The following is a 72,089-nucleotide window of genomic DNA, read 5'->3' on the forward strand; positions in this document are numbered from 1 at the left end:
GACCACTGTAGATGCAGCTACACTATCAGGGAGGTTTGCAGAGTCAGGGCGATGCGGCCTGCGCCCCGGTGACTCAGGATGGCTTCTGCTGGCTGCGGTTTCCTCCGACATGTCATCGTGCAGAATAAATCCCAGACTAGCTGCTACCTGCTTCACGATCATCCATTCACACAGACAACACAATGGATCGTTACACACGATGAATTGCGCATCACCCTATAGGTGCCAATGGCTGGTGCCAGCTACGTCAGTCGGTGCACATTGTGCAATCCTATTACATATAGTCCATCATCAGTCCTCCGCTAACTAACAATGAGCTAGCTGATATATGCCATAGCATGCTCGGCCAGTTGACGGAGGCACTTGGATCCCCAACTCCTTGTTCACACGAACGTAAGGGCTCCACGCCCGCGCCGTGGACCGCAAATTGCCGTCCGCGATGCACGGGCACCGACCGCGGGGCAGCCGCATGCGGATTGCAGACCCATTCACTTGAATGGGGTCCGCGATCCGTCCGTTCTGCAAAAAGATAGAACAAGTTCTATCATTTTGCAGAACAGAACACCACAGGAGCAATTCGTACTGCTTTCGTTCCGTTATGCACCGCATCTCCGGATGAGTCCGCATCCGTGATGCGGAATGCACACGGCTGGTGACCCATGCCTTGCGGATCTGTCGTATTCAGCCCACAATACGGCCACGGGTGCACTACGGCCGTGTGAACAAGCCCTTAGATTGTGCAACATGCTTGATGTTTTGTTTATTTTTGCCAAGTGGGGCCATACCAAAACCAGGGGCATAGCTATTGGTAGGCGCATGTGCCCTGTGTACTAAGTGCCAGGGGGGTACAAACAAGCTGCTTTGTCTTCGTCAGGGTATCTAGGTACAAAACTAGAGCAAGAAACCGAAATGTCGGGAGGATTTTTTTACTTAAACCCCCCATGCATAATGTTTCACTGGCTGCCTCCGTATTGGAACAGATGGGACTATTCACAAAGGACCTCTTTTGGTCTAAGGTCCCTTTCACAAGAGCGAGTATTCGAATACAGAATGCATAGTACAAGCGCTGGAGGGGTTAAAAAAAATGTAATTCACCTTAATCCACTTGCTCGCGCAGCCGGCATCTTTTCTGTCTCTTTCTTTGCTGATTGCAGTCAAAGGACCTGTGGTGACGTCACTCCGGTCATCACATGATCCATCACCATGGTAAAAGATCATGCGACGGACCATGTGATGACCGGAGTGATGTCACCACAGGTCCTTTGACTGCAATCAGCAAAGAAAGAGACAGAAGAGATGCCGGCTGCGCGATCAAGTGGATTAAGGTGAGTTAAATTATTATTATTATTTTTTTAACCCCTCCAGCCCTATTGTACTATGCATTCTGTATTCAGAATGCTATTATTTTCCCTTATAATCATGTTATAAGGAAAAATAATACAATCTACAGAACCCCGATCCCAAACCTGAACTTCTGTGAAGAAGTTCGGGTTTGGGTAACAAACATGCCGATTTTTCTCACATGCGCGCAAAACGCATTACAATGTTTTGCACGGAAAAATCACGCATGTTCCCGCAACGCACCCGCACCTTTTCCGGCAACGCCCGTGTGAAAGAGGCCCAAGGCAAAAAAAAAGGAGCCCTATGGACACCCATGTGCCATTAGCCTTTTCGGTGCATACACATATTTTGGGCATACAGGCAGGGGCGGACTAAGAACTTAAAGTGGCCCTGGAAAAAATACTAACAGTGGCCCTGTTTTATAGTTGGGTCCAAATTAATGGAAGGCAGGGCCAGCAATACCATATTGTGGCACATTATATCACCCTAACAGATCCAAACACCAGCAGAACAAAATACATCCCCAAAAACACCATTGGGCAGCCGTGAGGAGAGCTCAGATGGCCCCCTGGGCAATTCCCCTGTAAGGTCTATGGCCAATCCGCCCCGGCATACAGGGCACGATACATATATTTTTCCTTTGGTTTCCTCACGATGGCAGCTTCTCCTTCCTTGGACGCATATCATACATAGTACATTCTCAGCTTCTGAGACTTCTCTGCAGACACTGTATATGGGGGCGACATTGGATCAGGATGCCATGAATCTATTCAAAGTCCGAGCAGAATGTACCTGGGACATATAACACTTCTTAGGACAGGATTAGCTCACGGCCCTTGTCTTGAGTCATTCATCCTTCACTCTTCGTCTGGAGCGGGATGAATGGACTGCACTCCCAGGATAACCACGAGGTACAAGGAGAACAATATATTCTTCTGCAGGCTACAAAGACTTACCTGGTGGGGGGCGGCGGGGGTGTTAGGACCCACACCTGCAGAAATTTGCAAGAGGTTCACTTATGGAATTAGTTAGCAATCTCTTGTTAACCCTTGTGTGACCATAGATCGGTCTACCGGGGGTAGAAGCAAGCTCATACTTTTGGGGTACAAGGATGGGAGTTCCTTCCGATGGACAGATATGACTGGGGAATATGGCATATTTCACTATTATATTTAGCAGATTGTCAGTTCCATCAATAACAGGTGACAACAACCACTAATGGAAGCCTCACAGTGCCCGTAGGAGATGGCATACATACAGGTCCTTCTCAAAAAATTAGCATCTTGTGATAAAGTTCATTATTTTCTGTAATGTACTGATAAACATTAGACTTTCATATATTTTAGATTCATTACACACCAACTGAAGTAGTTCAAGCCTTTTATTGTTTTAATATTGATGATTTTGGCATACAGCTCATGAAAACCCCAAATTTCCTATCTCAAAAAATTAGCATATTTCATCCGACCAATAAAATAAAAGTGTTTTTAATACAAAAAAAGTCAACCTTCAAATAATTATGTTCAGTTATGCATTCAATACTTGGTCGGGAATCTTTTTGCAGAAATGACTGCTTCAATGCGGCGTGGCATGGAGGCAATCAGCCTGTGGCACTGCTGAGGTGTTATGGAGGCCAGGATGCTTCGATAGCGGCGTGGCATGGAGGCCATCAGCCTGTGGCACTGCTGAGGTGTTATGGAGGCCCAGGATGCTTCGATAGCGGCCTTAAGCTCATCCAGAGTGTTGGGTCTTGCGTCTCTCAACTTTCTCTTCCCAATATCCCACAGATTCTCTATGGGGTTCAGGTCAGGAGAGTTGGCAGGCCAATTGAGCACAGTAATACCATGGTCAGTAAACCATTTACCAGTGGTTTTGGCGCTGTGAGCAGGTGCCAGGTCGTGCTGAAAAATGAAATCTTCATCTCCATAAAGCTTTTCAACAGATGGAAGCATGAAGTGCTCCAAAATCTCCTGATAGCGGCTGCATTTCCCCTGCCCTTGATAAAACACAGTGGACCAACACCAGCAGCTGACATGGCACCCAGACCATCACTGACTGTGGGGACTTGACACTGGACTTCAGGCATTTTGGCATTTCCCTCTCCCCAGTCTTCCTCCAGACTCCGGCACCTTGATTTCCGAATGACATGCAACAGTCCAGTGCTGCTTCTCTGTAGCCCAGGTCAGGCGCTTCTGCCGCTGTTTCTGGGGAATGCGGCACCTGTAGCCCATTTCCTGCACACGCCTGTACACGGTGGCTCTGGATGTTTCTACTCCAGACTCAGTCCACTGCTTCCGCAGGTCCCCCAAGGTCTGGAATCGGTCCTTCTCCACAATCTTCCTCAGGGTCCGGTCACCTCTTCTCGTTGTGCAGCGTTTTCTGCCACACTTTTTCCTTCCCACAGACTTCCCACTGAGGGGCCTTGATACAGCGCTCTGGGAACAGCCTATTCGTTCAGAAATTTCTTTCTGTGTCTTACCCTCTTGCTTGAGGGTGTCAATGATGGCCTTCTGGACAGCAGTCAGGTTGGCAGTCTTACCCATGATTGCGGTTTTGAGTAATGAACCAGGCTGGGAGTTTTTAAAAGCCTCAGGAATCTTTTGCAGGTGTTTAGAGTTAATTAGTTGATTCAGATGATTAGGTTAATAGCTCGTTTAGAGAACCTTTTCATGATATGCAAATTTTTTGAGATAGGAATTTTGGGTTTTCATGAGCTGTAGGCCAAAATCATCAATATTAAAACAATAAAAGGCTTGAACTACTTCAGTTGTGTGTAATGAATCTAAAATATATGAAAGTCTAATGTTTATCAGTACATTACAGAAAATAATGAACTTTATCACAATATGCTAATTTTTTGAGAAGGACCTGTATATGTGCATGCTTTAGCTGCAACATTTCCTGCTCCCAATGCAAGTGTTCTCTATAGTTCTGCCCTTCTACCAATGAACCAGGAAGCTCGGGATGAGCAGGGTTACTACCTGACCAGAGAGCTGCATATATTGCAAATGCCTTAAAGCTTGAGAGCAACAAGTCCTGTGGCCTACCCTTTAGGCTCATACACACGGCAGTTGTTGGCTGGTGCCCGCAAACAGAAGGGCTGTAATATACGGGCACCGTCCGTGTGCACACTGTATGACAAATGCAGACCCATTCACTTGAATGGGTCATCAATCCTGATGATACTGTACGGTGCTGAACGGAGGCACGGATCGGAAGCACTACGGAGTGCTTTAGTGGGTTTTCTGTCCGTGGCATGCACTACTTTTTTGCAGTGCGGATTGCAGACACCATTAAAGTGACCGGGCTCGCATCCTCAGACAGTGGGCACGCGGTCGGTGCCTGCGCATTGCGTTCCGCAGCACAGGGCCGGCAGGCACGCGTTCTTGTGAACGAGCCCTTAGTCACATCAATTAATAGCGGAACAACCTCTTTGGCCTGTTGCAATCACTGTCATGGCTTTTGCCATCCCAAGTGACTACTGTGGGATGGTGACCAGGGTAAGACACACAGCGCAACCAGGACATGAATCCGCCTCGTCCAAGAATGTGAAGGATTAATGAAATGTTACGGTGCGGCCTGTGTACATATTGATCCGGGCTGGAAGCAAGTGTCTGGAATGATAAGCTCATACCAATACAAATCCTCCTGGCATACTGCCTCAGGCTCCAACTGTTTTATTTAAAGGGGAGTCCTCATGTTATACCAGTAGATAATATTGGCGACCGACCACTCATATCAGCCCCTGTTCCCAGGAGCTGACAATCCATCACGCTGCAGCCAAATCCTTTTTATGCCACCTGGATCACAGAAACTTCTCCAGAATCCACACTTTGTGAGCCCTGGAAACTCCGATTCATTCTTGTCCTTATTTCTCTGTCCTTTTCTGTTACCCATTTTTTCATAGATTTTAAACTCTTGTGAACAATCCTCGAGTGGTTAATCCGCTTATTATTCTGGATTATTTGATGTTCTTAAAGCATGTACCCATGTAAGTGCATAATGCTACAGAATATGCAGGAGCTGTACGGTATAATGATGCCTTGTGTCCGCTATCTACAGCGCCATCTAGTGCTTGCAAGTGAAGTGCAGACTGATGGGCAGGTTTACCAGATGTGTGCATTCTGCAGAACAGAAGGGCCGACCCCTAATAATAGAACAGTCGTATCCTTGTCGGAAAGGCATTACGGAGACCGTTTTTTTGTGTGACCCCATTGAAGTGAATGGTTCTGCATACAGGCCAAAAAAAAAAAAAAGCGGAACAGACACACAGAAAAAATACCTTTGGGTGCATGAGCCCTAAGGTAGAGTGATTTAACACGCATCATGGACGAACCTTCAACCACTGCCACCCGTTATAGCACATACTCGTCCACCATGCGGCAGCTTCTCTAGTAACATTCAGGAATCTAATGTACGGTATATAATAACTCATTTTGACTGCAGGGAAAAGGAGCTGCTGACCGCAAATTAAGGGGGTCCCCCCCCATGATTAACATCATACAGTACATGAGTCTCTCTACACTAGAACAGCCCTGTACCCAACATGGAACCAGAGATTTCCCCATTCATAATTACATCCATTCTGCCACATTTATTTCAGACTGGCAGCTCCGGGGGAAGCATGTCCTTCCTGCTGCAGCTCTCTCCCTATCACAGTTCAGGGGGGTGTCCTTTATGTCGCAGCTCTCTCCTAGCACAGTGCATGTCCTTCCTGCTGCAGCTCTCTCCCCCATCACTGTTCCAGGGGGCACATCTTTCTGGCTGCATCTCTCTCCCCCATCACTGTTCCAGGGGGCACATCTTTCCGGCTGCAGCTCTCTCCCCCACCACTGTTCCGGGGGGCGTCTCCTTTCTGCTGCAGTTCTCTCTGTCACTGTCACAGCTTCTGGCAGTAGATCCAGCTGCTGGCAGTTGAAGCATAGAAGAGAGCATGTGAGACCATCTCAGACAGAAAAGTATGTAAAAGAACAAAGCGCAGGTGGCGCTATACAGCATTTATTGAATGATTCACTGGCTATCTTAAATGTTAATTCACACACAATTGCAAAAGTATTCCAGTTGTTGGTTTGAAAATGTTTTAAATATTTTTGGTGGGACAACCCCTTGTACAGGATTACAAAAACATGGCAGTTTTCTTCCAACAACATTGCCACAACTGCCCCTCAGGTTACATGAGGTATTGCAGCTCTGCCACATTCATTGTAATAGAACCGATCTGCAGTAACGGAAGCGACCGTTATGAGGGGACGTTCCTAGAAGCGAGCAGCCATGTTTTTCTACAACTGCTTTTAAGTCCTTATGCACACGACCACTGTGTTTTGCGGTCCACACACCGTGGATCCGCAAACCACGGATGGCGTCCGCGTGCGTTCCGCAATTTGCGGAACGGATTAATATAACTGCCAATTCTTGTCCGCATATTTTGCGGCCCCATTGAAGTGAATGGGTCCGCATCCAAGCCGCCAAAACTGCGGCTCGGATGCGGACTAAAGCAACGGCCGTGTGCATGAGGCCTAACCCTGACATTAGTCGTTTGCTAGGATCTCAGCATCAGCTTCCACATTAAACTGATGAGACAACCCCTTTAAGCATAAGTCTACTTTCACACTGGCGTTTTGGCTTTCCGTTTGTGAGATCTGTTCAGGACTCTCACAAGCGTCCAAAACGGATCAGTTTGCATTCTGAATGGACAAGGATCCGCTCAGAATGCATCAGTTTAGTCTCAATTCCGCTTTGGAGCTTGCAGCGTTTTGGTGTCTGTCTGATGAAACTGAGCCAAAAAGGATCCTGGCACACAATGCAAGACAATAGAAAACGGATCCTTCCTCCATTGGCTTTCAAGACGGATCCGTCTTGGCTATGTTAAAAACAATACAAACGGATCCGTTCTGAACGGATGCAGACGGTTGTATTATCTGACCGCATCAGTCCATGATGGATCCACACAAAACGAGTGTGAAAGTAGCCTAAATGCTAATGTCTGCATTTCTTTCTTGAGGTTCTAGATCTTTTGTTAAAAAAAAAAAAAAAAAAAAAAAAAAACACAGTCCAGACGAGGGCGCAGTCATTTCTCATTTTCGCTTTATTAATATGTCCTTGAAAAACAATTGAGAAATTCTAACACAAAGAAACTGTGATGGATCAATAAATAATGAAGCCTGCAAAAATGTAATGAAACACAGCAGAGTCTAAACCAGGACACCAGTGTATCTGGGACGGGAGAAGACGCAAACAACCCCCCCTCCCCCCAGTGGGCGACTAAAAGGGACCATGAACCACACGAAGGAGAGCCCAACGTACGATAAATGGGAACCCCGTCCAGATAAAGGCTCCAGCGCTAAATCGGTACATTAATACAATGCTCCTCCGTGACCTACAGCCAATCATCACACAGAACAGATGGCGGAAGCGTGGCATGCCCCCAAAGAATGACCTGCCAGTCCTGGTTCTGTTGAACTGGCACCACTAAGGAGTCAGGGAGCTGTGTGCCTGCATGCTTAACCCTTTATAGGCCTCAAACAGGTCTGTAAAGGGTCAATAAGTATCACCGTTTTCGTCACAGTCGCCCTCCATCTTATGCAAAACGAAGAGGTTAAGAAGGTTGCCGGCAAAAAGTTGCGGCTTCTGGATTCAACAGAAAATTAAAAATCCTCTTAGGGGGTCAATAGGAAACTGCCATGAACGCCATCATTTTCCTATTGACTTCCATGGCACTTAAAGTATAAAGTGTGCAAAACAGCTGCATTGTCTTGCCCGCTCAGGGCAAAGCGCCACAGTCCCCTGCACACGACCTTTGTCCTAAGCTTCCACTCACAGTAAAGAGTATAAATGTGTCTTAAAGGCGCTGTCCAGGATAAGAGGAAGCTGCCTCCCCTTTAAATATACTGCAGCTTGCAGTTCGGAAGCGTCACCCACTGACACAGGTCAATGAAAGATGCCATGTAATAAAGGAGTGCAAGACGACAACAGGATGACACATTCTGTCGCTACACTGCCCCTCCGTGTGAACAGTGACCGATTAAATATCTGCATGTGGCAGGTTCAGTCGTTCCACATTTTATTGAGTTTTAAATACACTGTACAATTTAAATAAGCAGAATATCTATTAACTTAAGGGTTTCAACGTTCAGGCATTTTCAGTCTTTCCTCTGTGCACCTTGTACAACCCCACCTCACTAGGGACACCATTTACATGGACGCTTCTGTTTTGGGGTCAAAATAAACCACACACTTTGATTTAGGCCAGATGCAGACGGGCGAGTTCAGTGCAAGATTTCCTGTTCTGACAACTGCTCCTTTCAGAGGATTGCACAACATTATAATTTATAACTGCTGTGGGACCCCACACGTCCTGGAATCTATTGCATCACACTGACATAATGCTGTCAGTGTAATTTATTAGATTTCAGGTCTCTCAGAGTTATAAATCATTATAATGTTGTGCCATCCTGTGAGAGGAGCGGAGGTCAGAACAGGAAATCACACTGACAAGCGCAGCGAGTTTCTCTCGCACTGACCTCGTTCGTCTGTGTCTGACCTTAAAGGTGTCCTGCACAGGAACAGTGCCTTCAATAAATACTGCAGTGATGGAGCAGCTTTATTCCCATACAGGCCATATCCAAGGGTATTGGTGGTTTTCTATTTTGGCTGCAGGGTCGTGCACAACCCTTTTAGAGATCAGAATAATGGCTCATGCACATGAGCGTGTGTGCCTGTATACGGGCACCAGCTGTCTGCACGCCATATCACGGATGCAGACCTATTGACTTTTATGGGATGGCAATCCTCAAGATACAGTGTGGTGCGGAGAGGAGGCACGGATTGGAAATCTACAGAGCGCTTCTGTGGGATTTCGGTCTGTGCCTCCGCAACGCAAAAAAATAGAACAAGTCCTATTTTTTTGTGGTGCGGACCATCTCTTCATGTCAATGGGTCAGCAAACTGTGTGCATTTGGACGGTGCCGCAATTTACGGTCCACAGCACGGGCACTTGGCACACATGCTCGTGTGCATGAGCCCTAAATGATGGACAACCCGATTTATTAATTTACTATATCCTGCTCCTTGCTCAGGACATTAGGACCCTCTCTTGGTATGCCAATGACAGGCACTTACTATCAGTTTCAGTAAAGCAAATTAGAAGAGGTTGGTTATTCACCTACCAAGGAGGGAAGGATTAAGGGGTCCAAATCTTCACATGTGGGAACTAGAGCTTTCACTGCACATTACTGGTGAAGAAAATTGAGAAAGGAAACTAGTCTGAATGGGATTTTCCATCACAAACCAATAGACAACTTGTCACTTGACAAGCAGCCAATGAGGCCTGAGGCGAAGGTTACTAGATGTGAGTAAACACTAGACGCCTCCATGGTCTACAACCTTCTGAAAACTTCAACTCCCAGCATGCCCCGACACACAACAGGAGCTGTTGTCTCAACGGCTGCAGACCAGTGCAGGTAACGATAAGACTGTGCACACTAATAATCTGGCATAAAAATAAAAAAAAAAAAGTCACAAAACACCACTGCGACAAAATTTGTTGCAAGCAGCATTTTTACCCAGCCCTTGACACTTTCTGAAAAAGAGGGCGTGACAAGGGGAATGGGCAACAGGCCCTGCACATTTATCTTCATTTGTGCCAGTTTCCTGGCATAAACGAAGACAGAAACCTATGGCAGCTCAGAGCGGTCACAGATTTCTGTTTAGACACATGGACTGCCGGAGGATGCGTCTAATATAGGACGAGGCCTGTTCCTCATCATAAATTAAGTGCATTCTCCGGCAGCGCAGGGGATATCATAGACCAATGTAAAAAGCAGGTCTATGATAAATTATCCCCCACTATTTAATTTTTTTTATTTATTTTTTTACATTTTGTTTGTCAATAAGGTAGCTGTGTATTCCAAGGAAAATGGAAAAGAAAAAAAACTAAAAAAAAAACAAAAAACTAAACACAGCATGTAGACTTCAACTGTGCTTCTTCTCCACCCGACCCCAATGAGACCAAAGAGTTCTAAGAATACAGCTGTAGACATCCGGCTAAAAAGGTGAGAAAGAAAAAACCAAAAGGAGAAAAAGGAAGTAAAAATCATGCATAAAAAAAAGTTAAGCCTTGACGTAAAAATCTGCTGCAGCACAATAGAATCCTGAATATTTGGAAAGGTTTCTCTCTAGAGATGCATCCGGTCACTGCTGTTTGCACTCGGCAGGCTGAACTGCTTCTTTCTGCCCAGGAACAAAAAAAGAGACTCAGTATTAGAGACCATCGCAGACACTAAGGCAGACACACTGCAGCATCTTCACTGGTCACAGTGGAGGGGAATCCAACAGCACCCTGGTAGGGCTTTACTAAGTGGACACCCCCACCCCTAAAATCATCCATCAATCCTGACAAACGCAGTAGTGGCTTTATAACATTTATTCAATGATAAGAACCTGAAATGTGGAAACTGTAAAAGTGGATGAAAGGGCCATTAATTGTAAAGCTGCAGGAGATCACTACAGATAAATTATAAAAGTAGAAAGTGATCAGACTGAAGTGTTTACTTATCCTGTACTGATCCTGAGTTACATCCTGTATTATACTCCAGAGCTGCACTCACTATTCTGCTGGTGCAGTCACTGTGTACATACATTACATATCCTGTACTGATCCTGAGTTACATCCTGTATTATACTCCAGAGCTGCACTCACTATTCTGCTGGTGCAGTCACTGTGTACATACATTACATATCCTGTACTGATCCTGAGTTACATCCTGTATTATACTCCAGAGCTGTACTCGCTATTCTGCTGGTGCAGTCACTGTGTACATACATTACTTATCCTGTACTGATCCTGAGTTACATATTGTATTATACTCCAGAGCTGCACTCACTATTCTGCTGGTGCAGTCACTGTGTACATACATTACTTGTCCTGTACTGATCCTGAGTTACATCCTGTATTATACTCCAGAGCTGCACTCACTATACTGCTGGTGCAGTCACTGTGTACATACATTACTTGTCCTGTACTGATCCTGAGTTACATCCTTTATTATACTGCAGAGCTGCACTCAGTACTTGTTGTTATATAGATTTCAGCTCTGACATTTGCAGAATTGTGACTACAATGTATTTACAAAGTGACTCAGATTCCTATGTAGCTTTTTTTTGGGGGACGGGGGACGGACGGGACTGTAATAACAGACACAAGCACACACTGCATACTAAGCACGTGTACAGGCTGGTTACATCATAAAGGAAATCTTTACATTTTTCATTAGTGTAGTTAATAGGCTGGAGGGGTCACTGTCCGAGGTTACAAATAAGAACTCTACAGTTCGAAACATGTCAACCTGCGCAGGTGGTGACCACAAGATGTAACCTGTAACTAAGTCAAGTAAAGACGAAGCAACGATAAGAACACCGGGTGCTGGAACCTTTCTTTCTTTGGGTCACTGTCCAAGTATGAGTGACATGGTAGTGAGCTGCCGCTGTCATCATGGTGGCCAAATTAAAAGGAATGTTCTCATTTTATAAACTGAGGGCGTATTGCCAGGAAATTACATCACTTTAGGATTGGAGGGGGTCCGATCTCTGGGACGGCCAGTGATCATGAGAATAAGAAGCACGGGTCCCTTACTAAGCTTACCCTGCATGGCGCACCCAAGCACCCGGCAGTGCAAAAAAATTAATAAAATTTTAGCTGGCTGCATTCACTTGTGCAGGGCCATGCTACACTTCCCTGTACGTACGGGTGGACAGGAGGGCAGCCATGCAGGGGAAGACAGCAAAGGTGCCGCAGCACTAAACATGTGGATGCAATCCCTTAAAATGTCAGAATTATTGGTCGTTGAACCCCCCCCAACAGTGACCGTATATCCTAGAGATGCGCCATGATTTGTAAGATGGGAATACCCCTTTAAGAGTAAACATGCATAGTCAACGCCTCTGTGAACTGTGCAAAGGTTATTGTACGGAGAGGGGGAGGAGGCGAGCTGTGACATCACCTACTGTGAATAGTGGATTCTGTGTCATCTATATGCAACTGTTATATCCTGCCTGTAATGATAATGAGGTGACTGCTGAAAAAAGTGATCTCTTCAGAACAAGAAGGGTCAGGTTATTATGAGGCTCAGGGTGAAAACTGCAGGATTTTTCTGATTATTAAAAAAAATAAAAAATTGGATATCCATAATGCCATGGAAAATTTGAACAACCAAAAACAAAATAAAAACTTGATTTAAAGGAGTTTTTCCAGGAGTTATTTTTCTATGAGGGCACACAAATTATTCAATATTGAAAGGTTTTGGCAAAAAGCAGCAGATGTGAGGGGGAAACAAAAAAAAAAAAAAGGAAAAAGAAAGAAATTTGTCCCACTACAAGCCAAAAGAAGGAGGATGAGTGATCATGACGAGTAAGAGGAAACAGAACATGAAGAAGATAGATAAAAAGGAAGGGGGAGGGGGGGGGGGGAGAGAGACACGAACGGTGATCAACCTTACCTAGGACTGTATGAATGACAAACAAAAAAAACATTACACCTAAACAGAAAAAATGGAAAAGATCAATCAAAGCGAACATGGGGTGGAAAAAAAATCTGATCAAGCAGAGAAAGAGGCGGAGCTATACAAAACAGGGGAGATTTCTGTATCTGACATTACTGGGACCCAAGTGATGGCGCATTATCGGAATAGACCATTGTCACCATCACTAAACTTTAACCAAATAAAACATTCTGATCTCTGCTCAGTCTCAGTCTGCTCAGCAGCAGGTGTCTATCACCTGAACAGGATAAAAAGTTGAGACACTTTCCAAATAAATTGCATTATATATCTCATACCGTTTTAGAGTTACATCCTGTATTATACTCCAGAGCTGCACTCACTATTCTGCTGGTGCAGTCACTGTGTACATACAGTACTTATCCTGTACTGATCCTGAGTTACATCCTGTATTATACTCCAGAGCTGCACTCACTATTCTGCTGGTGCAGTCACTGTGTACATACATTAGTCCCATTGATTTCAGTGGAAGACCTATAAAACAAGACTGGGGAAGAGCAATGGTGCCTCTGCCTTAGGTCTCATGCACATAAACATATATTCTTTCCGTGTCCGTTCAGGTTTTTTTTGTGGACCGTATACGGAACCATTCATTTCAATGGGTCCGAAAAAAAAGAAGAGGAAATTCCTCCATGTGCATTCCGTTTTGCAAAAAAATAGAACACGTCCTATTATTGTCCACATTACGGACAAGGATAGTACTGTTCTATCAGGGGCCAGCTGTTCCGTTCCACAAGATACGGAATGCACACGGACGTCATCTGTATTTTTTTGCAGACCACAAAATATATACGGTAGTGTGCATAAGGCCTTAGACTGATGTAATGCTATACTTTTCTTTTGGTATAGTTCCGCCTTGAAGACTGATTGCAAAAAAATGTAGACGTTCATGATTTCAGACACCGCCACCTTGTGGACAAGGAAGTAAACAGCTCACAGGTAGGCAAGCTCATGCAGTACAAAGCACATGCAGATGCTGAACACACGGAGCCTGTTTAGTTGATTAGGACATGTCTAAATGCAGACGCAGACAATTTGCAACATTTATGACGGCAGCATGCTGCAGACTATTCTGGTTTGGTGCTATCCTGTCTATAAAAGGGCTATAAGGTACAATGTAGTGGATACATTTACAACACCATATATTATGGGTAGGGCTATAGCAAACTGTGCTGAGCATGTCTATACTGCTAGAAAAGCATCAGTCTATAGACTGGTCCTAAACTGTGAACCATGAGCGCCACTAATTTATCAGCAGTACTGTTCACCTGGAGATTTTTATTTAAATAGAACTGTCCATTATACGGACCGGCGTGTCACAGCTCAGGTCTAGTATTAAGCGAATAGAGCATCAGATCATAGATTCAAAGTTGATTTATTCCAGACCTGTCTCCGTACAGCATTAAAATGTATTGCCTCCGCGGAGGCAAAATTAGTTTCACACGAAGGTGCGCAAGACTTCGGTGAATGAATTCGGTATTTAGTTCTACATCTTTAAAAACATTTCAAATTCTGAACCTGAAGTTGGCTTTGGTACCGGCTGTTACCTCGGTACGAAACCAGATTTGGATTGCTAATTTGAAATGTTTTTAAAAAGGTGTAGAACTGAATACCAAATTCATTCACCGAAGTCTTGCGCGACTTTGTATAAAACGAATCTTGCCTCTGGGGAAGCAATAGATTTTAATGCTGTATGGAGAAAAAAGTCTCTATACAACATTAAAACGAAGAGTTAGAACTAATCGAATTTGGATCTACCTGACATGAAGTTCGATTCACTCCACACTACTCATGTCATTAACCCCCTTAGGATCCATTCACACGTCCGTGTGTGTTTTGCGGATCCATGAAACTCGGACACCGGCAATGTGCGTTCTGCATTTTGCGGACCGGACATCGCCGCCACTTAATAGAAAATGCCTAATCTTGTCCGCAATTGTCGGGAACGGAATTACGTACCCGGAAGTGTGGGTCTGCATTTCCGGATCCGGGCAGCACATCGTGTGGCCCCATAGAAATAAATGGGTCCGCAATTCTGTTCCGCAAAATGCGGAACAGAATTGCAGACGTTGGAATGGACCCTTAACAAAATAAAATCCTTAGGATTTGAAGCAATAATACGATTACGGCTCGGCAGAACCTACTTTAACAGCATTTGGCTCATCCTCTTCTTCCTCACATTCCTCTTCACCTTCCATTTCCTAAAACCAGAGCAGACATGAAAACCAACGTCCTGAATGCAGCACAAAATGTTCAGCGACTAGCGATAAAGCAGTTCTGGAAATCATACCCCGAGGAGGCCTCATCTAGTGTTGAGCGAACTTGTGTTTTAAGTTCGGCGTCTAAAGCTCAGGTTATCGAAGTATCCCGTTATGGTCCGTGGTAGCGGAATCCATAACGGGATACTACGATAACCCTGAACTTTAGACGCCAAACTTAAAACACAAGTTCGCTCAACACTACTTCTCTATATTATACAATCACTATATCAAATTACACATGTCCAGTTAAAGGTGTCTCCATGTCTTCTCCACTGATGACTTATCCTCAAGATAGGAGGTCAATATCTAATCGGTGGGGGTCCGACTCCTGGCATGCCTGCCGGTGAACTGTTTGAGGAGGCCATGGCACTATGGCGAGCGCCGCGGCCTCTTCCTAGGCCAGTAACGTCTAGGTCACATGGCCTAGGCACAGCTTCGTCTCCCCCCACCGACCATAATTTGATGACATTCTGAGAAGGTTATAAAATATAGAAGACCCATAAAACCCCTTTAAAAGGTAATTTTGGCATATGCGACTAATGTTTCCTTAGAACTGCATTTAACAGACAGAAGCCAAAAGAAATGTTCTTTTGGCCACCACTGGGCCTGTATATAATTTCTGCTGTATATAACAGTGCATTTATATGCTGTGCTACTCTAATACCACACGGTCTACTTTTTTATTTTTTGTTTACATGGAGCCTATAGGCAATGTATGACACTGGCTATACATTGTTTAGACGGAACTATGGAGGGGCCGATTGTCGGGAAGGAAGCGTTCCTTTCCGACAGTTGGCTGCTCACTCCGTGAAGGAGACTGCTGCATTTACATGCTGCGATCTCCTTCACAGTATAAGGATCAGGCATTGCTCTATGGATCCCAAGTCCCCATACAGAATCATTCTTTCTGAGCAGCAAATCGTTGTTTAGACCGCACGATCTGCCGCCCGGAAACTATGATTGGCGGTGCCTGCACGAACGATAGGATCACCCGATGAATTTGTGTTTTGCTCGTTCATTGAGCGATCGGCGCCACATTTAGATGGCCAGATTATTGGAAATGAGAGTTTGCAGGAACAGTCGTTCCCAATAATCTGGAAATTGTTGGGTCATCTACATCCACCTTTAGGCATCTGTTGATAAGTCAGGAAATCCTTTTGGCGCCGATATACACTGGAAGCTCGGTGTGAATGCATACAAAGGAATTTTCTAAACAGAAGGGGCAGGGGGGAATTATATTTTCCTCCTCCCTCACTACCAGACAGCATGAAGCCACTACATAGACCAACTCTCATTTAAGATGACCTTACATGACATTCATTGATTTCAAGGAATGCCATTTAATAAGTGAAGGAACAGTGCACTTAATAATGCATGTGGGGGTGAAAGACGACTAATCTCTATAGCGTTCATAGTCCCCAGGCAGAACACAGTTTTGCCAGGAGTGTTCCAGTTCGAGTTTTTTTTTTTTTTCAATTTAAAGGAGGCAAACCTACCTCCTCTTCTCCTTCCTCCCCTTCTTCAAACTACAAAGAAAAAAATAAAATAAGTCAATAACCATCTTCACAAAAGAAACCTACAGCAGGGTTGCACATATAATCCTGGACAATCAATGATATATTAATTCCTTTCTGGGGAACAGGATGCTAACAATTATCCCACAGACTGCTATATCTATTCATCCTGCAAGAAAATTGGGCCCCCACTATATATATGCAGCTGAATTCTGAAAGGTGTAATTTCTGAAAAGACATCCCCTTTAAAGAGAACCTGACCTCTACTATGTTGCCCACACTGAAGGCAGCATAGTGTAGTGACGATTTCAGCAGTTTGTCACGCATCTCCTTTGCAGTGCTGGAACTCAAAGTATTTGACTGCCATCACACAGCAACAGCCTGCTGAAATCAGCGGGTCTGACACTATACTATGTTGCGGTCAGCATAGTACAGGTGGCAGGTTTCCTATAATAAATGCTTAACACCAGTAGCAAATGGAGCATTGGCCACATCAACTTACACTGTCCTCGTCTTCAATAGCTTCTCCGGTGAAATACAGAACAGCTCGTGGAACTATTCTTTCCCGGAAAAAGTGGCCGAGTTCAAAGTCAGCAGCTAAAGAATTCTCCATCTCTTCATCCTGTAAACAAAAAGCAAAGATTATCAAATGATGTTGTCAATGAGATGCACTTTGACATTTACTTACTGGTCCCCTGCAGAAAAGCAGTACGGTTGAACCTCTATTATTAGTATATTCCAAACTATTTATATATTTTTTTTTTACATCCACTTGTATCACACAACATGCACACATCTGACTTACCAAGTCTTCTCCGTCTCCCGATACTGGGGTGAAAATGGAAGAGAAAAAAAAAAAAAAAACAGATCACCACATGTAAATATATGAGTAAAGAATCTATGACGTGTGTAATTTACATACTGATCTCCCCACATATAGACGCATGTTACTATCAAAGATGTGTCTCTGGCTACTTGACCATACTCAGACCTTCAGAAATGAATAGTCCACTGATCCAGCTTATTATGTGAGCCAAGAACAGAAGTGGATTGGATCACAGGCAACAGAAGTTGAGGATTCACCTTTGATAGGACTGAAGAAGTTGAAGAAGGACTCATTGGGAACCTGTTTGGTTATAGTCCTTACGGTGCCGCGTCCCTTGTGTTTCTGCTTCTTTTTTATGGTTTTAATTGTGACATTCTTTCCTTTTTTCCAGTCGATAGTGCACCTGTTATCAGAAAAGAGCTGTATGAAAATACTTCCCTCCTATAGTAGTGCAATCACCAGCTGCGAGAGCAGCTCAGCTCCATTCACTTTCACACAGAGAACCCTTAGACAAAGCACAGTTGCTTCAAATCATCTTACCCCTCACAATCGACAATTTCAGGGCCTTCAAATGAAAAGGGATCAGCAGAGTCCGGCTCCGACTTCATCTTGTAGATTTTTGTCAGAATAGTGTTCGTGAAATGCTCATTAGGTTCGAAGTGGAACTCTAATGTGAAAGCCTGTAAAATAATGAAGGATAATCAGGATGATTAGTAATAAACCTTGTGGAAATTTACCCAACCATACACAATCGATCTGGACATTTGATACATGCAATCTAAGGCTACTTTCACACTCGCGTTTGGTGCGGATCCGTCATGGATCTGCACAAACGCATCCGTTCAGATAATACAACGGCATGCATCCATTTTCTTTTGTACCATATTGTGTCAGTGAAAACGGATCCGTCCCTATTGACTTACATTGTGTGTCAAGACGGATCCGTTTGGCTCAGTTTCGTCAGACGGACATCAAATCGCTGAAAACAGCGTTTTGGTGTCCGCCTCCAAAGCTGAAAGGAGACGGAATGGAGGCAAACTGATGCATTCTGAGCGGATCCTCATCCATTCAGAATGCATTAAGGGCAAAACTGATCAGTTTTGCACCGCTGCTGAGAGCCCTCCCACAAGTGGAGGCAACCAGTACTGCTCACATTCCAAGGCAGGTCGCTTGCAGTCATTTTAAATAATTCCTGGAAAAGCCTTTTAAGTACTAGAAATAAACAGAGAAAACCTTGACAATCCCAAACTACTCACCATTGGCTGCCCTGGTTCAGAGAATTTCACTTTTACATCCTGCAAGTGCTTTAGTATTGGCTCGTCATACTCCTATAAGAAGAATAAACTTGGAAATAACTACAGTGAAAGGAAATGTAAAAGTTAAGAGGAATTAAAGGTGTTACCACATGAAACATTTTCATCCCAGAAGTCCAGAATGACTGTCAATAGCGACTTTAAAGTAATTTGCTTCCATGTTTCCCCCTTGGTGCTGCTGGGTTGTGCTCTGGACATAATCTCCTTCTCTTACAAACCGGTTAGAAAGCTACTTCTATTGGCTGGCATGGAGCTAATAGAGGATAAGTATGCTGGGTGTAAGGAGAGTGACCGAGCATGCCTGTCCATCAGCACTCAGGGGATGGACGTGCACATTGATTAACATAGTAACACCATACTATGCAAGTCGACATTAAACAGCATGAAAATGACAAATAGGCTTCATTTTTGTGATCTATACAATAAATATATTTAATGGTGGCTTAGCCCATTGACCCCTTGATGCAAAATTTGTGGCCGTGGAACAGACATATGGATGCACACAGCACACGGTGTGCTATCCACATCTTTTGCGGTCCCCATTGAAGTGAACGGATCCACAACTGAGCCGCAAAAACTACAGATCGGATGCAAACCAAAAACCACAGTTGTGTGCAGGAGCCCTTACTGTATAGAGAAAGTTAATACAAGGCACTTACTAATGAATAACGATTGCCCATATTGCCTCCTTTGCTGGCTGGATTCGTTTTTCCATCACATTATACACTGCTTGTTTCCAGGGGTTATGACCACGCTGTAACCCAGCAGTGGTGGCCGTGCTTGCACACTATAGAAAAAGATGCTGGCCGGGACCACACGGTTACACATGTGCAGCAGCTCCCGTCTCTGGTATCTGCGTGATGGCTGTAACCCCTGAAGACGAGCTGTGTATAATGCTATGGAAAAATGAAAGAAGCCAGCGAAGGAGGCAATATGGACAATCATAATACATTAGTAAGGGCCTTTTATTAACTTTCTCTACATGAAAAATGCCATTTGCTAAAGTGAGACAACCCCTTCAAGGAGTTAAATAGATTTTACTATCAAACTGACTAGATAATGTCATAAAAATCCAAAACAATCACAGAACAATCAGTTTCGCTCATGGAAAAACTTCTAACTTAACTCAATACTGAAACATTGATTTCCCCAAGCTATAAACCGGAAATGTCTTACCTGTAAAGATATATTAATCATATCTACATTCCTAAATATTGTGAGCCAGAAGTCTGGGATCCCTTTGGGGTCTTCTGTATTTGGTGCGTCTGATATGGTCATTTTGCTTTTAACATCTTCCTAAAAAAAAAAAAAAAAAAAAAAAAAAAAAAAAAAAAAAAAAAAACTGAATATAATTGTTAAAACAGATGATGACATTTTTATAGCTGCATATTGGATTCTCTGCAATGTTTTGACATGAACATCCAAGAGTCACAAGAACCAACACTGAGCAGACTTTGAAACAGCAAGGAGCGCTGGGAGATTTCAGCACTGGAGTCTAAGAAAATGCAGCACTGGGGGTAAGATACAGGATGTAACTCAGGATAAATAAAGTATAAGTAATGTATGTACACAGTGACTGCAGCAGCAGAATAGTGAGTGCAGCTCTGGAGTATAATACAGGATGTAACTAAGGATCAGTACAGGATAAGTAATGTAAGGATGCACAAAACACGGACAGTGGCAATGTGCGTTGCGCATTTTGCGGAACGCACATTGCCAGCACTAAGAGAATATGCTTATTCTTGTCCGCTATTGCGGAAAAGAATAGGACATGTTCTATTTTTTTCAGGATCGGAATTGCGGACCCGGAAGTGTGGGTCCGCAATTTCAGATCGGGGTTGCACGTTGAGCGTCCCCATAGAAATGTATGGGTCCGCAATGCCGTTACGCAAAATGCGGAATGGAATTGCGGATGTGTGAATGGACCCTAAGTAATGTATGTACACAGGGACTGCACCAGCAGAATAGTGAGTGCAGCTCTGGAGTATAATACAGGATGTAACTCAGGATCAGTACAGTATTAGGCCTCTTTCACACTTGCGTCCGGATCAGTCGTGTACTCCATTTGGAATTAAATGCCGGATCCGTAACACCGCAAGTGAACTAAAAGCATTTGAAGCCTGATCCGTCTTTAGAATGCGTTCAGTGTTACTATGGCAGCCAGGACGCTATTAAAGTCCTGGTTGCCATAGTAGTAGTGGGGAGCCGGGGAGCAGTATACTTACCGCCCGTGCGGCTCCAGAATGACGTCAGAGCGCCCCATGCGCATGGATGACATGCGATCACGTCATCCATGCGCGTGGAGCGCCCTGACGTCACTCTGAAGAACCCCGGGAGCCGCACGGACGGTAAGTATACTGCTCCCCACTACACTTTACCATGGCAAACAGGACTTTAGCGTCCTGGCAGCCATGGTAACCATTCAGAAAAAGCTTAACGTCTGATCCGGTAATGCACCGAAACGACGTTTAGCTTAAGGCCGGATCCGGATTAATGCCTTTCAATGGGCATTAATTCCGGATCCGGCCTTGCGGCAAGTGTTCAGGATTTTTGGCCAGAGCAAAGAGCGCAGCATGCGGCAGCATTTTCTCCGGCCAAAAAACATTTCGGTCCTGAAGACATCCTGAACGGATTTCTCTCCATTCAGAATGCATGGGGATAATCCTGATCAGGATTTTTCCGGCATAGAGCCCCGACGACGGAACTCTATGCCGTAAAAGAACAACGCAAGTGTGAAAGAGCCCTAAGTAATGTATGTACACAGTGACTGCACCAGCAGAATAGTGAGTGCAACTCTGGAGTATAACATAATATAACTCAGGATAAGTAATGTGATATATAGTTAATTCCATGGATACAAACTGCAACATTTTGTTCAGGGGGTGAATTAGTGTGCAATCTCTGGTTACTTACTGATAATTTGTCTTTGTCTTCTTCTTCGCCACCACTGTGCCATTCACACTCTGCGTCTGATGGCTCCTCCTGTCCTGAAACAATGAGATTCCTCTGGAAAGAAAATCACAGGAACAAAACAAAAAACATTAATTCATCTACCCGTTTATGGCAGCTTCAGATATAAAGGGTTCAAGCCACTCAAATCTTTATCATAAGGTCGATTTGCTTCCAAACGGGTCAAATTATTTAAGAGCTGGCTTCCATAAAAATTTAACTAACATTCTGATCCTTCATTTCAACAATCAGAGGGGGTCTCAGAACTCTTCAGGGGCCCTTTAGATGTTGAAAGCAGACATCTGATTTTTTATTTATTTTTTTTAGCAGAAAAAAAGAAAAATCAATCAATTTAGCTGGGAAAATCTGCATATTTATCATATCGTGCAGGATGTTTTTATCTTTGCTTTTTCTCTTTTCTGTAATTTTTGTTTATTATGTAGTATATGTTTGAGGGAATGGCAACTTCAAGTGTAAATGCGCTCCTATTTTATCTTGGGAGTAAAATTCCTGTGCACTTTTGCCCTTCCTATCAAACAGGCCGCCTTGATTAGGTGGTACATCTAGGTGTGCTTGCTCCTCCTCTCATTGGTTGCTGGATGCATATAGAGGTGACAGGAGCAGCTCACCATATGTGCAGCATCTGCGCTCCTGAACATAGATGCCTTAAGGCATAGGTAGGTTTAGTGTAGGACCTGCCTAACCTGGCGGGGGTAGGTGGGCAGAGATGTGTTTTGATCAAAATATATTGGCTAAGAAGCAGGCATGTCCAAACTGCGGCCCTCCAGCTGTTGCAAAACTACAACTCCCAGCATGCCCTAATAGCTGTAAGCTATCCAGGCATGCTGGGAGTTGTAGTTTTGCAACAGCTGGAGGGCCGCACTTTGGACATGCCTGGGCTAAGAGTCTCAGATTTTATTACATCAGAGTGAGGGCTTAGTCTAATATATATATATATATATATATATATATATATATATATAGCTTGCATCTATTTTGCTAGTACATTATTATCTTTTTTTTCTCAGATTTTTCTCTGATTGATTGACCAAAAGACTTCTCAACCGGAATAAGGTGCAGTGGAGGGCCCCAGAGTCAGCAGCGCAGAAACAGAGCAGAACAGTGCGAGTCCAGACATAAGGGACGAGATCTGCTGCAAATTCACTATGGATTTCAACACAAATCGATGGGGAGAAATCTGCAGTGAACATCTGTGACAAGTCTGCAAATTGACAATAGGCAGATTTGAAAATTTGTTGCATCCCCTCACATCCACACGGATGTTCTGCTACATATGGACATCCGTATTCCATCAGTTTTTTTTTTTGCGGATCCATTGTAACAATGCCTAAAACAGACAAGAATAGGACTGGTTCTTTTTTTTTAGCAGGGCTACGAAAAATGGACAAACCACACGGTGTGCTTTCCGCATTTTTTGCTGACCCATTGAAATGAATGGGTCAGCATCCTATCCGCAAAAAAAAAAAAAACAAAAAAAAAAAACGGAACGGACACAAACAAAATACGTTCGTGTGCATGTAGCTTAAGCGTGCTAAAATGATATTTTTTAGTTATACAGAGTAGGGTTGTTGAGATTCTAAAATTTTTATTCGATTTCGATACCATAAAAAAGTATTGCGATACTCAATACCACGCCAAAAAAGCTGCGTGCATTACACATTTATAAAAATGGTGAACACGCAGTTTTTAGTTATTTTTATTCTGTTCTGGCGTTCACTGAATAGGAGATTTTTTTAATATTCTAATAGTTTGGACCTGGTGATATGTAATATATTTATTTATTGTTTATATATATTTTATATGTAAAATTGGGAAAGGATTTATACTTAATTTCGTGGGTCTTTTTTAACCTTTTTTTTTTTTTTTTTTTTTACATTTTCTATTTATTAAACAGCTGCCTTAGGGGTTAGAACCTGGGATCTTTTCATCCCTTGTCCTATTAACTCTAACGCTGGGTTCAGACCTGAGCGTTCCGAAAGGAGCGCTCTGTATGCGCGCTTGTACGGGCGTTTACAAGCGCGCATACAGAGACAGGCGTGCACACATTGTCGCGCGTTCCCGAAAGTCTATTGTACGGGAACGCGCGACAAACGCTCAAAAAAAGGGTCAGGTACTTGTTTGAGCGTCGGGCGTTTTACAGCGCGATCGTACGCGCTGTAAAACGCCCAGGTGAGAACCATGCTGATAGGGAAGCATTGGTTTCTCCTTGTTGTGCGTTTTACAGCGCGTAGGAATGCGCTGTAAAACGCTCAAGTGTGAACCCAGGGTAAAAGAGCTCTATTAGGCTGAATAGGACTTCACACTCTCCCTGCTGCCCTGTGCATAGTACACACAGCAGAAGGGAGATTACCATGGCAGCCAGGGCTACCGATCGGAGCCCCAGGATTACACTGCTGGGGCTCCGATCAGAAGCTGTCACTGCCACCAATGAGGAGGGGACCCTGTGGCCACTGCCAGCAATGATTTTAATACTGGGGGGTTGAGGGGGGATGGAGCACAGCGCGACCAATGATAATTAACCTTTAAAACAGGTGACGGCAGCAGAATCACATAGCTGGGTGCCGCACCCGAGGGGTTAACTGCCGCTGATCGCGGCTATGCGATTCTGCTGCCAGCACCTGTATTTGTATTAAAGCAGAGAAAGGGGGCGTGGTGATCTTGATTTTAAGCAAGGAGGCCGCTGCCCCCTCGACTTCAAACTCTGCTGTTACATAGCGCATGCAGGGGATTAAAGTTTATTTTTCATGATTTTGGTGCATCTGGCCAGTGGAAGAAAAGGATCTTTAAAAACATACTGCTGGTAATGCTGGTGGTTTGGGAGGTGTTTTTTTTAGGTGACAGGTTCCCTTTAACTTTCACTGGAGGCGCAGTGCGCCCGCCCCTCCCTCTTATTGGCAGCAGCAGGACAGGGGGGAGGGAGAGAGCGACTCCTTATCCCCTGTGCTGCTGAGGGAACATGAGCGCGCTGACAGCAGCGCGCTCATGTTCTGTGATAATAGGCTACGCAGTAGCGCAGTCTAGTATCAATAAATGTCAAATCCCAGTATCTTATTGATACCGGGACTAAAGTATCGATTGGGTATTGATATTTCGTTACCCGCAACAACTCTAATACAGAGTAGAGCCAATTTGCTCCTGTTGGCGGGGGGATAAAACACACTAAAAACACCAAAAGTAACCCCCCTGCCCTTCTCTTCTCTCTCCTCTGGCTATAACCCCACTTTTCCTTTTCTTTCTCTTCAATCCTTTACAATACATAATTGTGCATAGTATCTTATATGGCTACATGATGTTACTTTAAGTAATTGTTATCTGTAATGCCTATGTACTAGTGCCATTGACTTGGCGTTACCCCAATTTATGGCCAACAGGCTATTGTTTTTTCTGTATCTTGATTGGAAAATTTTGAAAATAAAGAATTTAAAAAAAAAAAAAAAAAAAAAAAAACACACCAAAAGTAGCCATCAAGGCAAAATAACACACAGGTGCTCTATTCGGAACAGCATGTTAAATCTAGTTACCGCATCATTTTACATGTAAATAACATGAAGTCAGTCTGAACAGCAGGGCGTCTGCCATATGGTATAGGATGACATGTACTCTGCATACCTTCTCAAAGTGGGGCTGGTACAGGGCTGCATACTTTCTTTCCAGCTCATGCACCTCCTCATAGAATTTCGCTTCTATGTGTGCACATTTCTCCTGAAGTTGCTTTAATGCATTGATTCTTCTCTTCACTGCTTTTGGTAAACTGTTTAGGGGAAAGATAAAACCCATTCAGTTCAGTATTTTATATCAATCATCCTTCTTCCCAAATGCTCCAAGGTTTTCTGGGCGACTGTGACAAGCAAAACAGCTGCCGATAGCGCATCCATGGTACTCGTCACCCAGTTTTTCCAATCTCCAAAACTGAAAACCGGCAGATGTTCCGTGGCTGTGACAACTGAACGGCAAACAGAGTTACGCTGGGTTCACACCTGAGCGTTTCTCAAACGCGCGTTTTTGTCGCGCGTTTTTTGTAATAGTAAACGCGCGTTTGACGCGCGTTTGTGTCATTGACTGCAGTGTCCTATGGCCACAAACGCGCGTCAAAACGCCCCAAAGAAGCTCAAGTACTTGTTTGAGCGTCGGGCGTTTTACAGCGCGTTCGTACGCGCTGTAAAACGCCCAGGTGTGAACCATTCCCATAGGGAAGCATTGGTTTTCATGTCTTAAGCGTTTTACAGCGCGTTTGAACGCGCTGTAAAACGCTCAGGTGTGAACCCAGCGTTAGGGTTTCATGCACACAATCGTGTTTTTTGTCCGCATCCAATCCACATTTTCTGCAGGTCAGATGGGGACACATTCGCCTCCAGCAGTGCGCTGTCCACATCCGTATGTCTGATCAACGGCATCGGGAAAAAAAAAAAAAAATAGAACACGTCCTATTACTGTCTGTTTTACCGACAAGGTAAAACAATCCTATAGAGGGAAGGACGTTCTGCAAATGGCCAGTATCCATGTTTTGTGGATCCGCAATTTGCAGATCACAAAAACGGCTACGGCCGTGTGCATGAGCCATGATACAGTGATGTAAATGTATAGTATACCTATGACTATACTGCTGTATAACTAGACAGTTTTGCCGATCGGCAGTCTTGAAAAGCAGTGGCATAAAATGTTACAGAGGACGTGTCACACATCTGTTTTAGTAACTACTTGCATACCCCATGTAATAATTCTAGAGCTTCCGTTCATATGACTATGTTGTGTCATTCATCTATTATTCCTACTAGACGTTTATGAAAGATTCGCCAGCAGTCTACAATAAAGGTCCATATGGGTGTTACCTGTTGGGGAGTGTGCCCTACAGTGGCACACTGGTAACACCCAGTTGAACCTTTATTGCAGACAGCTGGCAATTCATTAATACATTTCTACAAGGAACAGCAGAGGAATGACAACAGAGTGATAAGAATAGATGCTCCAGAATTATTATTACATGGGGAATGCCAATAGTTACTAAAACAGGAGAAGTGACAGTTCTTCTTTAACAACAAGACAGAATGTTGACTGAAAGACAAATATGCTGAATTTGTGTGTGAGAGAGAAAGGGATTAAACTGAGCTCCTGGTAGTGAGTGATTACAATCTGTGTACAGCGCTGTGGAATATGTGGGTGCTATATGGGTAATCAGTCAGTTGTTTTCTGAAGGATCTTGGTCACATTGTCGCGTGACTTACGTTTCAATATAGCTTGATGGTGTCTGGGAGACGCTGTCAAGTCTTTCCTGAAGAGCAGCGAGAACCTGAGGATTCTGCATTATCTGATCGGTTAGTTTATCTGGTGACACAAAAACAGCAGCGATTACTACAGTGCAAAAAGCTCAATTCTGCTCTATTCATCTCTATGGCAGCGCCGGAGATAAGTGAGCAGGCAAGTTGCATGTCGTGCGAGACTCGCATTACTGTAAATGGATTAAGAGTCAGGCACAACGTGCGACAAAGAATCCAGCATGTATAGATTTTTTGAAACATGTCACATTGCAGTCGCAGCATGTCATGTGTTGCATTGCAACACCATCAAAATACATTGCAACACATGTCACTGTGAAGCCAAACTCTCAAGCAGTCTATGGTATTTTTTACCGCTGCAACTCACCCTTCTTATCACTTGCATGCTTATTCCCTTCCATGGGCGCTCCAGCAGTTGTCAGCTTTGCTGCAGAAGAAACAGAAAAAGTTCAATCAGAGTTTATCACACTAATAGAGCATTGTTCCACCCCCGTGTCAGGACTTCGACAAGAAGAGAAACAGACAAGCCTCCAATAATCCCTCAGAGCTAAAGGAAGGTGACATCTGTTTGCTAGGTTGGCACACCCCACCACAGCACCCGGGCACACTATATTCTCTAAGTCCCTTCAATAAATGGTTGCAACACAAAGACATACGGACTTTGGCTCTGGGAGCCCCAGAGATCATTACAATGAATGGTTCCTCTGTGCGTTCAAGACTATGGCCAGAAAGTGTGGGGGTTTCATTATCAAGACATCTACGGACAGAAGGAGCATGGGTCTTGTGAGAATGCTAGAGGGCACTTTGCTCAAGTGCTTTGTGGCGTCACTGTGCCGTTTTTCTGGCGGATTGGTGGGGCCCGGTGCTAGGTATAACAGTCGGGCAGCAGGGTTGCTGTTTGGCTGCTGGGTCCCACTGCCTGCCGGATTGGCGCCACAGCGTGGGTGGTCACTGTGCAAGCGCCACACCAATTTTAGAGTAGGACCCACTCGTAGAGGCAACCTTGGCGTGGTGTGTGGGCTTATGCCTTTTGATCAAAATGTCCACTAATGCCTCATTTAGCATAGGAGGCGGTACACATGCGCTATTCAGTGCTGTTTTCTGCAAAAGTAGCAGGGATGAGATCAAAGCATAGCAGCTGGATGTGCGATTTTTTTTTTATGTAGCTTTGTGGCGTCACCTCACAAATTTATTACAGCCAGAGGTCACTTTAAAGGGGGTTCTACGGGAATTAGGAAAATGCAAATGCCTAAATACTACTTTATTATAAATTTATTCCCCAAAAACTTTCATTAGCTATATTGGTTCGCTTTGTCTGGGGAGCAATCATTAGGAAAAATAGAATGGCCGCCGTCCTATTAGTAGACACAAAAACTGTCCTAATCACACAGCAGGACAATTTACTTCACAGCACTGAGCTACAGAGCTGCCTCATCCTCCTCTCTGCTCTGCCTGTCAGGGATTATGATCCTGAATACAGTTTAATATGATCTTCAGCTGAATCTTTGAGGGAATGGAGTTCATGAGGAGACATGAAGTACACAGAGGACGGACAGGACAGACTGTGGTAATGGAGACTGTAGATGCTGCTACTCATTACCTCCACCCTCCTCTCTGTACTTCATGTCTCCTCATGAACTCCATTCTTACAGAGATTCAGCTGACGATCACATTAAACTATATTCAGGATCATAATCCCTGACAAGTAGAAGAGGAGGATGAGGCAGCTCTGTAGCTCAGTGCTGTGAAGTAGCATGTCCTCCTGTGCGATTAGGACAGGTTTTGTGTGTACTAAAAGGACAGCGGCCATTTTATTTCTCCTAATGTTAGCTCCCAAGACAAAACAAGCAGTTATAACTAATGAAAGGTATTTGGGAATATATTTATAATAAAGTAATATATATTAAAGTATTTTCATTTTCTTAATTTCCAGAGAACCCCTTTAAAAGGCATCTGTCAGGAGTTTATACCTATGACACTGGCTGATCAGTTACATGTGCGCTTGGCAGCTGAAGGCATCCATGTTGGTCCCATGTTCATATGTGCTCGCATTGCTGAGAAAAATGATGATGTTCTATTAGATGCAAATGAGCCTCTAGGAGCAATGGGGGCGTTGCCGTTACACCTAGAGGCAAAGCTCTTTCTGGAACTACTCAGCACTTTGACACGCCAGGCGGTGAAAACATCATCACACCTGACTCTGTCGGGTTATAAAAACAAAGCCCCTCCCAAAAAAGCACAGCGCCCTGAATCCAACCACAGCGCATAAAAGATGTGCTTGGAATACTGAAATGAAGCAGATCAGACCTGTATGGAGCAATGTACACAGCCTGTGGATAGACACAGACCTGTCCAACCTGTTTAGGATCTCGTGTCCTGTGGCCATGACCTGCGCTGCAGATCCCACACGGAGGCACAACTTCTTGACTGATTCAGTGCACGACATATACAAATTAGCAGCTTTGCAAATAGCGAGTATATGGACTAAAATTATCCTACCGTTCCGTGCACACAACTCCTAGGAGACTGGTGCGTCTCCACGGTTACAGACTACAAACAATCCCTGTGTAGTCAGATCCTGCAGCCAGGTGAGAGGGAGATGGCATTAGGACCCAAAGGGGGGCTAAGACTGTATACAAAGATGATGCCCCCACTTACGGAGTGGAGACTATGAGAATTACTGAAATATGATAACGACACACGAGGCTCCTAATGTGTGACTCACACTTCATCCAGTCCCAAGAAAGGGAGAGATTCTTCAAAAGAACATTTTCCACTCAAAGAACGACCTGGAAAGCCGGATCCTGAATCGTCCTCCTATGTCACATCTTGAAATATTCTCTTTTTCAATTATCTCTTGGTTACTCCATTAAAGGGGTTGTCTCATCTCAGACAATGGGGGTATATTGCTATGATATACCCCCATTGTCCCACGGCTGGGACCCGCACCACGCATGACTGGCCACTGCTCCCATTCACTTCTATGAGCTGGAAGGAAATAGCCAGCGCTCTGCTATTTTCGGCAGCCCCATAGAAACCAATGGAGGGCAGCTGCGCATGCGCAGTGCACCCTCCATCACTTTTGGGGCTCAGTTCTCGTTATAGGTGCGGGTCCCAGAGTTGGGACCTGCACCTATCAGTCAATGGGGGCATATCCTAGCGACATGCCCCCATTCTCTGAGATGAGACAACCCCTTTAACCACTGAAGGCTGAATTGCCACCCAGCGATCCGTACAACCTGAATTGGAGCTACATTGGTAAAGTCATGCAGTCGCATCGACTGCTGCCCACTTCTGCCGCTGCTCAGTATGTGTCAGTCTTCACTGTCATCCCACCATTGTACTCCGAGTAAGCAATGCTAGGAGGCCACTTACAGATAGGGCTGTGATGCAGCCCAGCAAATTGCTGATACAAACTAAAGATATTTAACTACTTAACTAACTAAATAAAAAAAAAATAACAAGTGCAAAGGCCTGTTAAAAAAAATGTACCACCCCCCTCCCGGCCCTCTGCACTGGATCCACCTTTTGGAGAACTCAGCTTAATCTTTGCAGCTGACTCCGCACTTTGTGGGTGTCACTGGGATACAAACCAGGCATCAGCAATACAAAGAGTGACACTGCAGAAACATCTAGAATCATCAGGTGGGGCCCTGAGGGAGGCAGCTGGGGGGGAGGCAAGTACTAAAATGCAGAACGACCACATACCGTTAACCTATGACCACCGAGGCAGAAAACAGAGGTGCCTAGTTCTCCTCCATTACAGCGAAGGTCCCAGCAGCGAGACCACCGCCAGTCGGACTCGTAGCCGTTTTTGTCGCATAGTCAAGAAATGCACAAGGTTTTACCACTAATCGCAACTGAGACCTCCATCTGTCCAAGCTACACAGCCGAAAATCGCAGCAATTCATAGTAGGACTGTGTCTGGATTTTGCCACGAGCCACAAACCTCTACATATAGGAGGCCCCCCTAATGGCATACCCAGTCTTTGCTACAGTTATACCCATAAACTGGTTGGATTCCAGACGGGTACATTTTAGGCTACTTTCACACTGCAAAAACGGATCCGTTACAATAATACAACCGCCTGCATCCGTCATGAACGGATCCGTTTTTATTATCTGTAACATACCAAAGACGGATCAGTCATGAACTCCGTTGAAATTCAATGGGGGACGGATCAGTTTTCTATTGTGCCAGAGAAAACGGATCCGTCCCCATTGACTTACATTGTGTGCCAGGACGGATCCGTTTGGCTCTGCTTCGTCAGGTGGACACCAAAACGCTGCAGGCGGCCTCCAGAGCGGAATGGAGACTGAACGGAGGCAAACTGATGCATTCTGAGCGGATCCTTTTCCATTCAGAATACATTAGGGCAAAACTGATCCGTTTTGAACCGATCTCGCACACTAAAGCCAAAACGCGGGTGTGAAAGTAGCCTTACCTGCACTGATACATTGCAACGAAAAAAAAAAGGGCAGGAGAGAGATGTGTACTGCTGATATGTTGCTCTTACAAAAGATGGTCTACACTGGATACAACTGCAACAAACCCAGAGCTGCGAGAAACTCACTGACAGCAAGCAGAGATCTGAAGCTGTAAGGACTTAGAAAGTTGTAGAACTTTTTATTACAGACACAGGAAGCTCCTTTAAACATGAGGGAGGTACCGTAGGGGGCGTCCTAGGCCACCGCCCCCTCCAGACCTGACTAGATGAGGGTGTATCTAACAAACAACTCCCTATACGGCTACACAGAGGCGTTCAGTGCAAACAAAGAAGCAGTGTTACCCCGCAGGAAGCTCCACGTGTCAGGAGTAAAGCTGCCGCCTCTGCTGCGCTCTATGGACGTCCAGCTGCTGGAAGGATACCACTCCAAGCATGTTGGGACATGCTGGGGGTTGTATTTTGACAGCAGCTGCACGGCCACCGAGTGCAGAACGAGCTAATGGATCATTCCACCAGGAGAGCTTTTCTTCCACACCTAGGTGCTGCTATAATGGTCGTCACCCAGCTTTCCAGGGAACAGATACGACAACTCACGGAATTATATATATAAGATTTCAGAAGCTAAGGCTCATTTAATTATGTGGCACCACAGATTTACTGTAGTGTGCCAGTTTATCCTTCGTCTGCTGCCTGCACTACCAATCTGATGCCCGTGTGGCACATGGAAGTTTTATTTGTACTCAGGACATTGATACCAGGACATAAATATCATATAATGACATGTGCCAAGGCCGTGAGTACCCGCTGCGCCAGTCCTGAGCTATTAATAACTTCATACACTTCCTCCTGCAGCATATGTCCCGGAGTGATGCACAGCATGTATAGGGTTACAGGGGGTCGATTATGTGGCAGCTGCGCCCGCAAAGGTGGCATCTACAGTGGGACACGAGGGCTCTGGAGTGAACAGAAGGAGCAGAGAACAGAAATCTAGAAGCAGGGAAGGTCCCTTTAAATTAGGATGGTTATGCAGGTGAACAAGTGGGTACACTCCTACTGGGGGTGGGGCACCATGCCACTTGGCAAGGTACGGTATCACATATTCCCTGGTATTTGCTATAATTCACATACACGTTACCTACAATAACAGACCATGAAAACATCTCCAAGAGGCGGGCACCATACCTGCTCTTCATTAGCATCAATACCTATACAGCAGCCCCTGTACCAGCTTTTGGCGATCTGTCATTGAAGCAGAAAGCCACTATTGGAGGCTTTGGGCACATGTCAGGTAGTAGGGTGCCCCTGTAGGAGCAGTGGGCACGTCATAGCAGAAAGAAACCCCTGTAGGAGCAGTGGACATGCCAACGCATCAGAAGCCTCCTATAAGGGTGGGCATGTCATGGGCAGCAGGGGGGGGGGGCCCTGCGCAGGCTGTGGGCACATGTCTGGGCAGCAGGGGGGGGGCCCCTGCGCAGGCTGTGGGCACATGTTTTGGCAGCAGGGGGGGGCCCCTGCGCAGGCTGTGGGCACATGTTTGGGCAGCAGGGGGGGGGGGCCCCTGCGCAGGCTGTGGGCACATGTTTGGGCAGCAGGGGGGGGGGGGCCCCTGCGCAGGCTGTGGGCACATGTCTGGGCAGCAGGGGGGGGGCCCCTGCGCGGGCTGTGGGCACATGTCTGGGCAGCAGGGGGGGGGGCCCCTGCGCGGGCTGTGGGCACATGTCTGGGCAGCAGGGGGGGGGGGCCCCTGCGCGGGCTGTGGGCACATGTCTGGGCAGCAGGGGGGGGTGGCCCCTGCGCGGGCTGTGGGCACATGTCAGGGCAGCGGGGGAGGCCCCTGCGCGGGCTGTGGGCACATGTCAGGGCAGCGGGGGAGGCCCCTGCGCGGGCTGTGGGCACATGTCAGGGCAGCGGGGGAGGCCCCTGCGCGGGCTGTGGGCACATGTCAGGGCAGCGGGGGAGGCCCCTGCGCGGGCTGTGGGCACATGTCTGGGCAGCAGGGGGGGGGCCCCTGCGCGGGCTGTGGGCACATGTCTGGGCAGCAGGGGGGGGGCCCCTGCGCGGGCTGTGGGCACATGTCTGGGCAGCAGGGGGGGGGGGGCCCCTGCGCGGGCTGTGGGCACATGTCAGGGCAGCGGGGGAGGCCCCTGCGCGGGCTGTGGGCACATGTCAGGGCAGCGGGGGAGGCCCCTGCGCGGGCTGTGGGCACATGTCAGGGCAGCGGGGGAGGCCCCTGCGCGGGGCTGTGGGCACATGTCATGGGCAGCGGGGGAGGCCCCTGCGCGGGCTGTGGGCACATGTCAGGGCAGCGGGGGAGGCCCCTGTCGCGGGCTGTGGGCACATGTCGGGCAGCAGGGGAGGCCCCTGCGCAGGGCTGTGGGCACATGTCAGGGCAGCCGGGAGGCCCCTGCGCAGGCCTGTGGTGCACATGTCAGGGCAGCGGAGGGAGGCCCTGCGCAGGCTGTGGCGACATGTCAGGGCAGCGGAGGGAGGCCCCTGCGCAGGCTGTGGGCACATGTCAGGGCAGCAGGAGGCCCCTGCGCAGGCTGTGGGCACATGTCCAGGGCAGCAGGGAGGCCCCTGCGCAGGCTGTGGGCACATGTCAGGGCAGCAGGGAGGCCCCTGCGCAGGCTGTGGGCACATGTCAGGGCAGCAGGAGGCCCCTGCGCAGGCTGTGGGCACATGTCAGGGCAGCAGGAGGCCCCTGCGCAGGCTGTGGGCACATGTCAGGGCAGCAGGAGGCCCCTGCGCAGGCTGTGGGCACATGTCAGGGCAGCAGGAGGCCCCTGCGCAGGCTGTGGGCACATGTCAGGGCAGCAGGAGGCCCCTGCGCAGGCTGTGGGCACATGTCAGGGCAGCAGGAGGCCCCTGCGCAGGCTGTGGGCACATGTCAGGGCAGCAGGAGGCCCCTGCGCAGGCTGTGGGCACATGTCAGGGCAGCAGGAGGCCCCTGCGCAGGCTGTGGGCACATGTCAGGGCAGCAGGAGGCCCCTGCGCAGGCTGTGGGCACATGTCAGGGCAGCAGGAGGCCCCTGCGCAGGCTGTGGGCACATGTCAGGGCAGCAGGAGGCCCTGCGCAGGCTGTGGGCACATGTCAGGGCAGCAGGAGGCCCCTGCGCAGGCTGTGGGCACATGTCAGGGCAGCAGGAGGCCCCTGCGCAGGCTGTGGGCACATGTCAGGGCAGCAGGAGGCCCCTGCGCAGGCTGTGGGCACATGTCAGGGCAGCAGGAGGCCCCTGCGCAGGCTGTGGGCACATGTCAGGGCAGCAGGAGGCCCCTGCGCAGGCTGTGGGCACATGTCAGGGCAGCAGGAGGCCCCTGCGCAGGCTGTGGGCACATGTCAGGGCAGCAGGAGGCCCCTGCGCAGGCTGTGGGCACATGTCAGGGCAGCAGGAGGCCCCTGCGCAGGCTGTGGGCACATGTCAGGGCAGCAGGAGGCCCCTGCGCAGGCTGTGGGCACATGTCAGGGCAGCAGGAGGCCCCTGCGCAGGCTGTGGGCACATGTCAGGGCAGCAGGAGGCCCCTGTCCAGGCTGTGGGCACATGTCAGGGCAGCAGGAGGCCCCTGTCCAGGCTGTGGGCACATGTCAGGGTAGCAGGAGGCCCCTGTGCAGGCTGTGGGCACATGTCAGGGTAGCAGGAGGCCCCTGTGCAGGCTGTGGGCACATGTCAGGGTAGCAGGAGGCCCCTGTGCAGGCTGTGGGCACATGTCAGGGCAGCAGGAGGGGGGGTCCTGTACCAGCTGCGGGTGACATACCAGGAAGCCCGGCAGACAGCAGCGAGGCCCCGGGGAGCAGGCTCTGGAGATCAGCGTGCTGCCGGCTCCGGCCTATACATGACGCTGTCAGCTTTCCTCACACACATCATCCCGCGAACGCCCGATATCCCGGCGCCGACCCGTCCACCCGGACTCCTCCGCACACATCCCCCGCCGGTGAGCAGCGCCCTAACCCCGACTCACACCCGCTTACCAGCCGCCTCAGATCGCCGCACTCCTGCCTCTCAGCCACTGCCAGGCACGTCTCAAACAAGGCGTCACCAATTGGCTAGGTCAGGAATGACGCAACCACGCAGCCGTACACTGATTGGTGGAGGCGATGTCACTCTGTAGAGTCACGTGATCACAAGCCTGACGGACGCGGTCCTGACTCAAGTCCCGGGGTGATTTAAAGAAAAAGTGTATTCGGCGGCAGAAATCAACCGAGTATGAGATGGGTCACCCCCTCCCCCCTCCGTATCCGGTCAGTGGACCCAATTCATTTAACCCCTTACAAAAATTCAGTTAAAAGTGTCTGCCCACCTTGATGCCAGTTTTCATGCCCAGAACCTGAACTCCACTGTATCTGATGCAGGATATTATTTGTGTTTTTACTAAAAAAAAACGATAGTAAAAAATGGATGAAAAAATATGCATTTTGAATAAGTAACTGAGGAATTTAAGGGGTTAAACGCTGTTGGGCCACTAATCTAAGGGTGTAAATATATAGAGTAAGGGCCCCTCCATAATACCCAACTGTATCCAGCCTGGCCCAAACTGTGGATTGGCAGGAAAACAGGTGCCAACCTTGCCAACTATATACATTTTCAGCATTTTGAATAAGTAACTGAGGAATTTAAGGGGTTAAACGCTGTTGGGCCACTAATCTAAGGGTGTAAATATATAGAGTAAGGGCCCCTCCATAATACCCAACTGTATCCAGCCTGGCCCAAACTGTGGATTGGCAGGAAAACAGGTGCCAACCTTGCCAACTATATACATTTTCAGCATTTTGAATAAGTAACTGAGGAATTTAAGGGGTTAAATGCTGTTGGGCCACTGATCTAAGGGTGAAATTAAAGAGTAAGGACCCCTCCATAATACCCAACTGTATCCCAGCCTGGCCCAAACTGTGGATTGGCAAGGAAAACAGGTGCCAACCTTGCCAACTATATACATTTTCAGCATTTTGAATAAGTAACTGAGGAATTTAAGGGGTTAAACGCCGTTGGGCCACTGATCTAAGGGTGGAAATATAAAGAGTAAGGACCCCTCTATAATACCCAACTGTATCCAGCCTGGCCCAAACTGTGGATTGGCATTAAAATAGGTGCCAACCTTGCCAACTATATACATTTTCAGCATTTTGAATAAGTAACTGAGGAATTTAAGGGGTTAAATGCTGTTGGGCCACTGATCTAAGGGTGGAAATACAAAGAGTAAGGACCCCTCCATAATACCCATTTGTATCCAGCCTGGCCCAAACTGTGGATTGGCAAGAAAACAGGTGCCAACCTTGCCAACTATATACATTTTCAGCATTTTGAATAAGTAACTGAGGAATATAAGGGGTTAAACGCTGTTGGGCCACTAATCTAAGGGTGTAAATATATAGAGTAAGGGCCCCTCCATAATATCCAAATGTACCCAGCCTGGCCCAAACTGTGGATTGGCAGGAAAACAGGTGCCAACCTTGCCAACTATATACATTTTCTACATTTTGAATAAGTAACTGAGGAATTTAAGGGGTTAAATGCTGTTGGGCCACTGATCTAAGGGTAGAAATACAAAGAGTAAGGACCCCTCCATAATACCCAACTGTATCCAGCCTGGCCCAAACTGTGGATTGGCAAGAAAACAGGTGCCAACCCTGCCAACTATATACATTTTCAGCATTTTGAATAAGTAACTGAGGAATTTAAGGGGTTAAACGCCGTTGGGCCACTGATCTAAGGGTGGAAATATAAAGAGTAAGGACCCCTCTATAATACCCAACTGTATCCAGCCTGGCCCAAACTGTGGATTGGCATTAAAATAGGTGCCAACCTTGCCAACTATATACATTTTCAGCATTTTGAATAAGTAACTGAGGAATATAAGGGGTTAAATGCTGTTGGGCCACTGATCTAAGGGTGGAAATATAAAGAGTAAGGACCCCTCCATAATACCTATTTGTATCCAGCGTGGCCCAAACTGTGGATTGGCAAGAAAACAGGTGCCAACCTTGCCAACTATATACATTTTCAGCATTTTGAATAAGTAACTGAGGAATATAAGGGGTTAAACTGCTGTTGGGCCACTAATCTAAGGGTGTAAATATATAGAGTAAGGGCCCCTCCATAATACCCAACTGTACCCAGCCTGGCCCAAACTGTGGATTGGCAGGAAAACAGGTGCCAACCTTGCCAACTATATACATTTTCAGCATTTTGAATAAGTAACTGAGGAATATAAGGGGTTAAACGCTGTTGGGCCACTAATCTAAGGGTGTAAATATATAGAGTAAGGGCCCCTCCATAATACCCAAATGTATCCAGCCTGGCCCAAACTGTGGATTGGCAGGAAAACAGGTGCCAACCTTGCCAACTATATACATTTTCAATCATTTTGAATAAGTAACTGAGTAATATAAGGGGTTAAACGCTGTTGGGCCACTAATCTAAGGGTGTAAATATATAGAGTAAGGGACCCCTCCATAATACCCAAATGTATCCAGCCTGGCCCAAACTGTGGATTGGCAGGAAAACAGGTGCCAACCTTGCCAACTATATACATTTTCAACATTTTGAATAAGTAACTGAGTAATTTAAGGGGTTAAATGCTCTTGGGCCACTAATCTAAGGGTAGAAATACAAAGAGTAAGGACCCCTCCATAATACCCAACTGTATCCAGCCTGGCCCAAACTGTGGATTGGCAGGAAAACAGGTGCCAACCTTGCCAACTATATACATTTTCAGCATTTTGAATAAGTAACTGAGTGATTTATGGGGTTAAACGCTGTTGGGCCACTAATCTAAGGGAGGGTAATATAAAGAGTAAGGACCCCTCTATAATACCCAACTGTATCCAGCCTGGCCCAAACTGTGGATTGGCAGGAAAACAGGTGCCAACCTTGCCAACTATATACATTTTCAGCATTTTGAATAAGTAACTGGTGATTTTATGGGGTTAAACGCTGTTGGGCCACTAATCTAAGGGAGGGAATATAAAGAGTAAGGACCCCTCTATAATACCCAACTGTATCCAGCCTGGCCCAAACTGTGGATTGGCAGGAAAACAGGTGCCAACCTTGCCAACTATATACATTTTCAGCATTTTGAATAAGTAACTGGTGATTTTATGGGGTTAAACGCTGTTGGGCCACTAATCTAAGGGAGGGAATATAAAGAGTAAGGACCCCTCTATAATACCCAACTGTATCCAGCCTGGCCCAAACTGTGGATTAAAACAAGACCTATATTGTATTGTTGTAAATATATGGACCTACAGATAACGGGGGAGATTTATCAAAATCTGTCCAAAGGAAAAGTTGATGAGTTGAACATAAACCAATCAGATCGCTTCTTTCATTTTGTAGAATCCTTGTTAATAATGAACGAAGCGATCTGATTGGTTGCTATGGACAACTCAGCAACTTTTCTATGGACAGGTGTTAATAAATCTCCCCCAACATGTTATTTTGTTTTCCAGAGAAATGCACTGTGTGGAAACAATACTTTCCAAGAGTTGTTAAATTGCACCCTCATAACTCTTCCAATATTCCACCTCATGGTCTGTAGGTGGAGAATTGGAAGAGTTATGTCACTGTGTCCTCAAAGAGCAAAGATACATTGTTAGTCTGAAAAAAGAGAAACATAATTAAATAAATAAAAGGCAAGTCTCATAGATCATAGATTGTGGGGGTCTAATGACAAGCCAAGAAAGCTTTCTATTGGTAAGTTTGTTTATCTTTTTGAGTTTTCTCAGAGTTGTCAGTGAGAGATTTCCAGTGACTAGCAGACTAGCAGCTGCCCTCCACCTAGGTCTTATCATTTTGCTGTGTTAGCCACAAGAGGTAGGAGCTTGCTACTTGTGTAACTTTTTTCTCTTGACAATGGGATGGAAAAGGTTTTTTGACCAGAAAGAAACTGAAAAAAGAGTAATAGAGCTCTTTATTCAATATAAATTGCTATTGGGAAAGGATGGCTACAGAAAGTCCTGTTCTGTGTGGGGGAAGATTGCATCATTGTTGTATAGGAACAATTTGTCAACAAGAAAATGGCTATATCAGCTATGGCATGATGATAGAAGAACAGAAGGATTAACTGTACAAGTGCAGCCACAGAACAGAGAAAGTCCTATTGAGGATGAGAATTTTGCTGATTGTTCAGGTGATGATGATGACAAACTGTATTGTGTGTGTAGGCAGAAAAACAATCCAAATGAGCCTTATGCCCAATGTAGTAGATGTGAAGATTGGTTTTATCCTACATGTATTGGATATAAAAGTATTCAGGATATTGCCACAATCTCACCATGGTTGTGCCCTATGTGCACAGAAAAAGATAAAGAAAAATACACTGAACAAAATGTTAAATCTGATATTTTCATTAAAACCAGCAGAAAAATGTTATTTAAGGACACTGAGCTACATGAAAAATTCCAGAATATGGAAAAAAGTGATAATATTTTAGAGACATTTGAGGCACAAAATTCTACCCCATTGTCTAAATGTGAAGAAACTGTTTCTTTTAGAGACACAACAACTCCATTTATGGCCCAGTCAGAACCAGAATCTAGTCAAGGAGAGGTTTTTTCAGCACACTGTCCTTCACAGTTTACTCTGTCTGTTTCAATGGAGGAATGGGTAAAAATTAAACCCCATAAAAGAAATGGCTAACGAGTCTTAAAACATGGCTGGACCGATGTTTTATGCAAAAAAATATGTGAAATTAATAATTTTTGTGTATTGAAATTTACATATAACAGAGTTAAAACAAAACATTCAAGGAAGCAAAACTGTGTCTACTGGCGTGCAAAAGCTATTTGCAAATTTAATGGATGCACCCAATATACTTTTTCAATTCTGAAAAAGCCCAAAAAACACCATAGACAGGTTATTTTCAGAGTAAATGTGACAGGCTCCATCAATCATTCAGAAAGACAGACTTCTAGAAGGCACACCCGTGATGAAGAAAGAAAGTGTATTACCACCCAATTGAGTGAAATGAGACCAAACAAATAGCAAACGCAAATACAGAACAACTTAAGTTTGGTAATTTAAGCTCTGTTAAAGTATTGATGTTCTTCAGAAAATTTCAAGTGAAAAGAACTTACAGAATAGAATAGACAAAAATGATTTCTTGGATTGTTTTGCAGCACAAAAACAACAAGACGAAAATAAAAAAAATCAAATGGCAACAAAGCATGCCTATATACAATATATAGGAATGGTGCCATTTATAATACACATGTACTCAGACACTCAATTGTACCTCTTAAAAGATTTACAAAATTCACAAATATGCAACCTTTATCTTGATGCAACTGGATCAGTCATAAGAAAGCCACAAGACATAAATCAAAAAATACTATATTATGCTTTATGCATTAATTTACAGAAACCAAAGAAGGTTGTTGTGCCACTTGCAGAACTGGTCTCCTCGGACCACAGTACACCAACTATACAGCATTGGCTAGCCTGTTTATGTCGGGACTTCACAAATATTTGTAATAAAAAACTAACACGGCAAAAAAGTTGATTTTAGTTGGGCACTTATTCATGCAACTTTACATGCATTTAATCAAGTTAGTATTACCGAATACCTAAAAAAGTGCTTTTTAGTCTGTGAAGGTAAAAGATCCTGTGATTTCACTGTTTTACACATCTGTGCAGCACATATGATAAAACTAATTTCTGTAAAAACACACAGAACAAATACAAATAAGGATACAAAAAAACTGTTCCTGTATTCATTTGCAGTTCTTCAAAATGCTACCAATCTCAATGATATAAAAATTCAAATATCACGAATGACATAAAGGGGCCCTTACTCTTTATATTTTAACCCTTTGATTAGTGGCCCAACGGCGTTTAACCCCTTAAATTCCTCAGTTACTTATTCAAAATGCTGAAAATGTATATAGTTGGCAAGGTTGGCACCTGTTTTAATGCCAATCCACAGTTTGGGCCAGGCTGGATACAGTTGGGTATTATGGAGGGGTCATTACTCTTTATATTTCCACCCTTAGATTAGTGGCCCAACGGCGTTTAACCCCTTAAATTCCTCAGTTACTTATTCAAAATGCTGAAAATGTATATAGTTGGCAAGGTTGGCACCTGTTTTCCTGCCAATCCACAGTTTGGGCCAGGCTGGGTACAGTTGGGTGTTATGGAGGGGTCCTTACTCTGTATATTTCCACCCTTAGATTAGTGGCCCAACAGCGTTTAACCCCTTATATTCCTCAGTTACTTATTCAAAATGCTGAAAATGTATATAGTTGGCAAGGTTGGCACCTGTTTTAATGCCAATCCACAGTTTGGGCCAGGCTGGATACAGTTGGGTATTATGGAGGGGTCCATTACTCTTTATATTTCCACCCTTAGATTAGTGGCCCAACGGCGTTTAACCCCTTAAATTCCTCAGTTACTTATTCAAAATGCTGAAAATGTATATAGTTGGCAAGGTTGGCACCTGTTTTACTGCCAATCCACAGTTTGGGCCAGGCTGGGATACAGTTGGGTATTATGGAGGGGTCCTTACTCTTTATATTTCCACCCTTAGATTAGTGGCCCAACAGCGTTTAACCCCTTAAATTCCTCAGTTACTTATTCAAAATGCTGAAAATGTATAGTTGGCAAGGTTGGCACCTGTTTTAATGCCAATCCACAGTTTGGGCCAGGCTGGATACAGTTGGGTATTATAGAGGGGTCCTTACTCTTTATATTTCCACCCTTAGATTAGTGGCCCAACAGGCGTTTAACCCCTTATATTCCTCAGTTACTTATTCAAAATGCTGAAAATGTATATAGTTGGCAAGGTTGGCACCTGTTTTAATGCCAATCCACAGTTTGGGCCAGGCTGGATACAGTTGGGTATTATAGAGGGGTCCTTACTCTTTATATTTCCACCCTTAGATTAGTGGCCCAACGGCGTTTAACCCCTTAAATTCCTCAGTTACTTATTCAAAATGTAGAAAATGTATATTAGCAAGGTTGGCACCTGTTTTCCTGCCAATCCACTGTTTGGGCCAGGCTGGATACAGTTGGGTATTATAGGAGGGGCCCTTACTCTTTCTATTTCCACCCTTAGATCAGTGGCATAACAGCGTTTAACCCCTTAAATTCCTCAGTTACTTATTCAAAATGCTGAAAATGTATATAGTTGGCAAGGTTGGCACCTGTTTTAATGCCAATCCACAGTTTGGGCCAGGCTGGATACAGTTGGGTATTATGGAGGGGTCCTTACTCTTTATATTTCCACGCCTTAGATTAGTGGCCCAACGGCGTTTAACCCCTTAAATTCCTCAGTTACTTATTCAAAATGCTGAAAATGTATATAGTTGGCAAGGTTGGCACCTGTTTTCTTGCCAATCCACAGTTTGGGCCAGGCTGGATACAAGTTGGGTATTATGGAGGGGTCCTTACTCTTTATATTTCTACCCTTAGATCAGTGGCCCAACAGCATTTAACCCCTTAAATTCCTCAGTTACTTATTCAAAATGCTGAAAATGTATATAGTTGGCAAGGTTGGCACCTGTTTTCTTGCCAATCCACAGTTTGGGCCAGGCTGGATACAGTTGGGTATTATGGAGGGGTCCTTACTCTTTATATTTCACCCTTAGATTAGTGGCCCAACGGCGTTTAAACCCCTTAAATTACTCAGTTACTTATTCAAAATGCTTGAAAATGTATATAGTTGGCAAGGTTGGCACCTGTTTTCTTGCCAATCCACAGTTTGGGCCAGGCTGGATACAGTTGGGTATTATGGAGGGGTCCTTACTCTTTGTATTTCCACCCTTAGATCAGTGGCCCAACAGCGTTTAACCCCTTAAATTCCTCAGTTACTTATTCAAAATGCTGAAAATGTATATAGTTGGCAAGGTTGGCACCTGTTTTCCTGCCAATCCACAGTTTGGGCCAGGCTGGATACAGTTGGGTATTATGGAGGGGTCCTTACTCTTTATATTTCTACCCTTAGATCAGTGGCCCAACAGCGTTTAACCCCTTATATTCCTCAGTTACTTATTCAAAATGCTGAAAATGTATATAGTTGGCAAGGTTGGCACCTGTTTTCTTGCCAATCCACAGTTTGGGCCAGGCTGGGTACAGTTGGGTATTATGGAGGGGTCCTTACTCTTTAAATTTACACCCTTAGATCAGTGGCCCAACGGCATTTAACCCCTTAAATTCCTCAGTTACCTATTCAAAATGCATATTTTTTCATCCATTTTTCACTATCGTTTTTTTTTGTAAAAACACAAATAATATAGATTTTTTTTATTAATCTGATTGTTCACAAATAATATTTAACATTTATGTAGAAAAAAACAGATTTACTGCAGAGGAATAAGAGAAAAAAAGGTTTATTTGTCATAGTAATGTATAAGAAACTGGACGAATAAGAAACCAACTTCACCCTCTGTATGTTGGCAGTGCCAGCTCACTGGCCCAAATTCACTTCATTCTTTAAATCAAACTTTTTTTTGTGCACCTTTTGGGCCCGTGGTTTATATTTTAACGCCACTTTCAAATAATTTACTTTACAATTACTGGGGAAAAGGTTTCCTCAAAATTCATAAAAAAATACAAAATGTGAATAAAAAACTGACGAATAAGAAATCAACTTCAGCCGTTTATAGTGTGTATGCATATATACCGTCTACTATACTGTATATATACACCGTCTACTATACTGTATATATACCCCGTCTACTATACTATATATATACCCCGTCTACTATACTGTATATATACCCCGTCTACTATACTATATATATACCCCGTCTACTATACTGTATATACACCGTCTACTATACTGTATATATACCCCCTCTACTATACTGTATATACACCGTCTACTATACTGTATATATACCCCGTCTACTATACTGTATTAATACACCGTCTACTATACTGTATATACACCATCTACTATACTGTATATATACACACTGTCTACTATACTGTATATACACCGTCTACTATACTGTATATACACCGTCTACTATACTGTATATACACCGTCTACTATACTGTATATATACCATCTACTATACTGTATATACACCGTCTACTATACTGTATATATACCCCCTCTACTATACTGTATATACACCGTCTACTATACTGTATATATACCCCGTCTACTATACTGTATTAATACACCGTCTACTATACTGTATATACACCATCTACTATACTGTATATATACACACTGTCTACTATACTGTATATATACCGTCTACTATACTGTATATACACCGTCTACTATACTGTATATATACCATCTACTATACTGTATATACACCGTCTACTATACTGTATATATACCCCCTCTACTATACTGTATATACACAGTCTACTATACTGTATATATACCCCCTCTACTATACTGTATATACACCGTCTACTATACTGTATATATACCCCGTCTACTATACTGTATTAATACACCGTCTACTATACTGTATATACACCATCTACTATACTGTATATATACACACTGTCTACTATACTGTATATATACCGTCTACTATACTGTATATACACCGTCTACTATACTGTATATATACCATCTACTATACTGTATATACACCGTCTACTATACTGTATATATACCCCCTCTACTATACTGTATATACACCGTCTACTATACTGTATATATACCCCGTCTACTATACTGTATTAATACACCGTCTACTATACTGTATATACACCATCTACTATACTGTATATATACACACTGTCTACTATACTGTATATATACCGTCTACTATACTGTATATACACCGTCTACTATACTGTATATATACCATCTACTATACTGTGTATACCCCGTCTACTATACTGTATATACCCCGTCTACTGTACTGTATATACCCCGTCTACTATACTGTATATACCCCGTCTACTATACTGGTATATATACCCCGTCTACTATACTGTATTAATACACCGTCTACTATACTGTATATACCCCGTCTACTATACTGTATATATACCCCGTCTACTATACTGTATATATACCCCGTCTACTATACTGTATATACCATCTACTATACTGTATATATACCCCGTCTACTATACTGTATATATACCCCGTCTACTATACTGTATATATACCCCGTCTACTATACTGTATATACCATCTACTATACTGTATATATACCCCGTCTACTATACTGTATATATACACCGTCTACTATACTGTATATATACCCCGTCTACTATACTGTATATATACACCGTCTACTATACTGTATATATACCCCGTCTACTATACTGTATATATACACCGTCTACTATACGGTATATATACCCCGTCTACTATACTGTATATACCATCTACTATACTGTATATATACCCCATCTACTATACTGTATATATACACCGTCTACTATACTGTATATATACACCGTCTACTATACTGTATATACCATCTACTATACTGTATATATACCCCGTCTACTATACTGTGTATATACCCAGTCTACTATACTGTATATATACACCGTCTACTATACTGTATATACCCCGTCTACTATACTGTATATATACCCCGTCTACTATACTGTATATATACCGTCTACTATACTGTATATATACCCCGTCTACTATACTGTATATACCCCGTCTACTATACTGTATATATACCCCGTCTACTATACTGTATATATACCCCGTCTACTATACTGTATATACCCCGTCTACTATACTGTATATATACACCGTCTACTATACTGTATATACCCCGTCTACTATACTGTATATATACACCGTCTACTATACTGCATATATACACCGTCTACTATACTGTATATATACACCGTCTACTATACTGTATATATACACCGTCTACTATACTGTATATATACACCGTCTACTATACTGTATATATACCCCGTCTACTATACTGTATATACCCCGTCTACTATACTGTATATATACACTGTCTACTATACTGTATATACCCCGTCTACTATACTGTATATACCCCGTCTACTATACTGTATATATACCCCGTCTACTATACTGTATATATACACCGTCTACTATACTGTATATACCCCGTCTACTATACTGCATATATACCCCGTCTACTATACTGTATATATACCCCGTCTACTATACTGTATATACCCCGTCTACTATACTGTATATATACACCGTCTACTATACTGTATATATACACCGTCTACTATACTGTATATACCCCGTCTATTATACTGTATATATACACCGTCTACTATACTGTATATACCCCGTCTACTATACTGCATATATACCCCGTCTACTATACTGTATATATACACCGTCTACTATACTGTATATATACACCGTCTACTATACTGTATATACCCCGTCTACTATACTGTATATATACACCGTTCTAACCGGCTACTACTGTATATACCCCGTCTACTATACTGTATATATACCCCGGTCTACTATACTGTATATATACACCGTCTACTATACTGTATATATACCCGTCTACTATACTGTATATATATACCGTCTACTATACTGTATATATACACCGTCTACTATACTGTATATACACCGTCTACTATACTGTATATACACCGTCTACTATACTGTATATAACCCCGTCTACTATACTGTATATATACTGTCTACTATACTGTATATATACACACCGTCTACTATACTGTATATACACCGTCTACTATACTGTATATATACCCCGTCTACTATACTGTATATATACCGTCTACTATACTGTATATATACACCGTCTACTATACTGTATATATACCGTCTACTATACTGTATATACCCCGTCTACTATACTGTATATATACCGTCTACTATACTGTATATATACCGTCTACTATACTGTATATACCCCGTCTACTATACTGTATATATACACCGTCTACTATACTGCATATATACACACCGTCTACTATACTGTATATACACCGTCTATTATACTGTATATATACCGTCTACTATACTGTATATATACCATCTACTATACTGTATATACCCCGTCTACTATACTGTATATATACCGTCTACTATACTGTATATACCCCGTCTACTATACTGTATATACACCGTCTACTATACTGTATATACCCCGTCTACTATACTGTATATACACCGTCTACTATACTGTATATATACCGTCTACTATACTGTATATATACCGTCTACTATACTGTATATATACACACACACCGTCTACTATACTGTATATACACCGTCTACTATACTGTATATATACCGTCTACTATACTGTATATATACACCGTCTACTATACTGTATATATACCCCGTCTACTATACTGTATATATACCCCGTCTACTATACTGTATTTATACACCGTCTACTATACTGCATATATACCATCTACTATACTGCATATATACCGTCTACTATACTGTATATATACTCGTCTACTATACTGTATATATACTCGTCTACTATACTGTATATATACCCGTCTACTATACTGTATATATACCCCGTCTACTATACTGTATATACCCTGTCTACTATACTGTATATATACACCGTCTACTATACTGTATATATACACCGTCTACTGTACTGTATATACACAGTCTACTATACTGTATATACACAGTCTACTATACTGCATATATACACCGTCTACTATACTGTATATACCATCTACTATACTGTATATATACACACCGTCTACTATACTGTATATACCCCGTCTACTATACTGTATATATACACCGTCTACTATACTGTATATATACACCGTCTACTATACTGCATATATACACTGTCTACTATACTGTATATATACCGTCTACTATACTGTATATACCATCTACTATACTGTATATACCATCTACTATACTGTATATATACCGTCTACTATACTGTATATATACCGTCTACTATACTGTATATATACCGTCTACTATACTGTATATATACCATCTACTATACTGCATATATACACCGTCTACTATACAGGGAGTGCAGAATTATTAGGCAAGTTGTATTTTTGAGGATTAATTTTATTATTGAACAACAACCATGTTCTCAATGAACCCAAAAAACTCATTAATATCAAAGCTGAATATTTTTGGAAGTAGTTTTTAGTTTGTTTTTAGTTTTAGCTATTTTAGGGGGATATCTGTGTGTGCAGGTGACTATTACTGTGCATAATTATTAGGCAACTTAACAAAAAACAAATATATACCCATTTCAATTATTTATTTTTACCAGTGAAACCAATATAACATCTCAACATTCACAAATATACATTTCTGACATTCAAAAACAAAACAAAAACAAATCAGTGACCAATATAGCCACCTTTCTTTGCAAGGACACTCAAAAGCCTGCCATCCATGGATTCTGTCAGTGTTTTGATCTGTTCACCATCAACATTGCGTGCAGCAGCAACCACAGCCTCCCAGACACTGTTCAGAGAGGTGGACTGTTTTCCCTCCTTGTAAATCTCACATTTGATGATGGACCACAGGTTCTCAATGGGGTTCAGATCAGGTGAACAAGGAGGCCATGTCATTAGATTTTCTTCTTTTATACCCTTTCTTGCCAGCCACGCTGTGGAGTACTTGGACGCGTGTGATGGAGCATTGTCCTGCATGAAAATCATGTTTTTCTTGAAGGATGCAGACTTCTTCCTGTACCACTGCTTGAAGAAGGTGTCTTCCAGAAACTGGCAGTAGGACTGGGAGTTGAGCTTGACTCCATCCTCAACCCGAAAAGGCCCCACAAGCTTATCTTTGATGATACCAGCCCAAACCAGTACTCCACCTCCACCTTGCTGGCGTCTGAGTCGGACTGGAGCTCTCTGCCCTTTACCAATCCATCCATCTGGCCCATCAAGACTCACTCTCATTTCATCAGTCCATAAAACCTTAGAAAAATCAGTCTTGAGATATTTCTTGGCCCAGTCTTGACGTTTCAGCTTGTGTGTCTTGTTCAGTGGTGGTCGTCTTTCAGCCTTTCTTACCTTGGCCATGTCTCTGAGTATTGCACACCTTGTGCTTTTGGGCACTCCAGTGATGTTGCAGCTCTGAGATATGGCCAAACTGGTGGCAAGTGGCATCTTGGCAGCTGCACGCTTGACTTTTCTCAGTTCATGGGCAGTTATTTTGCGCCTTGGTTTTTCCACACGCTTCTTGCGACCCTGTTGATTATTTTGAATGAAACGCTTGATTGTTCGATGATCACGCTTCAAAAGCTTTGCAATTTTAAGAGTGCTGCATCCCTCTGCAAGATATCTCACTATTTTTGACTTTTCTGAGCCTGTCAAGTCCTTCTTTTGACCCATTTTGCCAAAGGAAAGGAAGTTGCCTAATAATTATGCACACCTGATATAGGGTGTTGATGTCATTAGACCACACCCCTTCTCATTACAGAGATGCTCATCACCTAATATGCTTAATTGGTAGTAGGCTTTCGAGCCTATACAGCTTGGAGTAAGACAACATGCATAAAGAGGATGATGTGGTCAAAATACTCATTTGCCTAATAATTCTGCACTCCCTGTACTGTATATATACCGTCTACTATACTGTATATACACTGTCTACTATACTGTATATACACCGTCTACTATACTGTATATATACACCGTCTACTATACTGTATATATACACCGTCTACTATACTGTATATATACTGTACAGTCGTGGCCAAAAGTTTTGAGAATGACACAAATATTAGTTTTCACAAAGTTTGCTGCTAAACTGCTTTTAGATCTTTGTTTCAGTTGTTTCTGTGATGTAGTGAAATATAATTACACGTAGGGTGGGCGATATGGCCTAAAATCTACACTCACCTAAAGAATTATTAGGAACGCCATACTAATACGGTGTTGGACCCCCTTTTGCCTTCAGAACTGCCTTAATTCTACGTGGCATTGATTCCACAAGGTGCTGATAGCATTCTTTAGAAATGTTGGCCCATATTGATAGGATAGCATCTTGCAGTTGATGGAGATTTGAGGGATGCACATCCAGGGCACGAAGCCCCCGTTCCACCACATCCCAAAGATGCTCTATTGGGTTGAGATCTGGTGACTGTGGGGCCATTGTAGTGCAGTGAACTCATTGTCATGTTCAAGAAACCAATTTGAAATGATTGGAGCTTTGTGACATGGTGCATTATCCTGCTGGAAGTAGCCATCAGAGGATGGGTACATGGTGGTCATGAAGGGATGGACATGGTCAGAAACAATGCTCAAGTAGCCCGTGGCATTTAAACGATGGCCAATTGGCACTAAGGGGCCTAAAGTGTGCCCAGAAAACATCCCCCGCACCATTACACCACCACCACCAGCCTGCACAGTGGTAACAAGGCATGATGGATACATGTTCTCATTCTGTTTACGCCAAATTCGGACTCTACCATTTGAATGTCTCAACAGAAATCGAGACTCATCAGACCAGGCAACATTTTTCCAGTCTTCAACAGTCAAATTTTGGTGAGCTCGTGCAAATTGTAGCCTCTTTTTCCTATTTGTAGTGGAGATGAGTGGTACCCGGTGGGGTCTTCTGCTGTTGTAGCCCATCCGCCTCAAGGTTGTGCGTGTTGTGGCTTCACAAATGCTTTGCTGCAGACCTCGGTTGTAACGAGTGGTTATTTCAGTCAACGTTGCTCTTCTATCAGCTTGAATCAGTCGGCCCATTCTCTTCTGACCTCCAGCATCAACAAGGCATTTCCGCCCACAGGACGGCCGCATACTGGAGGTTTCTCCCTTTTTCACACCATTCTTTGTAAACCCTAGAAATGGTTGTGCGTGAAAATCCCAGTAACTGAGCAGATTGTGAAATACTCAGACCGGCCCGTCTGGCACCAACAACCAGGCCACGCTCAAAATTGCTTAAATCACCTTTCTTTCCCATTCTGACATTCAGTTTGGAGTTCAGGAGATTGTCTTGACCAGGACCACAACCCGACATGCATTGAAGCAACTGCCATGTGATTGGTTGACTAGATAATCGCAGTGATGGCTGCACGCGTTTCTTTGCAGGTCACCATGATTAACAATGGAAGAACAATGATTTCAAGCATCACCCTCCTTTTAGCAGGTCAAGTCTGCCATTTTAACCCAATCAGCCTGACATAATGATCTCCAGCCTTGTGCTCGTCAACATTCTCACCTGAGTTAACAAGACGATTACTGAAATGATCTCAGCAGGTCCTTTAATGACAGCAATGAAATGCAGTGGAAAGGTTTTTTTTTTGGGATTAAGTTAATTTTCATGGCAAAGAAGGACTATGCAATTCATCTGATCACTCTTCATAACATCCTGGAGTATATGCAAATTGCTATTATAAAAACTTAAGCAGCAACTTTTCCAATTTCCAATATTTATGTAATTCTCAAAACTTTTGGCCACAACTGTATATACACCATCTACTATACTGTATATATACTGACTCAGGGGCATAGCTAAAGGCTCATGGGCCCTGGTGCAAGAGTTCAGCTTGGGCCCCCCTTCTCTCAAACCTTTGTGCTGCATGAGGCAAAAATTGAAACTGCACCCCCCCCCCCCCCCCCCTCTACTCCATACCAAATTCTTAACCTAACCCCTTCTGTTCAGCCAGAGGTGTAACTTGCATACACTTTCTATAATACCAGTGTCTTCTTACCTGTGCCACACAAGGGTGGGCCCCTCAGGCTCCTGGGCCCGGTAGCGACTGCTACCTCTGCACCCCCTATAGCTACGCCCCTGTATACCGTCTACCATACTGTATATATACACCATCTACTATACTGTAGATATACCGTCTTCTATAATATACTGCATATATCTGTGCTATCTACTACACCATATACACTGCCCACTATACTTTAATATACAGTAGATATAAAAAGTCTACACACCCCTGGTAAGATGTCAGGTTTCTGTGATGTAAAAAAAATGAGAGACAGATAAATCATTTCAGAACTTTTTCCATCTTTAATGTGACCTATAAACTGTACAACTCAATAGAAAAACAAACTGAAATCTTTTAGGTGGAGGGAAGAAAACAATTATTTTTTTAAATAAGGTGGTTGCATAAGTGTGCATATTATCCCTTATAACTGGGGATGTAGCGGTGTTCAGAATTAGGCCTCATGCACACGACCGTTGTTTCATTCCATGTCCATTGTTACGTTTTTCGTGATTTTCTGCGGCCCTATTGACTTTCAATGGGTCCGTTGAAAACTCTGCTAATGCACCGTTTGTCATCCGCGTCCGTGATCCGTGGTTTTAGTCCGTCAAAAAAATATAACCCGTCCTATTTATTTCACGGAAAACGGTTCGCGGACCCAATCGCAGTGCTCAGCTCATAGCCTGGGGAGAAAAAAACCTCTCAGGCTATGAGCTGAGCGCTGCGATTGGCCAGCACTCCAGCCTGGGAGAAGGAGACGCCCAGGAGAACAAGAGCAGGCTCCTCCCAGTTGAGCCGAAAATCTGAAGATACCGGAGCCTATACCGGGAAAACGGAGCGGCGCCCAGGGATAATAGTAAGTGCAGTGAGATCCCTAGGTTCCGCTCTCCTTGTCTGTATGCTTAGTTTAGATTTTTTATTGTAATGAAAGGTCCTCTTTAAGCTAGAGGGAATTCTGAACAGTTCCAGATACCAGTCAATATTGGCCCAAAACCTTCCGGCTTCTGCTAGAAAGCTGAACCTGAAGAGGAACTTCATCTTTCAGCATGACAACGACCCAAAGCATACATCCAAATCAACCAAGGAATGGCTTCACCAGAAGAAGATTAAAGTTTTTGGAATGGCCCAGCCAGAGCCCAGACCTGAATCCGATTGACAATCTGTGAGGTGATCTGGAGAGGGCTGTGCCCAGGAGATGCCCTCGCAATCTGACAGATTTGGAGGGTTTTTGCCAAGAAGAGTGGGCAAATCTTGCCAAGTCAAAATGTGCCATGCTGATAGACTCCTACCCAAAAAGACTGAGTGCTGGAATAACATCAAAAGGGGCTTCCACAAAGTAGTAGTTCCAGGGTGTGCACACTTATGCAGCCATATTATTTTATTTTTATATTTTTTCTTCCCTTCACCTAAGAGATTTCAGTTTGTTTTCCATTGAGTTGTACAGTTTATAGGTCACATTAAAGATGGAAAAAGTTCTGGAATGATTTATCTTTGTCTCTTTTTTTTTTTTTTTCATCACAGAAACCTGACATTTTAAAGAGGACCTTTCACTGATTATTACACTGTGAACTAAGTATACAGACATGTAGAGCGGCGCCCGGGGATCTCACTGCACTTCCTATTATCCCCGGGCGCCGCTCCGTTCTCCCGCTATGCCGTCCGGTATCTCCGGCCACTAAGTTATAGTAGGCGGAGATTTCAGTCACTAAGTTATGGTAGGCGGAGTCTGCCCTTGTTCTGCTCTAGCGCTGGCCAATCACAGCGCAGAGCTCACAGCCTGGGAGGTTATTTTATCCTAGGCTGTGAGCTCTGCAATGCGATTGGCCAGCGCTACAGAAGAACAAGGGCAGACTCCGCCTACCATAACTTAGTGACCGGAGATACCGGAGGGCATAGCGGGAGAACGGAGCGGCGCCCGGGGATAATACTAAGTGCAGTGAGATCCCCGGGCGCCGCTCTCCAGGTCTGTATTCTTAATCGGTGAAAGGTCCTCTTCAACAGGGGTGTGTAGACTTTTTATATCCACTGTTTATTGTACTGGAATATACTACATATCTGTCTACTGTAACATACTGTATATATATGTGCCGTCTACTATACATACTGCCGTCTATAGAGTACTATACCATATACACTGTCTGTTATACTGTAATATATATATATATATATATATATATATACTGCCTGCTATACTATTTATTGTACTCACTTATATAGCACTGCTATATCCCACAGCGCTGTTCAGACATCATCATCACTCACAATGTAAGTTCCCTATCAGAATGTCTTTTTACTGTGGGAGGAAACCCGCCGAGCCACCGTGCTGCTCACTGTAATATACTGTACTATCCCATATGCACTGCCCACTACATTGCACTATAGGGATGCTCAACCTGCTTCCCTTCAGCTGTTGTAAAACTACAACTTCCACCATGCCCTTCTGTAGACTGTCTGGGAATTATGGGAGTTGTAGTTTTACAACAGCTGGAGGGCCTGCACTATACAATATATACCCCCTGCACTGTAATATACCATATACACTGCTCACTATATTGCACTAGAACATATATACGCCCGCTGTACTGTAATATACTGTACATACTGTCTGTTTTACGGTAAAATACCGTATATAATAGCTGTTCTATTGTATATACCATACTGCAATATAGCATATACACTGTCTACTAAATTGTAGTGTACTATATACTGTTTATACCTCTCCTATACTGTAAATTATTTATATTAAACTGATGCTACAGGATAGGAGGTCCGGGCTGCAGCTTTACATGTGATATATACACTGCTGCCCCTGGAGGTCAGAGGTGATACTGCACCTTACAAAGTGGAAGAACCCCCCGCCCCACCTTTAAGCACCCCTACACTTAACTAATGCACCATTTTCAATGTGAAGAAAGGCCCCGGACACAGGACATGTAACAGAGGATTTAATCAGGCGAGATGTAGAACTAGTGGTGGATCCACAGCTGCTGATTGTACAGTGATAACAGTCAGGCCGGTGCAGCGCGAGGACCACAGAGAGCCACACATTTATCCGTCACGCCCTCCTGGAAGCCAGTGGGACAGCGATGCAATATGGGCCCCCCGTGGGGAACGCTCAGGAATAAATACAGTTTGTTCACTTCCGTCACCGGCTTTATCCGCTAGGTGCTGCCGTTCTGAACCATCTGCAGATATTCTTTGTACAGCTTCTCTTGGGCTTCGTATAATTTCCTGAGTTTCTTGGTTTGGCCTTTACTCAGCTCCTTCCCTCCAGTATCGTGGGTTGGGAATCCCTGGAGAGAAAAGAAAAGACGCCAAGAATGTAAAAAAATACAGATTCAAACATTTTAATCCAGAAAATCAGAAAATCTGCCACCTACTCACATTTTCATCAAAATTTGAGTACTTGTCAATTTCCGTCTTGAACATTTCACTTGGACAAATCTTCATCTTTGCAAGTTTTGCAGCCTGCGGGGAAAATCACAGGGAAGTCTGAGAATAAGATTCTGGTCAGCGGTCCGGAGATGACGTGGACCGGCCTGTATGAGGGTCATCGTGTCATTGCCTGTTAAGAAGTTCTGCTTTCTAGAATACTTTATAAGTTCTTCATAATTTTCAAGATCTCTTCTTGCTTTCAGTGAATGACCAAAATGGTCACCTGAGACGGCAGGACAGATTTTCAGTCTCCAAATATAAACAGGTTCTCATTCAAAGACAGCAAGCAGCAATTTTGGAAATGGTGAGGGAGTACAACATAAAATACTTACAAAGTTGCACACTTTAGATTACACAAGGAATGACCTTTATTTATACAAGTGCGAGATATTCACATTTATCATTCCTTGCGTGGATTGTCTGTTCAGTATGTGTGAGGTTAATGGCTGCAATGACGGGAAACAGAACTTCCTCCCATTGTCCGAGACGTCAGCCATCTCCTTCCAAGACTGAACACTCATTTCATGACACACATTCATGTTAAAACCCACATCCACCTTGTCAATATTTTATACTTTATATAAAGGAAGGAATATAGAAAAACGCAGGTTAATTTACTTATACATTACTTATCCTGTACTGATTCTGAGTTACATCCTGTATTATACTGCAGAGCTGCACTCACTATTCTGCTGGTGCAGTCACTGTGTACTCACATTACATTACTTGTCCTGTATTTTACCCCAGAGCTGCACTCACTATTCTGCTGGTGCAGTCACTGTGTACATACATTACTTATCCTGTACTGATCCTGAGTTACATCCTGTATTATACCACAGAGCTGCACTCACTATTCTGCTGGTGCAGTCACTGTGTACATACATTACTTATCCTGTACTGATCCTGAGTTACATCCTGTATTATACCACAGAGCTGCACTCACTATTCTGCTGGTGCAGTCACTGTGTACATACATTACTTATCCTGTACTGATCCCGAGTTACATCCTGTATTATACTCCAGAGCTGCACTCACTATTCTGCTGGTGCAGTCACTGTGTACTTACATTACTTATCCTGTACTGATCCCGAGTTACATCCTGTATTATACTCCAGAGCTGCACTCACTATTCTGCTGGTGCAGTCACTGTGTACATACATTACTTATCCTGTACTGATCCTGAGCTACATCCTGGTGGAGTGACAGTCATAATCCTGTGGCTTTAAAGTTGAAATCTCCCAGCCCTCTGCTTATTCAGTGTCTTCCTCTGTGATCTGAATTCTGACAGGTGTTATTTTTACAGCAGACAATGTCCAGTCCTCCCATGAAGAGAAAGCCAATTGAAGCTCCCCCTGCATTGTAGGACCTCAGCTAGGCTGTTAAAGGGGTACTCCAGAGCTGAACCCGGATATAAGCTCCCCTTCACTCATTTAGCCGTTTCAGTGGAGCATTTCTATCTCCGATGCTCCCCCTTGCCCTGAGCTGCATAGGACAACGGCTTTTTCTTACCGGGCTTCTGATGGGCATGCTAGTCGGAGGCTTCTGCCAATCAGTGAGCAGGGCTCCAGATGGCGACCAAAATAGTCGCCAATGCGACTTCGAATTGCTAAATGGCGACAAGACTTTGTTGTCTTGTTGCCATTTGCGCCTAGACCCTCCGCTGCTCGGCCTCACACACGAGGAACTGACATTTTTTTGTCACCTTGTCCCAACAAAAATTAGGATCGGACTGTTCTATTATGGTCCAGGCGTTCCATAAAATGCGGAATGCACGCTGCTTTTTTGGCGTTTTATTTTTTTCACGTGGTATCGAGTATCGCAATACTTTTCTATGGTATCGAAATAGAGTAAAAATTTTGGTATCGTGACAACCCTAGGTAAGACGTGTTTTTTTTTTTATTATACCGTAATTCTATGTATTTAAAATTTGTCGATTAAAAGGTTAGGAGCCAATGGCTCCTTGATATTTTTTTTTAGTCTGGAGCCCTGGTGACATCACCAGCACAAATCGGCAGTCATTAGCACTGCCCTAGGCTGTTTTGCGGTCCTCAATGCACGTGCAACATCCGTGTGGATTTCGCAGAGGCACGGACAGAAACCCCTCCGTGGTGCTTCCGTGCCGAACCGACCTTCCGGATTACAGATCTGTTTGTGGGCCGCAACATGGGCATGGCCGGGCAATGGTCGTGTGCATGAGCCCTTAAATAGCTGATCAGCGGGGGACCCGGGTGTCGGACCCCCACCAATCAGATACTGATGAACTATTCTGAGGATAGGTCTTCAGTAAAAGTCCTGGAAAACCCTTTAAGGGTCCATTCAAATGTCCGTAACTGTTTGGTGGTGAGCAAATTGCGGATCCGCAAAACACGGATACCAGCCGTGTATGTTCCACAGACAAGAATAGGACATGCTCTATCTTTTTTTGCAGGGCCACAGAGCGGAACACCGCGTGCTGTCCGCATCTTTGGTGGCCCCATTGAAATGAACGGGTCCGCACCCGTTCTGCAAAATTTTGGAACGGACGCTGACCCAGAACTACAGACGTGTGAATGGACCCTTAAGGGGTTGTCTCACAAAAAGATTACTATTACTATTGCTTTTACTATTTTCAGTCAGATTTACCTCCTGCTCCTGTTTCTTTCTTGCAGCTTCTTCTTTTTTCTGCCTCTTCTCTTCTTCAGCCTGAAAACCGCACAAGACCAGACATTACTCTCTATTACTCCGCTAGTCTTCTAGGTAACCGATTTATATTATTGTATGGGGGTGGGGAAATCAGGATGGACATTCACATGAGTCTACTTCCACGGATATTACATGTCAGCCTCCGTTCTGGCGCACAGTGGGAGTCCCCGAGCAGACGACCCCTTTATAAGAATATGGCCATATAGGAATGACTTATGAAAGAGGTGGACTGACCTTTTTCTTTTCCTCCTTCTCCTTCAGTAATGTCTCTCTGTCCACAAGTTTTACCACAGTAGGAAGTCCTGAAAAAAGAAAAAACTTCAGTGAATCCGTTATCCAGGGGCCAGTGGGAGACTGGCGGGAAGTCACTGGCTTCTAATGTCCCACGATGGACGTTTATCGCCTATCCACAAGATAAGTCGTGAATGTCTGATCGTTGAGGGTCCCACACTTATCACAGTCCATGCTTGATCCAACCAACCTCCTCCTCATTGTGGTGATGCAGTGAGGATGAACAGATGGCTTGGGACCCCCTTTCTAATGACTGCTGGGGGTCTCAGCAGTGGGTCCACTAGCAATCAGGCATTTATCCTGTGGATAGGTAATACATTTCCCCTTGTAGGAGAATCCGATTATCTCCTTCCCTAACACCCACCATAAATTCCTGAATGGCTACCCCGCGTGGAGATCGGGAAAGCCGTTTGTTCTGTGTAATAGCTTGGGTTTCTGTGAAGCCTGTAGTTCCTATGTAGTCCTGCAGGTGGCAGGGCTGCAGATGAACATAGCGAATCCCCCATATAGTCATTCATTGCAATGAAAGGAAGACACAATCAAATTGATTGCATATTCAAAAAAAATAATAATATAAAATATATATTTCCCCATAAAAAAAAACAACTATCAAATAATAAAGCTCACAGGCATCGCTGTGTCCGAAAAAAACTGTACTATTAAAATATAAATGTATTTATCTTGTATGGGGAATGTCGTAAAAATAAAGATAGCTGATTCACCATTTTATTTGTCGCTTCACTCCCTCAAAAAAATATAAAATGTGATTAAAAAGTAATACACTCCAAAATGGCAACAGTAAAAACGTTTCGCCTCACAAAAAAAATTAGCTGTCACTCAGCTCTGTAGGTGTAATTATCTAAAGGTTTTGGGGGTCAGAATATAGTGATGGAAAGAAAAAATGATAATAATTTTTTTCCCCGTCCACTTTAAAACAAGAAAAAAAAAAAAAAAAAAAAATAAAATATATATATATATATATATATATATATATATATATATATATATAAAAAAGTGGTATTGCCATCATCGTACTGACGCAGAAAATATAGGGAACAGGCCAGTTTTACTGCATAGTGAAAACATTAAAAATGAAACCCATAAAACTATGGCGGAATTGGCGTTTCCCCCCCCCCAATACCACATGATTTGGAATTTTTTTCCCAGCTTCCCACTAAATGGTACCAGTAGAAAGTGCAACTTGTCCTGCAAAAAACCAACCCTCATATGGCTATGCGAATGAAAAAAAAATAGGCTGCGGGAAGGACGGTAGCGAAAAATGGAAAACTCACAGTGCTAAAAGGGTTTAAGAATTTACAGTTCTTGTTCTATTACATCAGCCGCACATCTAGGATTGCTGGACCTTGTAGTCCTATCCCCAGAGCAAGCAAGCCTGGGAGGTGAAAATGACTATCCCATAACGCTATAGCCGCCATTTTCTGGACCACCTTTACATGAATTATTAATGCACTGAAGAAAGGCGGTGCCCCCCCCCCCCCCCAATAAATAAACTTCTTATGTTCAATCTTTTTCACCTTCATGGTCTTCCAGTCGCACACCGAGCTCTGGCAGGACATCGTCCCGTAGCGAGTCGCATAGCTGCAGAACGCCCAGCACTGTGAAGGCATAAAGACATTTAAAGGGGTTATTTCAGGATCATAAAAAACATGGCTGCACTACGCCAGTCCACGGGCTGTGTCTGGACTGGCAGGTCCACAGGGCTGAAGTGAACTGAGCGGAGCTGCAATAATACACACAACCTGTAGATAAGTGTGGCGCTGTTTTTGGAAGAAAGCAATGCTTTTTTAATCCTGGACAATCCCTTTAATTTATATAGGATCAATAAATCAATTAAAAAGACACATTAGCCTCCGGGAATATAGAATGGGACAAAATCACACAAAACCTGGAAATGCCATATAAAGTTGCAATGACATATGTGGGATGTGATGCACATTAAATGGGGGCAGGGTTAGTAGGTTATGGGTGAGGGTCACTGCATAAAATGTATATGTCCAAGGACCTAGCTTGTCTTACCTTTGTTCTCTCTGGCAATCTGTCGTACTCCTTCTCTGAACTGGGAGAGCACCTGAAGGTAAGGCATCACTGTAGACTCCAGCTATGGGAATAAACCATGCCGTTAATAAGTGCATGCCATCATTTAACCTCAAGAGGGCGCTAGGAGCAATCATTATTATTTCATGGCTCTGTACATACAGAATTAGAAACAAGAACAGTAAACAAACTGCTACAAAAGGAGAGAGGACCCTGCCCGCGAGGGCTTACAATCTACAGAAGAAATCGTACATGTGGAATAAAAAAACAACAAACAGCTAGGTGCTTACATTAAGATTTTGTGCACTTCCTCCAACAGGGAATCCGATGGGTTCTTTGCCCTCTAAAGCCCCAAATATCTGGTAAATAATGGAAAACAATGTGTTAACTTCATTACTGACATCGGAATACGTCTAAATAACACTATTACATTATTTAGCTCCAAATACAGGTTTTCAGCTTAGCTCCCAACATGTACACTTACTTGGTCATTCTTGTAAGGCCTCATGCACACGACCGGTGTGTTTTGTGTTCCGCAAATTGCAGAAACACGGATGGCGTCCGGCTGCGTTCCACAATTTGTGGAACGGCGTGGACAGCCATTGATATAACTGCCTATTCTTGCAGCAAAACGGACAAGAATAGGACAGGTTATATAAAAAAAATATTTTTTTTTTTTTTTGCGAACCACGGAACGGAGCAACTCCGTGTGCTGTCCGCATCTTTTGCGGCCCCATTGAAGTGAATGGGTCAGCACCAAGCCGCAAAAACTTTTTTATTTTTATTTTTTGCGGCTCGGATGCGGACCAAAACAACGGTTGTGTGCATGAGGCCTAACTCTCATAGAAGTGAATGGAGGATTCTGGGAGTTGTAGTTTCAAAACATCTGGAGTGGTAAGAATGACATCATGTAGTCCCGATTTAGTGCTGTATCACCTTTTAAAGGCCACTTTACACCTCCCAATATTTTGACAGTTTATTGCTATTGAGGGTACGTATGAAGGGTCGTTAGCGATAATCGTGCCATTTAAAGGTGACGCCGAAATGCTCGTTCATTGGCTGATAGATCATTGATGCAGACATCTAAATTATTGTTTGCGGGCAGTAGATCGTGCCTTCTAAACATGATTGTGTATGGGGACGAACGATGGCATTAGCGATCACTCCTCTCCATACTGCAGAGAATAGCGCTGTGTGTAAATGGAACGAAAGTCGCCTATCACTAGAATAGGCTATCACATTGTCATAAGTGGAGGTCTGGCTACCGGGACCCCCATCATCCTTAAAATGAAGGGGCCACAGGACTGTTCCCGGATCCAAAACTTTGAAAATGCTTGAGAATATGGGTATAAACTTTAATAAAACAACCTACGCCAAAAGTAAAGACCTGGTTAAAAGAGGAAGCTGGTGCCACTTACTTTCAGCATGCTGGTCAGGTAGGTGCTGATACTCTCCAGTAACATCCTATTGGGGGTCTGTTTAGCTGCCTTTTTGCCCGCAATGTACGTGTTGCACTGACTGACCAGGGCGCGCATTTCCTCCATGACGGTCCGGGTGTCGATGTTGTCGCACAGTGCAGCGTGGATTGCGGACTTCTTGTTATAGAAGCTGAGAGCGGAAAGGAGACGTCACCAAGAAAAATTCAATATGGCCACCGCGGCGGAGGAAGAAGAAGAGGGTACCAGGGGCTCACCTGTTGTTCAGTTCAATCTCCGGAGATTCCCACTTCACATATTGACCTGTGATGTCTGTAGGAGCCCTCAAAAGATCCTTCACATTTAAAAAGAATTCCTAGAAGACAAAAAAGAAAGAAGAGGTCTCGTCTGATTAACCCATTCATTTGTGGAGTCAGGTGTCGGACCCCCACTGATCTCATACCAATGACCTATCCTGAGGATAGCCATCAATATCAAAACCCCTTTAAAAGGTATCGCTAGTGCAGTGATGGTTAAAGGGGTTCTGCAGTTTTTTTTAAACTGATGATCTATCCTCTGGATAGATTCATCAGCATCTGATCGGCGGGGGTCCCGGGTGTTGGACCGTCGCCGGATCAGATGCTGATGATCTATCCAGAGGATAGATCATCAGTTTAAAAAAAAAAAAACTACGACTCCCAGCATGCTCCCGTCATTTCTGTGGGGTTCTGAGAAGAGGTTAGCCATGACAATGTTAGGTGTGGGCCCCAGCAGAGGGACCGACACCTACAGTATCTCTTAAACAGAGCCCTGAAAGTGCTGGAGGACACACTGCACATGCGCAGCCGCCTCTCCGTTCATTTCTATGGGGCCACCAAAAATAGCCGAGCCAGCACTATTTGCATCTGGCCTATAGAAGTAAATGGGAGCAGTGGCCGTGCACTCACATTCACATTCTATGGGGAGAACGCTTGGTGGTGGCCTCACTGGAGTCCTCCAACCACTACTTTGTCCGCTCCTGTTCTCGATATAGGTGAGGGTCCCAGTGGTGGGCCTCGCACCTATCAGACAATGGGGGTATATCCTAGCGATGTGCCCCCATTGTCTCAGATGAGAATACCGCTTTAATCAGCCTTTGTAAAAGGATTCATAGTAAGGTCTGCTCTGATGTTATGTACAGTCCCTGCTAACGAGAGGCGGCAGAACGGTCCATGAATGACAATGTACAGACAAGATGTAGAGCACTCACATTCAGGAACTTCTCGTACTGGACGGCCGACTCCATTGTGTTGTTAGAATAATCCAGAGTGTCCTTCCAGGAGTGCATGAGGAACGCCAGACGCAGCTGCCGCGCTGCAAGGACAAAGCAGTATCATGGGAGACTGAGTAATGAGAAGGCCTGCAGCTTCCTGATCTACTTTCAGCTTCAATTCCTCAGCATTTAAGATCTATGCTTGATGTCAGTGAATTGGACACGTGTTTACATTCAGAGGCTGTGTGTATTACCCCTGTACTGACATCACTGTGTTTATTATCCCTGTACTGTGACATCACTGTGTTTATTATCCCTGTACTGTGACATCACTGTGTATTATCTCTGTACTGTGACATCACTGTGTCTATTATCCCTGTACTGTGACATCACTGTGTCTATTATCTCTGTACTGTGACATCACTGTGTGTATTACCCCTGTACTGACATCACTGTGTCTATTATCCCTGTACTGTGACATCACTGTGTTTATTATCCCTGTGCTGTGACATCACTGTGTGTATTATCTCTGTACTGTGACATCACTGTGTTTATTATCCCTGTGCTGTGACATCACTGATTATTATCCCTGTACTGTGACATCACTGTGTGTATTATCCCTGTACTGTGACATCACTCTGTATATTATCTCTGTACTGTGACATCACTGTGTATATTATCTCTGTACTGTGACATCACTGTGTGTATTATCCCTGTACTGTGACATCACTGTGTTTATTATCCCTGTACTGTGACATCACTGTGTGCATTATCCCTGTACTGTGACATCACTGTGTGCATTATCCCTGTACTGTGACATCACTGTTTATATATAAAGACATTAGGAAATTTATCAGTACAGAATTTTACATATAAAATAATGCAGACGAGATGGCGGCAGAACAGACGTGTAGTGTGAACACAGCCTAGCCGAGTCATGTACCTGTATTTCTCTGCAATGCGTCTTTAATAGTAATAAAATTTTTCAGCGATTTGGACATCTTGCAGCCGGCGATGGTCAGGTGACCGGTGTGGAGAAAATAGCGCACCCAGTGGTCATTGTCAAAGTACGCCTAAAATATGGGAGAAGCAGCGTCACAGTTCTGTAGGTTTAATACCCTAAGTATCTAAGGACATGGCTGCCGCATACCTCAGACTGAGCCAGTTCATTGTCATGATGGGGAAAACGCAGATCGAACCCCCCTCCGTGAATGTCCATGGATTCTCCCAGGATGGAGCCGGCCATCGCTGAGCACTCAATGTGCCAACCAGGGCGCCCCTTTAAACAGAGCAGTAACATAAGAACTTAGGGTCTACAACACAATCTAATATCACTATATATCAGGGCAAACTATTCCTATAGCTCTGAAACATCTAAATTATTCCATCTCCAGTCCATGGCCACCATCAGTGACTGCAACGTGGATTATCTTTTGGGGTTAAAAGGGAATGTGTCACTAAAAATGTTCTCTCCCAGTTAAAACCAGATAGTAGTTTTCTAATCTCTTTTTATTTTCTGATGGCACATTTATTTTATTTCCTGACCATGATTATGGGGGCGGCCATCTCGCCTGAGCTGTTCTTAACAAAAGTTACACAACAGCATAAAAAAATAAATAAATAAATAAATAAATAAATTGCTTTACGGCAGCCCCGTGGTCCATCGACACAATGGTCAGGAGGGGACTCTATTGACTTCTATGGGAGAGTTTTCTGGGCATGCTCTGTGACCTGTGCAGAGGTCATTGTACGAGGAAAGAATAGTTAAACTGTGATATCACCTGTCTTATCTATACACAGAGGTGATATCATTACAGGCAGGATTACAATGTCAGATAAGCAGACAGTGATCTGTACAGACCAAGAAGTGATGCTTATTATTAGACATAGTAGCCAGCGCGACAACTGCAGGATTTTATGGTTTGTTTGTTTAAATAGAGATATTGACATGAAAAATTTAAATAACATCATCAAAAATTCTTTAAAAATGTTAAACATAAAAAAGTTATTAAAGCAGCAGGTCATTTTCTGAAAACCCACCTCCTATCTCATCAGCAGCTCAAATTGTTTATCTCCCATGCTTTACACAGAAGGTTAGCTTGGTCAGGTTATCAGCTGTGAAAAAGCAGAAGCCCCCCACAAGCTCAGCAGGAAGTCAGTGAATGAAGAGCCGCTTACCACTCCACCAGTAACACAATATGGGAAAGCCATGGACAGCTTGGATACCACATACATACACAGGGGCGTTTTAGACGCCGGTCTTAAGGCCCTGCGCTGGCGCTTGATCCGCCGAAGTTATATAGAGGCCAGTGCCTCTATATATTATATTGATAACTTCGGCAGATCCTCAGCCAGTCCTAAATGTAAGACCGCTTCCTAGCTGCCTTACATTTAGACCATTTTCTACACCTAAAACAGGCGTAAAAAATGGTGAATGAGATGGGCCTGCCGGCTGTTACCCTTCCCCCTCCCACTTAGATGGTGGATGGTGTTTGATAAATGACCCCCATAATATCATACAAAGATCCCTTCGAGTCTCATGTGGACTGAAAATGTAGCAGCATTATAAAAAAAATTTTAAAAAAGTGAACACGTACATAAAAAAGGGGTAGTCTGGATCTTACAGCCTGATGTGCTATCCTCAGGACAGGACATCAATATCTTTCTAACTTCCAGCATCCCCACGAGAGATGCAGCCTCCTCACTGGCCTGGGAGTTCACGCACATCATCGTATGGCCGTACTTACTTTCAAGTCAATGGGACAGAGTGCAATACCCATCACAGCCACTATACACTGTAAGGCGCTGTGCTTAGTAAACTATGAAGAGCTGCGGCGCTTGCCCAAAGCGTTGTGGTCGCTTCAAATAAATGATTGGCAGGAGAGGGCGAGGCTGGCAGTCAGATCCCCACAAATTGATACTGAGGATAGATATTTAACTCCTGTATACCTCTTCCAAGGCAAAACTGAGGTCTGAGGAGGTGGAGCAGAATCCCTGTGTCCGGCTCCACCCACTCACACCCTGCCCTAAATATCAGTTCAGCCTGGAGCGTTCCTTTAAAAAAAAAATATATATATTTAAAGGAAACCTGAATGGACTTACCTTTCCCCAAGGAGAGTCCCATGACGGTTCTCCAGGCTTAGATGCTTTCCACAGGGCAAAGTCATTGGGTGACTGCTTGTCACTTAACCGATCTGCAGAGATGCTCAGGTCCCCTGTAGAGAAGAGGTCATTATAAGAAACCGTCAGGTGAGGTCTGTTCTAGGCTACATCAAACCAGTTACAAATACTACTCAAGCCCAATGTTCTCCAGCCTGCGACTCCCAAGCTGTTTCCTAGATACAACTCCCAGCAGGCTCTGACAGCCATAGGCTGCCAGTGCATCCTGGGAGTTGTAGTCTCACAGCAGCTGGAGAGCCACAGTTTGCAGACCACTGATGAGAGGACGGGCACCACTCACCTTCTCCCTCCTGAAGAGCTCTTTGATCTCCTACGGCTTCTGGCACTAGCTTGGCATAGTAATGTTTATCGCTGGCATGAAACTTGGCTGTGCTGAAGTAAACCGACCCGTTGGACACGTAGCTGCAAGAACACGAACTCTTAATATAAAGGAATGTGATGGGGGGGCTGCTGCCATGAATGTACAGGGAGGACTCACCCGTAGCCATTGTCCACAATTCTCTGCACAAACTCCACGATTTCTGGCACGTACTCACTGACCCGTGTGAGAACATCTGGAGGTAGAACCTGCCAAAGAGAACCATCCACCACAACAGGCAGCAGTCTTCGGCACGCCAGATGCTGTAAAGCTACTACTCCCAGCATGCACATTTGCTTGGCTGTTCTTGTAACCCCCAGAGAAGTATATGGAGCATTCTGGGAGTTGTAGTTTCAGAACAGCTGAAGTGTCGGGGGTAGCTGATCCCTGATCTGTAAGATCAGTGGTTGAGACTGGATCCACATCACTAGATCTAACATCCAATGCTAAATATATGAGCAATGTGAGGCATGGAGCCGATGAGGACATTTTACGTTACCCCCGGCAGGAGGGACAGTAACACATTGAGAGGAGCACACTCTCCAGAAGAGATTTAAAGGGGTATTCCACCCAAAGACTGGTGGGTATACTGCTGTCCTAAACATCTGCCCTCAGACCCACCCTCCAGGGCAACGACCCCCTTTCCCCTTTAAAAGAGCTACTTCTACATTTGACATTTAGGGCATAGCCATAGGATATAGATGCCTGATGGATGCAAGTGCTCGGACCTTCCTTTGGCAGGGTAAGGGTGACCGCTAGCTGCCACATCCTGGTGGAATATCAAGAGGTGGCCATGCATGGGCATGACTTCGCCATTCACTTCTTTGGGGGTTATGGAAACAGCAGAGCAAGTCTGCTCCTATAGAAGTCAATGGAGACATGCATGCCCAACTCTCCATTTATTCGTCACCTGGACGAGGGGTTACATTAATGGCTTATCCTGTGGGTATGCTGTCATACGACCCAGCTGCAGTGCATACGACTGTCAGCTCTGGCAGGTGCCGTCCATAATGGTGCAGACAGCGACTTACATTCAGGGCTTCCATGTCTCTGTGATATTCTCCTTCCCAATATTTGGGAAGCTCTGAGAAGATGGAGTTGTCCGACACCTCTGCCCCCTTCTTTGTGTCCAGCCAGTCGGAGAGTAGATCCGCAGATTCCTGCAGTAGCGTCTGGGAAGAGAGAAGGTTGTACACATTCACTGTGCCCCCAGGGTATGACAGACTCAGCCTTCAAATGCAAGTGAGCGATCCTACCTGTGCGAACCTCTGAACGTCCTCCGCGCCTGCAGACTTACTGATCGCTTCTTCAAGGGGATGGATGGCGGCCATTACAGCGCTTTGGAGTTTTTCAAGCATCTGTTTCTTATCCGGATCCTCTGTCTCACCGACCTTGATTAAAAATGGCTGAAAGGAAAGACACGTCAGTGATGTAGATTTCAGGTAACATGTGCATGATGGGGAAGCGGGGAAATTTCAGCTCTGAAACCGGTATAATGTGAATATAGCTCTGGAGGATAATACAGGATAAGCAATGTATGTACACAGTGACTCCACCAGCAGAATAGTGAGTGCAGCTCTGGAGTATAGTACAGGATGTAACTCAGGATCAGTACAGGTTAAGTAATGTATGTACACAGTGACTCCACTAGCAGAATAGTGAGTGCAGCTCTGGAGTATAATACAGGATGTAATTCAGGATCAGTACAGGATAAGTAATGTATGTACATCACACAGGGCTGGGAAAAGGCTGTACCATTGGGCTGAGCACCCGGCCCCAACTGATGGGTGGTGGTACCAGGAGTTGGAACCCCTACCAATTAGACATGGATGATCAATATTTAAGTCCAGGAAAGTGCCTTTAAGTCAGCCTGTGTAACTCCCGCTTCCACCTACCGTCAGTGCAGTCTTCACATCAGCGAGCACAGTGGCGGCCTCAGGCTGGCTCTCTTTATATTGCTGAAATAAAAAGTTCTGTCTGGCCCGCTTAATGATCTGAAGAAACGGAGGAAGAATAACTTCAGTCTACAGAACTGCAGATGGAACGCACAGTACAGCCATGCAAAGAGGCCGCGGCCACTTACCTTGTCATCAATGTCTGTGATGTTCATGCAGTAAAATACGTCATATTTAAAGTAGTCCTTCAAGACTCTTCTGAGGATATCAAAGGATATATAGGACCTGAAAGGAAGCATAAAGGGAAGGTTAAATACATACAACATGGACAAGACCAGAAACTTCATATCAAAGCGAGTTACATGGCGTCGATCCCCCGGGGCCTACACCCACCTGGCATGTCCCATGTGCGATGCATCGTATACCGTTGGTCCACAGCAATACCACGTGACTTTCTTACCATCCTGCGGTACAAACACTTCCTAGAAATGAGGCAAAAATTCAGTTTTTTTTAAGGTTACAACCAGGCATTGACAAAGGAGCCTGGAAGATGGAGGTAAAGGCAACAACGTAGAGGTGACAGGGGGTGATTCTTCATCACATTTATTCGCCGTTACCTTGATGCGGGTTAGACTGTTGTACAGGCGCAGCTGGGGTTGTTCTTTTGCTTTTGGGGGTGACCACTGAGGTTGTGTGCGTTTCGCCTTGCCTGGAAATAACAAAGCAGGTTGGTTTAGTGAGACGATGTGGAAGCTACATCAGTTATGGAAGTAACAGACACACTTTAGGCTACTTTCACACTGGCGTCTCTGGGTCCGCTTGTGAGATCCGTTTCAGGGCTCTCACAAGCGTCCCAAAACGGATCAGTTCAGCCCCAATGCATTCTGAATGGATAAGGATCCGTTCAGAATGCATCAATTTGGCTGCGTTTGGTCTCCGTTACGTTATTTAGACGGTCACTAAAACGCAGCTTGCAGCGTTTTGGTGACCGTCTAACTATGCGGAGCCAAACGGATCCGTCTTGACTTACAATGTAAGTCAATGGGGACGGATCCGTTTTTCACTGACACAATATGGTGCAATTGAAAACGGATCCGTTCCACATTGACTTTCAATGCAAGTCAAGACGGATCCGTTTGACTTAGACTTTTCTTTTGAATGAATAATGCAAACGGATCCGTTATTAACGGATACAAGCGTTTGCATTATCGGTGCGGATCCGTCTGTGCAGATACCGGACACCTGTCTGAAAGTAGCCTAAGTTAAAGGGCCTTGCTGAATCAAGCTTTTTGAAGGGGGATGATTGGTGGAGGAGGGTGGGGGTCTAAACCTCAGGACTCTCAGCAGAATGAATGGGGCCAGGAGGCTTGCTGGACCACCATAGACCTTCAATCGTGTCCTAGACCCAGAGGCGCATTGTTTATGTGACTGTGCCTGGTACTGCAGATCAGACCCATTCACTCTGCTGACCGTGGAGGTTCAGAGGGTCGGACCCTGGAGCACCAATGGAATTTCCTTGAAAATCCCTTTAACACATTTGGATGTACCTACAGGTTCTCCGACTCCCACAGTCACATAGATGAGAAAAAGCTCAATACTCATCAAATTGGGAGTTTCAAGGGGCGTCCCTTTCACGTCTAAGAGGAAACCTCTGATGCGTCACCAACTAAAGCAGGCATGCTCAACCTGCAGCCCTCCAGCTGTTGCAAAACTACAACTCCCACAATGCCCTGCTGTAGGCTGTTTGGTCATGCTGGGAGTTGTAGTTTTGCAACAGCTGGAGGGCCGTAGGTTGGGCATGCCTGAACTAAAGTATTCCACCGTGACTGAAAAACCCAAAGCCAAGGAAGTAAAGGGTATTGGTATAATACTTGTCCCAGTAATCAGCCCGCAGCAAGTTAAATGCAGATACTGAACAAGCAGGGACTGCGGGGAGCTGTGAAGCCTGCATGATTGTGATGATGTCACATGACACAGTGGATGGAATTCATGCAAAAAATACGGCACAACCCATTTCCAGGCATGCTCACAGAAGGACTACTCACATGGCTGTGTGTTATGTGAGCTGATTTGCATTGCAGGGTCTGATGAGATTGCCGCTATGTGCCTGTACCACCGCACCACATGGAAGTAATGATCAGGAGGGGGCGCCGCCAGCTGCCTGAACACCTCTACATCGGCCTGAGAAAAAGTGTAGCCCTGGATGTAACTACGAGAGCTGAGGAAGTCGTGTAAGGCGGACAGCCGGGCCTTCTCATCACTAATGTTCAGAACAGACTGGTAGAGAACAGCTGCAAGAGAGGATCACACAGAGGGTTCAGGAGGGCGAGCGGTGCCACGCTGGCATGCATCGGGCAACATGCAACACGGTGGGGCGTAGGAGGCAGGTTCTCTGATACTATCTGTTATCGCCAGGTACAAGTTCTAATGCAGGGGCGCACAACCTGCAGCCCGGGCCACATGCGGCCCCCGATTCCATCCTGAGCGGCCCCCAACCATTTGGTGACAGCATGTATGTCTATGTCTTGTGGCTGCTCACGTGTATCTTTCATGTATTCTACCATTAGATGGGAGTCCTGGACGTGTAACTAGTTCAATATGCCATAATAAGTACAATATTTCTGTTAATATCCCCTTAAGTTTTATTTTCGGCCCTTGGAATTGGTTCAGTCTCACAATGTGGCCCCCAACCAGAAAAGGTTGTGCACCCCTGTTCTAATGGTGCAATATAATCAGATTACAGGTACATTTACATAAAATGTTGAATATTTGTTTTTTATTTTTTTACAAATTGTACTCCATTCACACCCAAAGCTGCACTTAGATTTTGAGTGGCAGCCAGGAGAACTCTGTCAGCGCTGTGCGCTCCTCGCTGCATGAAGTATTAAGGGCTCATGGACACGGCCGTAGTTTGTGTCCACGGACCGCATCCAATCTGCATTTTTTTGCGGATCAGGATGGGGACCCATTGATTTCAACGGGGTCACAAAAGATCTGCACGGCACACCATGTGCTCTCCACATCCGCACGTACATTCTGCGGCCCCACAGGAAAGATAGAACATGTCCGTTTTGCGGACAAGGATAGGACATTTCTAGAGGAATGTGAAAAAATGACAGCATGCACTCGGCTGCGATCCGCGTTTTGCGAACCACAGAACACTTACGGCTGCGCCAGTTTTTTTTTTTTTTTTTTTAGACCCTGTACAAACTCAAAGGCACACAACATATATTAATCTAAAAGGTTAAAATCACTACCAAAATGAAGAAAAAACTAACGGGGGTTCCAGGGTTAAAAAAAACATGGCTGCTTTTATCCAGGAGTCCATCGTTGTGTCTGTTTTTTCAGATCAGCTCCATTGAAGTGAATATGGTTGCAATACCACACAAAACCTGTAAACAGGTGTGGCGCTGTTTTGGGAAGAAA

General features: G+C 44.4%; 2 protein-coding genes across 5 annotated transcripts in view; both read right to left on the reverse strand.

Annotated features, from left to right (window-relative positions):
* Positions 1–7,407: 7,407 nt before the first annotated feature.
* On the reverse strand, positions 7,408–35,539 carry NAP1L4 (nucleosome assembly protein 1 like 4). 3 transcript variants are annotated; one of them, XM_044269611.1, is made up of 15 exons: positions 35,466–35,539; positions 27,418–27,477; positions 27,000–27,099; positions 25,387–25,528; positions 21,721–21,813; positions 19,984–20,103; positions 18,751–18,822; positions 18,035–18,174; positions 17,752–17,897; positions 17,474–17,496; positions 17,171–17,290; positions 16,651–16,680; positions 15,038–15,094; positions 12,834–12,872; positions 7,408–10,569 (listed from the first exon to the last, which is right to left on the reverse strand). In XM_044269611.1, the coding sequence occupies exons 2-14, from the start codon at positions 27,449–27,451 to the stop codon at positions 12,867–12,869; spliced, it is 1,083 nt and encodes a 360-aa protein (XP_044125546.1). In that variant the 5' UTR covers positions 27,452–27,477; positions 35,466–35,539; the 3' UTR covers positions 7,408–10,569; positions 12,834–12,866. The 3 variants fall into 3 exon arrangements, with proteins under 3 accessions (XP_044125546.1, XP_044125544.1, XP_044125545.1); XM_044269609.1 differs by lacking the exon at positions 12,834–12,872; XM_044269610.1 differs by lacking the exons at positions 12,834–12,872; positions 35,466–35,539 and adding an exon at positions 35,252–35,447.
* Positions 35,540–55,030: 19,491 nt separating this feature from the next.
* The window catches only part of CARS1 (cysteinyl-tRNA synthetase 1), a 21,509-nt gene continuing 4,450 nt past the window's right edge, over positions 55,031–72,089 (reverse strand). Inside the window, exons 2-23 of one of the 2 annotated variants that reach the window (XM_044270311.1) lie at positions 70,709–70,954; positions 69,281–69,372; positions 69,057–69,145; positions 68,852–68,948; positions 68,664–68,762; positions 68,025–68,174; positions 67,800–67,940; positions 66,889–66,977; positions 66,691–66,812; positions 66,333–66,445; positions 64,381–64,509; positions 64,174–64,303; positions 63,228–63,331; positions 62,257–62,354; positions 61,982–62,171; positions 60,854–60,922; positions 60,546–60,627; positions 60,044–60,124; positions 58,452–58,519; positions 58,158–58,217; positions 55,485–55,568; positions 55,031–55,393 (exon numbers count right to left, since the gene is read on the reverse strand). In XM_044270311.1, the coding sequence (XP_044126246.1) occupies positions 55,262–55,393; positions 55,485–55,568; positions 58,158–58,217; positions 58,452–58,519; positions 60,044–60,124; positions 60,546–60,627; positions 60,854–60,922; positions 61,982–62,171; positions 62,257–62,354; positions 63,228–63,331; positions 64,174–64,303; positions 64,381–64,509; positions 66,333–66,445; positions 66,691–66,812; positions 66,889–66,977; positions 67,800–67,940; positions 68,025–68,174; positions 68,664–68,762; positions 68,852–68,948; positions 69,057–69,145; positions 69,281–69,372; positions 70,709–70,954 (2,465 nt within the window). In that variant the 3' untranslated portion in view covers positions 55,031–55,261. The remainder of the gene's footprint in view (positions 55,394–55,484; positions 55,569–58,157; positions 58,218–58,451; positions 58,520–60,043; positions 60,125–60,545; positions 60,628–60,853; positions 60,923–61,981; positions 62,172–62,256; positions 62,355–63,227; positions 63,332–64,173; positions 64,304–64,380; positions 64,510–66,332; positions 66,446–66,690; positions 66,813–66,888; positions 66,978–67,799; positions 67,941–68,024; positions 68,175–68,663; positions 68,763–68,851; positions 68,949–69,056; positions 69,146–69,280; positions 69,373–70,708; positions 70,955–72,089) is intronic. The other variant, XM_044270312.1, reaches the window with a different exon arrangement.

The sequence above is a fragment of the Bufo gargarizans genome, chromosome 10, assembly GCF_014858855.1.
Source record: "Bufo gargarizans isolate SCDJY-AF-19 chromosome 10, ASM1485885v1, whole genome shotgun sequence".
Lineage (NCBI taxonomy): Eukaryota > Metazoa > Chordata > Amphibia > Anura > Bufonidae > Bufo > Bufo gargarizans.

Bases quoted from the DNA above. Each gene is read 5' to 3' on its own strand.
- NAP1L4 (XM_044269609.1), bottom strand. From the start codon at position 27,451: ATGGAAGGGAATAAGCATGCAAGTGATAAGAAGG. The intron at 20,104-21,720 runs GTAAGTAACCAG...TTTTTTTTTTAG, and splicing joins AAGACAAAGACAAATTATCA to GAAGATGTTAAAAGCAAAAT. The intron at 17,291-17,473 runs GTAAGTCAGATG...TTTTGTTTACAG, and splicing joins CGGGAGACGGAGAAGACTTG to GATGAAGAGATGGAGAATTC.